Here is a 72,089-nt window from a genome sequence, read left to right as displayed (position 1 = left end):
GGAGGTCGATCCCTGGCCCGTCGTATCATGCTGATCGGGTACTATTGGCCGTCCCTCCAGCTAGACTGTGAGAAGTTAGCTCGGGAATGTGAGACGTGCCAACTGTACGCCCGGATGCCTGGACGACCGGCAACGTTCTACCAGCCTGTCACGACCGCAGTTCCTTTCGCTAGGTGGGGGGTAGATATCTTGGGCCCCTTTCCTCAGCTGTCCGGTCGGAGAAGGTTCGTGATCGTCGCCGTTGATTACTTCTCTAAGTGGATGGAAGCCGAGCCCTTAGCCACGATCACATCTCAGCAGTGTGCTCGGTTCCTTTGGCGCAATGTCGTTTCCCGTTTTGGCGTGCCCGTACATCTCATCAGCGATAACGGTCGCCAATTTGTGAGCCAATATTTTCAGAATTTCTTGGCCACGATCGGGACGACTCATGTCCGGTCGTCTGTCGCTTACCCGCAGGGAAATGGACAAGTGGAAAATGCTAACCGGACGATATTGGAAGGTCTAAAAAAGAAGTTACACTCGGCCGGTCGTAGTTGGGCCGATGAGTTGCCATATGTCTTATGGACTTATCGGACGACCCCGAGAGAAGCTACTTTGGAGACCCCTTTCGCCCTGGTTTACGGAGCTGAAGCCCGACTCCCGATCGAGGCTTGGATCCCGACCGATCGAGAGAGAACCTACAACGCGGAGGATAACGAACACGCCATGGCTGTGGATCTCGATGCGGTCGAAGAAAAAAGAGAGCTAGCCGCTCGGCGTGTGGCCGAGTACCAGAAGCGCGTCAAGAGCTCGAAGGACGTCCGGGTCAACCCTCGTTATTTTCAAGTCGGAGATTATGTCTTACGACGAAGGGAGGCCAGTCAACCTTTAGAAGGGGGAAAGCTAGCTCAGAACTGGGAAGGGCCGTACATCATCAACGCTGTCATCCGGCCGGGAACATACCGACTAGAGACAACGACGGGTCGGCTAATACAGGGGACTTGGAATTCCGAGCACCTCGTTCTTTTTAGGCATTAGCCTATTTTTTGTACTTTTAGACGAAGTGGGGGCTGGACCTGCGAGTTAGTCCCGGTCGTCATTTCTATGTAAATGTTATGGTTGTAAAATTAGTTCAACCGCCTGTGAGCGGGAAAATTTAATGTATATACGATCGGTGATTGCTCGACCGTTTGTATGCGGCGGCACGATCGGTTATTTTCTTTCACCCTCGTCATGAGCAGATCAATTCAACATTCAATCGATCGGGCGAAGTCTGTCGACTGGTCAAAACGCGCTCCATATAGGCGGACGCTCAAGTCACGCCACCGATCGGGGATGCCAGGAGCTCTCGGCATTGTTCCTCGGTCCGTCCAACTTCTTTCCACGACTGCACCCACTCGTGCCTCGAGCGCACAATCGTGTGGGGGCTGGGATGAAGGAAGTGTTTGCAGGCCCGTCGTTCGGTTACATCCTGACCGAAGAGGCTTGCGTATTTTTCAAAACTTCGTCAAGGCCTAAGAACCGGGTAATCCCGCTCAGGTTGGCCAATTTGACGGCGAGTACTTACGGGCCCGTCGCTCGGTTATATTCCGACCGTAGGGGCTTATGGATCTTCACCATTCTCGGCAAAGGCCTCGAGATCGGGTAAACCCGGTCATGTGGCCAAGGTGACGTCGAAACCTCAAAGCTCCGATCGGGCCGTTGGGCCATAGGATCGGGTCTCGAACAAGTCAAGCTATGCAAGACCGGGCCATAAGGCCGCAAGGTCGAGCATTAAGGATCGACATTTCTACGTTATTTAAAAGGAAAAGCAAGGAAATAAAAGACGAGCGGCACGAGATAGAGCAAAAATAAAACTTTATTAAGTAGCAAAAGGTGCCCGGTACAATTCGGGACCGGGCTCCCGATCGATCGTCATTACAAAAGGGGGAGACAGCCTAGTCTACTTCTTCGCCTCCTGAGCGCTGGTGGTCGCCTCTTTTCCACTCGAGGCGGCCGCCGACGAAGCCCCCGGCTCGGTTGCCTTGGCTTTCGTGGTCGGGGTAAAGGGTGAGGGACCGGGATCTGCCACGTCCGGGGGCAAGGCCGACAAGACCAGTTGGAGATCATCGGCGTCGAGGGCCTCCTCCAACCGCTTGCGGGTGCGTTCGAGCATTTTCTGCTTCCCGGCCGTGAAGGCCCATTTCCCGAACGAGACGATCAACTCGTTCCCGACCTCGTCTCCTCGGGCTGCTGTTAGGAAGGCCGTGCCCAGCTCCTTGTTCTTGAAGGCTGCCCGCACCAGCTCGCTCGGGTTCTCGAGCTGCGCCTTCAGCTCCCTGGCCTCCCCAATCGCCCGGCTGGCGACCTTCTCGGCCAGCGCCCGCTCCTCGTCACCCTTCTTCAGGGCCTTCTGCGTTTTCTCCAGCTCGGCCTGGAGTTCCTTGATCTCCTTCAGACGGCGAGCGGCCGTCTTCTTGTGGTGATCGGCCTCCTCGGCCAGCATAGCTTGACCCTGAAGGAGTTGGGTCGCTCGGGAGATCTGCAAGGCGAAAATGGATATTCAAGATTAGCCCGATCAACGATACTTGGGCAAAGAGAGATTAAAAGTGGGGACTTACCTCAGCAAGATCGTAGCCGATCCGCTCAGCCACCTGGGTCGGGGTCATCTTCCCCAGGTCCGCTCGGGCTGGCGCGGCATTGCCGATCCGTGCCAGCACGGATGTAGGCTCCCTCTCCCGCCCGGCCGAAGGGGTCGGGCTGTGCTGTTCACGGCGGCGCTTCAGGCCGCCCACCTCGGTCGCGCCCTGGTCGGCGACCTTCTCCTTGCCCCGGGCGACCTCCACCCGAGTGACTAAAACGTCCGGCTGCTCCACGATGAAGCCCTCGCCCGTCGTCACGGTCGAGGCGCTCAGAGGTCGGGCCGATGGGATCTCCTTTTCCCCGGCCGCCTTGGTCTTGGCCTTCTTCTTCCCGCCGAGCGAGATCTTGACGGGTGGGGGAAGGGCGGTGTCTTCATCACCGAACTCGGCCATACCTGCAAAGCAAGAAAGTTAGTTAGATCGAGGTAATAAACCAGGTCGAGAGAAGTAGCTCGTGCCAAACCTTTCTTCTTTCGTTTTGACGGCTTGGCGGCCGTCACGCCCATCGGAACGGGCAGATACTTCTCCGGCAGCGTGTACGTGGGGGGCGGGAGCATGGCAGCTGCGAGACTTTCAGCCGTCCGGTAGATTGTGTATTCGTGCACCTCGCTCGAAATCCGGCTGACCGCGTCCCTCAGCGCTTGCGTCTCGGCCGGCACCACTTGCTTTCTGAAATGTGTGCTCCAGACGCGATCGACCGGGAAGATCCAGGGCTCGTACTTGAGGGAGAAAATCCTGTTTTTCCACCCCTTGTTGTTCCCGGGCAAGCCTCTAATCGAGCACATATCCGCTCGGGACTGCAGCATCAGGAAACCACCCCCGTAGCGGCTCGGGAGAACCTTGATTTGGTAGATGAAGTTAAACAACTCCATCGTGCACTCAGCCTCGTGCCGAGCGCATATCTGTGGGAAGCAGGCCAGGATCCGATGTGCGTTCGGGCAGATCTGGGCCGGGACGACTCGGTAATAGGCCAAGAAGGCGTTCAGGAGGGGGGTGAAGGGAACGGCGATCGGGGCCGTCAGGGAGTCGTAGTGCATCCCGATCCACCTGCCCCGATGCCTGTCAATTACGTTTCCCAGCTGCCGGCTCGTGTCGAATTCTGCCCGACCCCGGAGTATCTCGGCAATCCGAGCCGCCTCGCCTTTGGACAGCAGGCTCATTTCTTGCTCGACGCTTTCGCTGTTCAAGAATTCGAGCTCGACGGCTGGTGCGCCCGGCCCGGCCGGGTCTTCTTCGGCCTGTTCGGGGGTATTTTCTCGATCACCCCCTCGAAGAGCAGCTTCCGGGTGGTCCCCAACCACCCGGGTGGGCGTTTCCCTAACGCCCTCGGTTGGAGAACCTCGCCCGCTTGACGTGGTCCTTTCTTCCTCTTCTTCGCTGGAGCTCCCCGATCCGCTCGAACTTGAGCTTGACGATCCAGAGGAGCTTGATGCGTTGTCTCGCTCGGCGGCTTGCTCGGGGGCTGGCGTCGCTCGAGGGCTGGCGTCCGGGGTGTAGGACATAATGTCCACCTCCTCGTCGCTGATGTGCTCGACCTCCTCGTCGTAATCAGCAATCGAGGCGTTTTGACTGTCTGAGTCCGTCATACTGATCTACCTAAAGGTCGGTCGGAGTTAGTAGGGACTTGAGACGTCCGGGACAGTTAGTTGACCTAGCAGTTCTACCTATAAATGAGAGCCTAAAGTAAAGAGGAGGGTTGAGAGCTTACCGATTGGAGGAAGGTCGAAGTTTGAAGCTTGAAAGTTGAAGTTTGCCTGTTCGACTGCCTTACTAAGCTGCTCTGCTCGGGACTCTCTGAGGTTACCGACTGATGCGAAAGAGTGAGGAAAGTTCGAATGAGGGCCTCAAGGGCCTATTTATAGGAGGGCATTTAGGCGGGAAATGGGCCAATTTGCCTGACACGACCCGCGCTGAATCCGAGGCGACGGATGGGATCGCCAAGGCCAGCAGGGGCCGACACGTGGCGTAGGGGGGAATGACAGCTGGCCGGTCGGTCTAATGCCTGACGGTTGGGCTTCTTCATCCCGTCCCGTTTTTTCCCGACTGATCAAAAAGGCCCGGGCTGGGGGGCTCTTGGTAGGGAATATCCCGACCGACATAGCTTCACCACGACCGAGGAGTCTTTGTCTCTTTCTCCTTGCCTTTGCAGGTAACAGGTCGGGCTCCTTGAGAAGAACCCGGTCGGGAACCGACCGGGAGTTGCCCGAGCGAGGGTGTCAACCCCGAGCGGTAGTCCTTCGGCGAGAGAGCTGACTAAAGACACGTGGCGGCTCTTTACATCGACAGGCAGGGCACCCAGGAGGATGGCACGTGGTGGCTACGTGGAAGACATGCCGAGCAGCTGGGATCTTGTCTCCGGCACAGCGGCTATAAATGCCCACAGTAGCTACCGCGGAGGGGACTTTTGGACGATCGATAGGTTGTTATTAGAGAATCCCGACCGCACTCAGTCGGTACTCAGAGCAACCAAGTAGATTGTGCTTAAGAACTCTACCTTGATCAATAAAGGCTTTACCTGCTTTAAGTGGTCTTGTGTTATTTATATTGCTTACGTAGAATTAGCAGTATCATGTATATATATCATACTATATATATAGCCGCGCATCGCGCGGGTGCACCTACTAGTAGTCATTAATAGTAATACTCCTTAGATTACACTCCAAGGAATCAGTACCAAAATAAAAGCCACTAAAATTCAGCCACGTGTACACAAAAACAGAATAGGCCAAGAGCAGACCACGTTCCCCCTCCGATCATCCTTTAAAACTCGGCCTTTTGCTGCGCCTTCCACAGTTCCACACCTCCTTTCCCCGTTGTACTATTCCTTCTAGAAACACCCAAAAATAACAAACAAACAAAGAAGGTAAAGAAATGGCGTCGTTCGCAGAGGCACCGCCGGGAGACGTGAAAGCCGGGGAGAAGATCTTCAGGACCAAATGCGCTCAGTGCCACACCGTCGACAAAGGCGCCGGCCACAAACAAGGTATCTATCAATTTCTCTCCTGCTTCTTTTTAATTGTTTGTTTCTTATTTAATTATCTAATATTTTCCGTTCTCAGATCTGGTTATTGAATGTGAATTTTGCTTATGTTCGTATGGTTTCCCGATGCATTTGTTATCTATTTATTTTTGCTCTTGAGATCGCTGCTAAAGTTAAGTAGAATTGTAGATCTGTTGAACGTTTGATATATGCTCTTAGTGATACATTTTCTGGCATTGATGTGATCAATCAGTTGGGTATATGCGAGATGAGTATTTAGTCGATCAATTTGTGATGTGAGCGATAAGTCTTTACAGTTTAGGTTGGGTTGATTACATCTGTAATATCAGAACCATTTAATATTACTTCGAGCTAGTTTATGCTTAATTTCAACTTTCAAGCTTGTAAACTCTAGTTGTTCTGTTTTTGTTAGGGAGAAGGAAATTTTGATACTCTTTTACGGAGATGAATGAATTACTAGATTGATGGATTTGATGCCAACTTAAATTGTATTATTAATTATTAATTATGCTATAATTTGTTGATAGATAGATTGTGTGTGTGTGTGTAATTTATTAAAGTATAAAATATTTATTCTTTTAGCATTTAATAATAAAATAGATTGACTGAATCATTCTAGAAAAAAAAAAAATTTAATTGATTCCCATTCATGTTTTAATGCCAAACAGGCTTAAATATTTTACCAAACTCCATTGATCATATGATTTGATTCTCTTATTGGAATTTGAAAAACCAACCACTCATGTTATGTGGCCAAATAGAACTGCAAAATGCAAATAATTACTGATTGCGTAATACTGTAAACATTTTCACGTTGCCAAGTTGGCCATCAAGATGACAATATGTTATGTGTTTTTTTTTTTCTTGTTTAATGCTCTTTTATTCCTTAATTTTTTTTCAACTGTATTAGTTCTGTGCATATTCTCATTTTAATATTTCTTTTGTGATGTCTGAGCTTATTTAGATAGGCTTAGTTTTCTTGATATTTTATTAGGAGACTACTGTCTCATATTTTCTTAGGTATTTGTTGCATATATTGTAAAGTTTTGACATTTGTGAACTGATTTTGTGAAGCTTTTCTGGCTGTGTGCATAGGATACCCATAACAACGTATATTATTTTGTTTGGCTTCCTGGTGTAAGTAATGCGGTGTAGCTAACATTAATTTGGTTTTCAACAGGGCCGAATTTGAATGGTCTTTTTGGTAGGCAGTCTGGAACTACTCCTGGTTACTCCTACTCTGCTGCTAACAAGAACATGGCTGTTATTTGGCAAGAAAAGACGCTGTATGACTATTTGCTTAACCCAAAGAAGGTAATTAAACTTGTTTTATGCCATCTAATATCACAAATCCTACTTCACTGTGGTTTTTTTTTTTTTTTTTTTTTTTTTTTTTTTGAAAAACTTCACTGTGATATTTAAATACCCTAATACGAAGTATCATAATGAGATTAGTTAGGATGTTACCTCATACTCTCATACTACTATCATTATTTTTGCCGGGAGGAGGGCAGATAGTGAGATAGGATGGTTTTTCCCTTTCCCCCGTCTTCTTTGGAGTGCTTTCTTTGTTGCTTCCTATGTGTGTTACTACTTGGCTGATTGCGTGTAATTGTCTTTTGCAGTATATCCCCGGAACAAAGATGGTTTTTCCAGGATTGAAGAAGCCACAAGAGCGTGCTGACCTCATTGCATATCTTAAAGAGTCAACAGCTTAATGAATGATTTTGCCTAAGCTAAGCTAAGTTGACCAGTTACCCATTATTCTTTGTAATAAAGAGACCTTTTTCTGGTATCCTGTGCTAATTGTTTCATAGAGCTCTTGTTTTGCCTCTTTGCATGAGAGGTTTTATTGCACTTGCCAAACGTTAAAAGTTAAAAACACACATTCAATTCAATTCCAAAATAACGATGTTTTTTTAAACATCTGCGCGGTTTGATGTATTTTTGACGCGTTTAATTTTCGCCCGTCAGTGCCCTGCGAGTTTTCTTCATTCCAGATTGAGCGGAACTTTGAACTAACACTTGTGCATTTATTGCTGAGGAAAAAGGTTAAATAAGCCTTTTAACTTTATACAAAGTGTAATTGGTTATCTAAACTTTTGAAAAGAGCAATTAAACATTTCAACTTGCTATTCTGATACATTGAAACTTCAAAATTGATCCCAGATCACTTGCACGTCATTCAAAATTTGAAAATTACGACGACCATCACCGGCCTCATTTGAGTAGAAGGTGACCAATTGGAGAAGGCGACCAATGGTCGCCTTCGCCGAGAGACCACAGTGGGCCTTCTCCACTGGAGAGAGACCAACTAGTTGCGCAACCACCGGTCGCCTTCTCTGGCGGAGAAGGCGACCACAGCGAGCCTTCTCCACCGGAGAGAGCCTTCTCTGTCAGCCCTTCTTCAACGAGGGCGACTGATGCAATCACCGATCACCCATTTTTCTTTGATTGTTAGGGTCAATGTCAGTCAACGACATCTAGTGACAGTCAACGATATTCTATCTAGTGACAGTCAACGATATTCTATATACTTGTAACCTATTGATTATCAGTAAATTGAGTTTATTTGATCTATTTTATAAAGTTGGAGTATTTAATTACACCTTTTAAAAGTTTAAAAGATTAATTATACTTTTGTGTTCTAAATTGCATATTACTGACCTAGTGAAATTAGGTGATATTCCCTGCACCAAAAGTCCGGTGGACAAGAATTGGTATTCCACCCCCACAAGGCCACATAATCTTTAAACATGCAAAATTCTTATGTTTGGTAAAAAGGAATTCAAAGTTCATAAAATTCCAATTCCTTTATTCTATGGGATTACAAATCCCAACCCCCTATGGGACTTTTAAATCCACAAATTGTTGGAGAAATAGTTAAAGTGATTAAACAAAAGTATCATTTCCATGCTAAGTTAGAGTGATTGTTATTAGGACTCTATGTACTTAAGTCTGTTTATGATTCACCCAATCCGTCTATGATTTACAATTTTAGTCTCTCTATGTCTCCTCTTGTATATATACCTAGAATCTGTATTCTTGTAATTATCACTGTTAATACATTCAATAACAGTTCTCATCTGGTATTAGCTAGCTAGGATTTCTTTCCAATGATCGACAGATCTGTCAATTCCTTTGAACGAACTCTTTCTAATGCTGCTTTCTCATCGGTTGCTTCAACCGTAACCACCCTCTCCACCGCTCATCACTTTATCGGTGTCAAACTGACTTATCGGAACTTCTTATTTTGGAGGGCTCAAGTTGTTCCTTTTCTCAACGGACATGACATAATGGGTTTCATCGACGGCACAAACCCTTGTCCGTCGGCCATGATCTCGACCGGCGAGGAGGGGGCGTCACCACTGTCGAATCCCGCTCGTCTTCCGTGGGTTTGTCAAGATCAGGCGCTTCTTTCTGTGCTCATGTCATCGTTGTCTAATGAAGTTATGCCCTTGGCAATCGGGCATCACACCAGCCGTGCAGTGTGGACTGCCCTCACCCCTGCTCTCACCTCCTCGTCTCGATCTCGCTCGTTGAACCTACTTGGGCAGCTCCAGACACTTCAGCAGGGTGACGCCTCCGTTGCTGATTATATCAGCCGAGCCCAAGTTTTGATAGAGGACCTTACTCTCGCTGGCCGGCATGTTCCCCTCGAGGAGCAAAATCTATACGTCTTCCGGGGGTTGAGGCCTGAATTCCGAGGTCTTGTCTCCTCTCTCAATGTCCGGGGAACATCGGTCACGCTCCATAAGCCCTTGGATCTCCTCAGCGTCGAAGAGTTCGTCACCGGCAGTGGTGGACCAAATGCATTACCGGCGGCTTGCTGTGCACACTGCGGTTACTTGTTACAAGCGGTATGAAAATGATCCTCAGGCTAATATGGTTTATCAGGGAGCTCCTTCAGATTCCTCGCAGGACTCTCATACTTGATTCCCAGACACGGGTGCAACAAATCATGTGACTCTAGATATAGCAGCACTCTCTATCTCGGACGAGTATAATGGTAATGAGTAATGACACACTCCGTGTCTGTGATGGTACATATTTTCCTATTAGTCATATTGGTCATGCTTCTTTTCATACCCCCTCTAAGTCGTTTCATTTGTCAAATATACTTCATGTTCCCACATTATATATCTCTTTATTATCTGTTCAAAAATTTGCATATGATAATAAAGTATTCTTTGAGTTTCACCCATCTTTTTTTTTGTTGTAAAGGATACCAACACCAAGGAGATTCTTCTTCGGGGAAATAGTTCTGGTGGGTTATACACACTACCAATTTCAAGTTCGTCACCTTCCGCCAGTTCCGCGTTTCTTTTAGCTCGTGCGACTCCGTTTGTCTCGCATGATCGTTTGGGTCATCCATACCATCGTGTCCTTAGTCGAGTTCTAGTAGTACTATTCGTTGTAATTCTAGTTTATGTAATGAGTGTCAATTGGGTAAATCTGCTCATTTTCCATTGCCACGTGTTGACACTTCTAGTTCAAGCATTCTTGATTTAATATATACTGATATTTGGGGTCCAGCTCCTCTCTTGTCTTCTGATGGTTATAGATATTTTGTTCTCTTTGTCGATGACTTCTCTCGTTTTACTTGGTATTTTCCCATGAAACAAAAATCTGATCTCTATGATATTTTTGAAAAAATTTGTGCTCTTGTTGAACGACTTTTCAATCGTAAGATCAAATCTATCCAATCTGATTTAGGTGCCGAGTACAAAAAGTTACATTCCTCTCTCACAAAATTAGGGATCTATAATAGACAGTCCTGTGTTTATACTCACGAATAAAATGGTCATATAGAGCGAAAACATAGACATATTGTCGAAACTGGTCTTACTCTCATGGCTCGTGCTTCTGTTCCATCTAGGTTTTGAGATTTTGCATTTGAAACTGCAGTGTACTTAATTAACAGAATGCCATATGCTGTATTAAATCATTTCAGTCCTCATTCATTATTGCATAAATCCCCTCCATTCTATTCTTTTCTTCGTGTCTTTAGTTGTCTGTGTTATCCTCACATACGTCCCTATAATCGTCACAAAATGTCTTACTGATCCTCTCCGTGTGTCTTTCTTGGTTATCCTGGGTATTTTAGGGGGTATAGATGCATGGACTTACATACTAATAAGGTGTTCGTATGCAGGCATGTCAGGTTTGATGAGGCGATTTTTCATTTTGCTACAAAAAATTTCAGATTCACATTCTAAATTGTGGGTTGCATCTATCCGTTACCATGTGGTAACCGAGTCGACTGCCCGCGTTCAGTCCGAACCAGCACAGCCTCCTGCACCAGTTCAGACCGAACCAGCACTGTCGGCAACGCCTGAACGGACTAGCGCTACACTGCCGATAGCGCCTGTTGAGGCCGAGACAGTACAACAGGCTGTCTCGGGGCAGCCGCTGGTTCGAGGGCGTCCACGGGGCCGATATACTCGGCCGAATGTCCTCACAGATGATATGGAGATACGGAGCCAGTCTCGGGCACCACCTACAGTTCTGACAGCTCAGGTTTGCACCACTGATCCTACTTGTTACACACAGGCTGTCAAACACTTGGAATGACGTCAGGCCATGGATGAGGAATTTAATGCATTACTACAGAATCAAACTTAGAGTTTGGTTCCGTCTCAATCTAACCAGAATGTGATTGGCTGCAAATGGGTCTTTCGAACCAAGAGAAAGGCAGATGGTTTAATTGAGAGATACAAAGCCAGGTTAATAGCAAAGGGATTCAATCAGGTTCCTAGTCAAGACTTTTTTGACACATTCAACCCAGTTGTAAAACCTACCACAGTCAGGTTACTTCTTTCTTTGACTATATCTTCTGGTTGGACTGTGAGACAACTAGATGTTCATAATGCTTTTCTCAATGGTAATTTGACTGAAACTGTTTACATGCGGCAACCACATGGATACATTGATGCTCAATTTCCTAATCATGTCTATTTGTTGAAGAGATCTTTGTATGGGTTGAAACAAGCTCCAAGAGCTTGGTTTAACCGCCTTCATGCATTTTTATTGTCTGTTCGATTCCAGACATAAAAAACAAATGTGTCACTATTCTATTACTCCTAGAATTCTACTTATGTTTATCTTCTAGTTTATGTTGATGACATTCTGGTGATGGGCAGTGATCCGAATCTTGTGAGTTATTTATTGTCAAGATTATCAACTACTTTCAAGATCAGGATCTTGGTGAACTAGGTTTCTTTCTTGGTATTGAAACCATTAAATGCACTGATGGGATCCTTCTATCTTAGCAACGGTATATGCTTGATATTTTGAAACGTGTTGGTATGATTAATTGCAAACCTCTATCTACCCCAATACCTGTTTCAAAATCTCTTGCTAACTCTATAGATTTATATGATGATCCTACGCAATATCGGAGCCTGGCTAGAGCTCTTCAATATCTTACTATCAATAGACCAGATCTATCTTTTGCAGTTAATCAACTTTGTCAACATATGCATGCTCCAACCCAACAGGGTAACTCAAGTAGCAAATGAGCTATCTTTGTGGGGGAGAATTTCGTGATAACCCAAGTTCGATTCCCTTTGGGCCAATGGACGCATGACATGACCGTGTCTATCTATATTTACAAAAGCTTTAGCAGGCCCTGTCTTTTCTTTTCTTAAAGACAAGCTACAAGTCAAGGGAAAATATTAGAACTATGTATTTGAGTTCAGAATCCTATCACTATTAATACATTCAATAACAGTTCTCATCATTAGACCAAAGGCATTATAATCCTTATACTCAACTTATTCTCCAATTTTCATATTTACCAAACATTATAATTAAAATTGGAACTGATATTCCTAATAATACTATTTCCTTCCCCTCACTTCACTAATGAAGCCCGTTAAGGTTTTATATTTCATAACTCATTTGATCAACAGCTAAAATGTCAAACACTGCGAACTGTGCTCAGTCATCAAAGTGGAAAAGTTTGCTAGAAAATTGAGCAACTTATGGCTTGGAAAACTTCACTATTTACAAAGGTCTAAATATTCCAGATCTTCAAAACATAATGAAATATCATCCTGAACACAAATGAGTTAAGGAAACACCGCCATAATCCCGGTTGTAACTTATTCTGTTCATGATTTTCAGTCCTCAAGGCTTTGGTTTTGACCAGCTATGAATACCAGGTATCTGCAAGGAACGTCGACACACTTGTCAAGCAGCATTGAATATCATAAACAGAGTCCACTAATCTATGCCTGCATACTTATTCAAGGAAAAAGAGTCCTAACTAAAACATGTTCAGATCATGAAAATTGAATGAAGGGACCAGTTAAAGAGCATTAGCTGGCGAATTCATTAAGGCAAGGATTTTAACAGTTCATATAATGCTCCTTAACAAGTGTCCAAAAGGCATAATATATTTTAGCATATTCCACGAATAAAAATCAGCTAAAGTTAATACTACTTATTGACTGTTTTATCATTTACTCTCTCTTCCCTATTTCATATGGTCTTCAGAAAACAAAAAATGTTAGGGCCCGTTTACTAACATAAAACTGTTTTTTTTAAAGAGAACAGAGAATTGTTCTCTGTTTTCTGTTTTCTAATTTTTCAGTTTTCATTCTCTGTTTTCTGTTTACAAAACTTGTTTACTAACACTTATTTTTTCAATTTTTTTTTTTAGATTTAACGTTCTAAAATTAACACAAGTTTAATTTCGAGTGATTTTTATATCTTATATTTAATATATTTTTGGTTTAAATGGAATAAATTTAATTTAATTTTTTTTTTTTACTTTTAAGTCTAATATAGGTAAGATTTTAAATAAAAACTAAAAAAATATATCCGAACCAATAACCTACTAAGTTCACCTAAAATTTAGTTTAGATAATATTAATATTTTTTGAACTAATATTTAAAATATTTTATTCATTTAAATGACATGTATATGAATATATAATTTTTACTTTGAATTCTAATATATGTGAGATTTCGATATCCGATATCCGAACCAAACCTGTATTACAATATAACATAACTAAAAATATTCGAACTAATAATCTATTGAGTCCAATCAAAATCTAAAACATTGTATAGAGTTCAATTCTTAATTTTGATAATGTAAGTAATGTCTAACTTTAAAGTGTAAGCCAATATTGCAAAAAACGTTAGGCGCCCCCTAGGCGCCAAGGGGGCGCCGATTTTTTATTTTATTTTATTTTATTTTTTTTTAATTAAAAAAAAATTAAAAATTAAAAATTTTCAAAATTTAGTACTAAAACATAAGGTTTTCATAGTTATTTCTTAGAAACTATTTACAAAAGTGGTTGTAAAATTGTTCAAAAGATTGTTTAAACCATCTAAATACATAAAAAACTAAAATTAAGAGCTAAAAAAGCATTTTTTTGAGAAATTAGTGGACCAAATTGGACAACCGAGTCAAAAGTTATGCCTTGCGAAACTTTTCCGACATTAAAAAAAAAAAAAATAAAATAAAAATAAAAATAAAAATAAAAATAAAAATCGCCGAACCGGCCGGTTAGGCGGTCTAGGCGGCCGCCTAGCCGGCCGGCCGCGTAGGAGGCCGCCGAGGCCATTCCTCGCGGCGGCCTCCTAGCGCCTAGCGCCTAGGCGCGATTTTTGCAACCATGGTGTAAGCAAATAAGTTATGTTTAAATAAGTAAATAGAAAAGATTGAGGATGGTGATAAGTAAAAGAAGATGATAATGAATGTAATCATAGTAATGTGGTTATAGTGACATATAACCAAATAGATGATAGATCATAGATGATTCTGTTTTCCATTTAAAAAATAGTTTTTAAGAGAGTTCTAGTTTTCTAGAAAACTGAAAAGTTATTTTCAATTTTCAAAATGGAAAACTGTGCTAGTAAACATGTTTTCTGTTTTCTATTCTCCAATTCTCCAGTTTTCTGAAAAACTAGAGAAAATTTCTTAGTAGTAAACGGGCCTAATTTCCCCAAGGACTTTGCTTCACAATTTGTAGTAAAAGTAAAAGAAAGCACATGAAACATCAAACATGTAACTTCATCGACGGTGTCTTATATTAATGTTCTAAATGATTTTCAGGAGTCACAGTTAAAGAACAAAACCATTACCTGAGGGGCTTGTTTGGCCATCTTTTCTCCATAGGTTTTTTTTTTTTTTTTTAACAATTTATTTTTTATCCAAATGAAAATAAAGGCTTATATATAGAACCTAGGAGTTCATGCATTGTAAAGTGGAAACTCATATTAGAAACTTGCAGATGTTTCAATAAAGTTTTAAGAAACAAACCTCAACTCCACGTGGGCCTATTCGATTACGAGAAATAAAATTGAGTACCAAGCTAGCAAATTCGTCAGGTACATCTTCCTGCAAGATTCAGTATAAATTGAATTTTGTATTTCAGTTGAAATCAGTTATAACAAACCACCACAAGAAAAGTGGGTATGGACCTGTATAGCATGGCCAGTATGTCGGACAACCACCAATTGAAATTTCCCTTGCATTTGACCTATTGTAAGAGATCTGTAGAAATGCAAACAAATCTTAGTTCTGTCATTAGTTCAAAAAAATCATCAATTTCCCAATTTCTAAGAACACGGCAAACAGGCACAATATTACTTTTGTTCATTCAAATGACTAGGAGATGATTTAAAAGTTTCATTAGGAAGTATTCCTTTCAGAATCTATCAGACAGTTGAGATTAATATGAAACAAAATTCTGTAAAAGCTACTTGCAAAAGAAATAACATTATTATGCTCATTGATGAATGTTCACTGAACCTACTAAATCAAATGAGTTAAGCCTTAAGAGTATATTAAATGAGTAGTGAGGAGTGAGTAATGAGTATCCTTTGAAATGCCCTTCTTATGTTAGTATGTGACTTAGAGGTGTCCTTTGAAATGATCAGCACCTTCTAACTTAAGAAATAAATGGGGTTGTGCACTTGTGCCCTCTAGTATTGACAAATTCAATGACATGATCTGAGCTTTCCAGCAATTCGCATAACTGAAGCTATTTTTCAAAAACGCTTGCAATCAAGTAAATTGTCTCTTAAAGTTTGTTTTCTTCTAAACATCAAATTTCCCATTTAATAAATCTCAAAATTGAGTGTGTTAATATCTTATAGTACCAGCATATCCTTTGATAACTTGTGCAATGAAAATAGTCTTTGTTCATCCTCTTCTATTAATCTAGTTCATCAACTTCAGACGTTTTGGAGCTTGTTAAGAGATTGCACAAGTGCACAACTGACAAATTATGTTCTTGTCACTCTTAAGCTATGAAGAGGTCACCCTTTAAAATTCTAAAGGTCTTTACCATCATCTATCAAGAAATTGAACAAGACAAATTGCTTAAACTTTAGTATTCTACATCCTCTGTACATACATTTCAAACTCCTGATCGTCTGTAGTCTTGCTTACATGACCAAAACCTTCTAAAGCTTCCACATGTATGCTAGAATAGATGACCACTATTCCAATCCACAAATTTTGCTCTCTAGCCTTTTCTCTTTGGATAAGCCTCCATACAAGCTTTTTAACAATGAGCAAGTAAAATGCATGCATAGATAGAAACTACTGAAATTATCATGTTAAATTGACAAGTTGAATTGCAAAAAACCTGTCCAGTCTGTCTGTCCCTGCTAAAAGCAAGAGTTTTGGTACAGCACTTGATAAAAACTTTTCAGAAAGGCCTTCATACCTGAAATGCAAGTTCAACCAGAGATTTTTATGCTGTCACAAAATTTCACAATGTAATCACCTAATTTGATGTGAATATCAGATTAGGAAAAGAAACTAGTACCAGCCCCTCCAATATTGCTCAGTTTCTTCCAGTCTTGATCGATAGGTGAAACTGCAACACAGGAAAAAAAACCTTCCCCTAGTTACTAATTATTACTCTCTTTTTTTTTGGGGGGGGGGGGGAGGGGGGAGGGTGGGGGGGGGAGGGAGAGAGAGAGAGAGAGAGAGAGAAAATCTTGGGAAGGGAAAGGCAAAAAGAAGAGAAAAAAGATGCCAAAACTAGAGCAAATATGCACACCATTTCTTTGAATCATCAAATATCAATGTGCTTGGAATTGATATGCGAGCAGAGTCAATATTTCTTAAAGTGCCACCTTTCACACTCCATTCAATCTACAAATATATATAAACCTTAAATTAGTATCATGATTAATGGAGATTAAAGGCTAAGAGAATGGCATACTAGAAGAAAACCCAAGTGGTCAATGCAGTGAAGTAGAAATGTGATACAAGAATGACGAGGCCATGATATTTTGAGACCAGAGGAGGCAAGTGTCACTATTAAAATGTGTACATATAATTGATCCCAAAAAGGACACAAATTTCAAGATAATTTACCGCTTTTTCTAGGGATGAGAAATGCTGCATTCTGTTTGATAGGATCTTCTGCATATGAATCAACGACGACATTGCTGTCCCCTGAAATTTTGGGAAACCAGGTATCGTATTTTGTTGAATTTATGCAGTTGAATAATTCAAAATGTTAACACAAGACTAATATTTTAGACCTCAACAACATCCACAACAATCAGCCCAGCCAAAGTAGATAGCACTTTCTTTGCAGCAATATGAATTGCAACTGCACCTCCCATGCTGTTGCATGATTATAAAAGAACATTAGTTCATTGGCAGTTGCTTAATACTATTCAATTTATGAACTTAGTGCAACCTGTGGCCAACTAGCACAACTGCAGGTGGAGCATCTCCATACATCGTCTTAAAAACAGCCACCACATCACTACATAAGGTCTGCAATCATTGTAAGCAACTTCTCAGGACCGGCCACGTTGTTAATAGGAAAGAAATTAACACAGCAGTTAGATAACAAATACCTCAATAGACAAATCTACTTCATTCTCTGTGGAAGACTTGCCATGTCCCCTCAAGTCCACGGCCACTATCCTAGCTTTCTCCTTCATTTTGCTTGCAGCCAATGCAAATGAAAGTCTGGAAAATCATAGAAAGTATACAAATTTCAAAAGAAGGAAACACTTACCATTTTAGCTACTTGTGTGCAGGAAAAAAGTATAAGAAAATGAAATATATTTTAAGATATCATTACAATTTTCCCCAACAGTGCACTCAACATACCCAGAATAACCACCACCATGTAAGCACAAAACTACTGGTCCTTCAGTCCCAGCCAAATAAACATGAAAGACCTGAAATGCAAAGAAAATAAAAGATGATTCTTCTATTTAGGAGAGAGAAGAAACAAGCTGGTAGAAAGAAACAATGAAGGACATTTACAGAAAGTTCACTAACATCATTTGAATCTGAAATCTGTACATCATCCTCTTTGTCAAAATAGTCTGACCAATCTAAAGGTCCATATTTCTGTGAAGAAGACCTGCATATATATATGATGAGATATCAAATCATCAGCAAAACAGCCAAAACTTGCATTATAAAGATGATTTTAAATCAAATGAAGAAAGACATCTGGTCAACAAAAACCAAATATGACAAATTTAAAAACTGTAGTAAACATTAACAGATATCACACAAGTGGTCTATGGGCCATTTATACAAGACATAAATAGATAGAGCAAAACCTTAAAATAGTTTGAACCCCCAAAGGATGCACAACTCAAATATTAGCAATAAATGTGGAATTTAACTTTGTGATACAATTAATCCTTATCTGTATGGCAGCATGCCAGCATATATTAAAAGTCCCTTCTTTGGAGCTTTATAGTTTCCTTTCTAAAGAAAGCCAAACAACAGCAAACTTGATACTGAATCCCAAAATGGGACATTTGCATGAGCAAAAACAGAATATAAGAAGTCTTTTCTATATATCACAGATGAAAAGCACCTTAGAACATGGAAAAGGAAATAGATGAAAAGCAATTAAACACCTAAGAATGCACACTGCAAGTATATGCCAAGACATAATACCCTGTTTAAAATTAAATCCCAGATAAGAATTGTAACCAAATCAAAATTTGAACTGTCTTTCCAGCAATATGCCAAAATATTTTGATCATTTTCAAACTAGCACTTCCATTCCTTAACAGAATATGATATACAATCATACAATCACAATACACCAATAGATAGATATATTTCTCTGTGGATTTGTGATGGCACGGAGATTATCAACTACTTGCACAACTTATCAAAATAAAAGAGATTACTATAGCTGACAACTTGCCACAAAGAGCAGTTTCAGTTTCAAGCTTGTGTTAGATTTGTGATAAAATCTAGGAAGTGTATGCCTCAAACCTGCTTGGACATGTAGCAACCACAGTCCAGGCACTAGATATTGGAAACAAGCAAATCCTGAGAATTAAGATGTACCAATCTCCATGAAAGAAAACCAATCCAATTAACTTTAGAGAAGAAGAAGCTTGAGATGTCTAAAAAAGTTCCAAGAGACTATGGCTAAACATTGTATGATGACAGTGACAAGTCCCTGATGCCTATTTTTATTTTTATTTTTATTTTTTTCTCACTTTACACACGGTTTGATCAAAAAGCAACTAATAATTTGCACCAATTTAGAACCATTAAAGTGCATAATGCACTTAGAAATCCAAAGAAAACTCCAAATTCCTCGTTTCAAAATTAATCAAAAGTCTGAACGTGTTAACATTCTACTTATTTTCATAAATATTGATGATAATGAATTAAAAGACACTGATTATTTCACATTCTTATGGCTTAAAGCAACATAGTGATCATATGCTGTACTTCAAAAATTTAAACATACACTCATCACATACATACATCAGAAGAGAGCTTACTGAATGGGAGGACGAGCTGGAACGGAAGAGAAGGCGGAGGGGAGGTTGTCGCCGGTGGTAGTATCGGAATTCTGGATTTCCTCTGAGGAGTCTTCCGGAAGTGATGAAAGGTTTGAAGAATCCATTTCCAGGTGAGTTTGAGAGATCGGAGATGGTATGACGATCAATTTCAGGGAGAAATCCGACGGCTTCTCTGTTCTTTCTCTTTTGGGAAGTTCACTGGAAAAATTGGAAAGTTGGAAGGTTCGGCTTCTCAAACTGAACTCAATACAGGAGGAATAATTTGATCCGGCCCAATTCATTTCATGCAAAGTGCTCTGAAGTGATCCAATATGTGATTCCAGGACCCGACCCAGACCCATATACCCAAAATGAAATTGTTATACCATGGATTACAACCCATTATGCATTGTGGATCCTAATCTAAAACGATATTCAATAAACATATAATATACTTTTAGTTAACAAATCTTAACTAAAATAAAGCTATATGGTTGGGAAGTAATTAATATTACAATTATTATTTTAGTTAGCAATTATTGTTACAATTATTACCTCTATCCTTATTATTATAAAATAGTCACAACATCCTTTACTAAAAAAAAAATACAATATTTGAAAAATAAAATAGCTATTTTTTTCTCGCCCATAACAAAGGATTACATCTATTGAATTAATGGAGTTATTAAATGTAATGATATTATGATTAAGGATTCCGATTCCCGATTAATATAAAATATGAAACGATGCAATATTAATTAAATCTTTTACTTTACAATGAAAGTCTATTTGATATGCTTTTGTTATTTATGGTGCTTATTGGGATTATAATATTAAATAAATTTTGGATGAAAGTCTATTCGATATCCGAACAGTGCAATTAATGCAAGCCTCTACATATAATTTTTCTCCTATAAAACACCCCAGATCAAATCCATGTGAGCGTAAACTGCAGCAATTTGTCATACCATTTGTGTATTTTCATGGCCATGACGGCGGAGGAGACAAAAGACGATAGAATGTAGAGGATGCTCTAACAATCACACCTACCGAAAAAAAAGGAGTAAATAAAAGAGAAGAATCATGAAAAGTGGTAGAAAAATGGAGCTAAACATTAAGGAACCACCTTCTACAGGTAGAGATTGTGGAGTGTACATTTCTATCTTCTCAAATGCTTCAAAGAAATGGCAGAAGCGAGAAGGGATGAAGAAAGCAAATGTTGCGGGCCGTGGGTCAATTATTGGACTTCAGAATTTAAAAAAAAAAAATCATTTGAGCCATAAATAAAAATTTAAATATTTAAATATATAAATGTATATTTCGGGTCTTTAATGTTTTTTTTTTTTTTTTTTTGGATTTCTAAATTTAGGACTTTTAAAAGAAAAAAAAATCATTTAAATTATCTCCACAAAAAGTGATCTTGGGCTTATAGAATGACATTTGGGTTTATGAAATGACATGTGCATAAAGAATATATTATATAATCATATAAAAAAAATGTGTTCAATTAGAGTTAAAATTTACTCATACAAAATTTGAAATTTGCTTTCTAAATGTAATTATCTTAGTTATTATTTGTATTGTGAAAACTATAATATAGATGAAATACAATTAAGAATAAATCAATGTAATTATGTAAATTCTCTCTATAAAGTTTATTTGAATATCTACATAATTAGAGATTATATTAACCATACAAAGCATTCAAAAAAAAATATTAACCATACAAAATTTTAATTTTAATTTTAATTTTGTATTCTATAAAAATAATAAATGCTTGACCAATACAAGCTCAAAAATATTAGTATATTAAACAATTTAGAATATTTTTATTTTTTCTATTTTTTTATGGGAAAAGTAGACCCTCAAACTTTATCTAAAAAGTCAATTAAGCCCCTAAACATTTTAAATGTGCAATTAAACCCATCAACATATCATTTTAGTGCAATCAAGCCCAAAAATTAATTAGTGACCTGCTATTACAGGTCACTAAGTTTCATCAACATTCTGGCAATCTCCGACTAACTCTGGCGACATTTTCAACAACAAATCAACTCACAACCGTATTATTATTATTATTATATATATATATATATATATATATATATATATATATATATATATATATATATATATATATATATATATATTACGGTCGTCGTCGTCGTCCAGATATTGAGCTGCACCAACATTGGTTGAGACTGAAGAAAGGGTTTGGCGACATAGTCGAAAGAGCGTCGGAGGAGCAGGCTGCTGTTGCCGTGTCACCGCTGGAGTTTTCTTGCCGTCGTTGGACATCTGGTGGAGATCCAAATCATATGCACACAGGAAGGCAGATATATATATATATATATATATATATATATATATATATATATATATATATATATATATATTATACGGTTGTAGGTTGATTGTTGCCGGAAATGTCGCCGGAGTTAGTTGGAGGTTGTCAAAATGTTGACTGAAACTTAGTGACCTGTAATAGCAGGTCACTAATTAGTTTTTGGGCTTGATTGCACTAAAATGATTTGTTGATGGGTTTAATTGCACCATTAAAATGTTTAGGGGCTTAATTGACTTTTTAGGTAAAGTTTGAGGGCTTATTTGACCCTTTTCCCTTTTTTTTTATTTATATTTATAATAACATATTTTTTCCCATGCATCGCGCGGGTGAATTACTAGTTATATAAATAGGTATATAATATGTTAACTAAAAGTGCATAATATATTAATTACAAATACATAATATGTCAAAGTTCACCTGGTCCATTGTATAATTTGCCCCAAAATGGGGTAACTTATTCTACAATTGTTATACGGTGGACCATGGTCCACTACAACGTTGTTTATTTTAATTAAATGAGACAATTGTCATTACCATGAATCAATAGTGTATCACATTACAGATATGTGTATTATCATATGAACATGTAAAATTTAAATGATACTTTAGTATTTTTATAATGAACTTATTGCGTGTATAAAATGAAGCTGAATAGCAGAGTTCATACTTCATACAGATATTTATATTGTCAAACAGGGCCGTTTCAATAAAAAATGGGTCCTATGCAATATCTTAAATTGGGCCCCATTTTTTCAAATAATTTGTATATATAAAGAATAGTTGTTCAAAAAGTTGTATCGTTTTCAAAATAATAATAATAATAATAATAATGTCAAAAATTCAAAATATAAATATTATATAAAAAAATACATCTAAAATTTCATTTAAAAAATAGCATGTGCCGTGCACATTTAGACGCAAAATCATCCACCAAACATTTGATATCACCTTCTTCCAAAGTCTCATTTTCAATAGAAAGTAAAGCTAATCATTGTGACCAACATCATCTAAACAACTATCAACATTCTTATTATTTTCATTGTCACAATGATAACTATCATCGTTGTGCACACTATCATTTAGATTTTTTCCAATCTCACAATAATCTTGATCTTCTATATGAAGATTAATATTTAACAATTTTTCCTTCGCATCATCTTTTTTGCATATCTATTTGAGTTTATTTTGTAATGAATTTTTCAAGAGCTCCCTTTTGAGATTGATTAGTTAGTTGTTCAATTCTTCTTTTCTTTTTACCTTCTCAAACCCACATAAATATTTTCTAGAAGACATAATTATAAAACCTAAGAAAAAAATAAAAATTTATTTAAAACTCTATAAATAAATAATTAATCAAGAAACAAATTCTTGAATATATTATTCTGAAATCAGAATTATTAAGTCATGTAAATAAAATAATAAACAATAATTGTGAAATATTTAGTAATTTTAATTACCTGTTAAGAGATCAATTAGACAGTTGAACAATTACTTAATTACCTAATACCTTGTTACTAGTTAGGGTAGTTGTCATGTGTTTGTGAGAATTTAGATTTGTGTAAATAAGCTAAAGCTACGTATAATGAGTTCATCAACTCAAGCTACGGTACTGATAGGCATAGGGTTGTGTAGAAGGAAAAAAGGGATGAATTGCATAAGGCCGCTCTGCCGCATATATACTGCATATACATAATTTTATTTATTTTTTTTAACATGAGCCCCCAAAAATTGGGAGCCCTGGGCAAACATCAATCATTATTGTGTGGACCATGATCCACACAAGTTGTGTGAACCATATTTATCTACTGTAAAATAATGTACATTCAGTACAAAAATAATGTATATTTAGTATAAAAATAATGTACATTGTATTCAGGGGATGTACATTATTTTTGTTCTGAGTGTACATTATATTGTATTATGTACATTCAGTACAAACATAATGTACATTTAGTATATTAAAAATGTACTTTTTGTTATGGTCCACATAACATTGTGTGGACCATGGTCCACACAATAATTTGCCGGCAAACATGTCCAGGGCCGGCCCTGTTGTCAAATGAACCAATATTAGAATTAAAATGATACTTTAGTGATGTTATAATTAACATATTGTATGTATAAAATGAAACTAAATAGCAGAGCTCATACAAATGTGTATTCCATCAAATGAACATGTAGTGAAATTAAAATGATATTTTAGTGTTGCTATAATGAACATATTATGTGTATAAAATGAAACTGGATAGTAGAGACATGATGTATAATTAAAATGATACTCAATGTTACTATAATGAAACTAGTGTCTATGGAAAATGAAACAAAAAACAAAGGCCATACAATGGTAACAAATTAGTAAATCGGTAACAATATTTTTTAATTAAAATTAAACGTCGTTTTACTTCATAGTCCACACTGTTGCATCATACATGGACCATGGTACACAATAAAATTTGCCATTATTCTATGGACCATAGTTCATATTATAAGATAGACCTATAATAAATGTTCAAATTAACCACCGAATTACACGCAAAAGTGCAATTGAGCAATTCAACTTAAAGAAAAGTGTAGTTACGACCCTAACCTGTCTAAAGTTATATAATTCAACCAAATTAGATATCTTCCTCCAGAAATCGCTAAAGTGGTGATCATCCTTTTAAAAATTATTTTTTTATTTATTTTAATAATTTTAAATTAAAAAAATTAAAAATCTATCTCCTTCACTGTCTTCCTTTCCGGCCTGGAGACAAAGAAATCTTTTCCTCCCGCCGAAGATGAAAAAAAATGTTTCGGCTTGGAGACGAAGAGTTTTTCTTTGTCCCCAATCAAAGATGAAAACGGGGAGGGGAGTGGTTTTTTTTTTTTTTTTTAAATTATTAAAATAACATTTTTTTTAAAATAATTTTATAAATAAATAATCGTCATATCAGTGACGACCGGCGAAATATGTCAATTTTGATCGAATTGTATAATTTTGGACATTTTGCGAACTTAATTGTATTTTTTTAGTTAAATAACTCAATTACACTTTTGCGTGTATTTTAGTGACTAATTTGAACTTTTTTCCTTTTTAATATAATGAAACTATAAAAGTTATTTTTAATATATTAAAAGATTAGTTCTTTTAGTTAATATACTAAAAATAAATTTGTAATACACTAAAAATAAGTATTCAATTGTTTCAAAAAAAAAAAAAATCAATATGTGTGCTAATGATGAGTTATCTATCTCCCCAAATAAATCATGGTGCATATTTGCCATGTAAATTATGGTCCGCAGCCCAAAATGAAAACTTGTTATTTTCAACCATGGCAATATAATAAATGAAAAAGTCAGAACAAATCCGTTGCTTTGTCCAACAAGAAATCTTTTCTTCCTTGCGGGAAAAAAAATTAAAAATAAAGAAAAAGGATTTTACGCAATAAGAATTAATAATATCTTTTGGCATTTTGTTAAGGGATAGTGGCTCTTCCACCACCTACCACCTAATTGTTTATTATTCTATTTTTGTTATTATTTTGTATTACCGTCGAGTAAAAGATTATGATTTTAAACTATTCGTAATAGTAATGATGTGACTAATAGAACATCTTCTTGTATAAAAAGTGAAAACTGATATGATACATTCATTTAGGTAAATTAACAATAATAGTTGCTAAACAAAGTACAATTCTTTTGTAAATATTGAAAAGGGGAAATGACACTTTTTTCTCATGAGTTATATACTTATAGCACTTTTTTCCTCTGAATTATTCAAGTGTCTGTTTTTCCTCTTGAAATGTTAAATGGACATATTTACCCTTAAAATAAATATTTAAAATAAATATTTCATTTATTTTTCTTCTTCAACAAATTATTACCATAATCTGGTTCAAACCAAACAAACACTATAGCAACCAAACTAAAATATTCCAATTACAATATAGAATCGAAACCCGATATTTAGAGTTTATTAAAATCGCAAACCGGAATGGCCGGTTCATGTTCTGAACTGAAAAAATAAAATACATTTATTGTTGAATTTAGACTATTTTAAAATAAAAAATAAAATTTTAAAATAATGACGGTTCAAAATCGCGAACAGGATCCGGAACCGCCGGTTCACGGTTTAGGATCCTGTTTTTTTTATTCATAATTTTAATAAATTGAAATCCAAATATTGAGTTCTAGATCTGAATTATAACCGAAAACTTTTGTTATAGTGTCCGGTTCAGTTTGAACCAAACCGTGGTCATCCCTACATATACGCAATAATTTGTTGGAGAAGTAAAATAAATAAAATGTTTACTTTAAGGGTATAAATGTTAATTTAATATATCAGGGGGAAAATCACCACTTTTAGAATAATTGAGGGGCTAATGTGCTTACATAAATAATTCGGGGGGAAAAAGTGCTATAAGTATATAACTTAGGGGGAAAAAGTGCTATTCATTTTCCCTATTGAAACTTTTCAAGTGTCAATATCGTTGATACTGAGGCTTAAACTTACAACCTTTTCATATAAGAGAGCAACTTGGTGCCACTAGACCACAAGGTCATTAGTAATTTATAGCGTGATTATTGAATATGAATAAAAACATACTACTTCCGTCTCATTTTATGTGTCTGGTTCGATTAACGAGATTTGACTGAAGTTATTTTTATCCAATTTTTCATAATATTAAGTTTAGTATTAATATTTAAAATTTATATTGCGTGATGAGAAGCGAAAACGACACTTTCATTTAAGGAGCCTTAATTGCTCATCAATGTTTTTTTAAAAAATAAAAATATTTAACTTTGAGAGTGAACCAAAAATGCTATCTTCGAGTGAAAAACAGGACGGCCAATGCAAGAACACCGCGGCGGTGGTGAGGATGGTGGAAGACCAGGATCTTTTGGAGCGTACCACAAAAAAAATTGAAAACGACCAGGGAGACACCATCAACCTTCGAGGAAGGAGTTGCAATGGAAGGAGTTGAAAGTCAGAACTCTAGAGAAAGGGAGAAAGATGTTCCCCCAAGCGCAGAAAACATGAATCAGCAAAGCGCTCTGCCTGAGAACCGACCTAAAGCAGCATCGTATATGGAGTCTGTGACCGGTGCAAAGTCAAACGGTAAGAAAGTGGACGATTTGGAATCGGATGATGAAGAGATAGACTTGGATGAAGATCCAGAATATCCTGAGTTCAAGCTTTCAAAGGAGGACAAAATCCGTATGAGAACACCATGGAGACAATCTGTAATTGTGAAGGTTTTGGGAAGAAAAGTTGGCTATACATACTTAGCAAAGCGTATCCATGCCATATGGCACCTAAAAGCAATAATGGATATTGTGGCTTTAGATGATGTGTATCATATCGTTCATTTCTGGTCAGTCGATGACTATGAATTCGCAAAGTATAGCGGTCCGTGGACAGTGATGGATCACTATTTAATTGTGCAAGACTGGAAGCCAAACTTCGATCCAAAATTTGATAAAACAGAGCAGGTGTTAGTGTGGGTGTGATTCCCCGACCTACCGGTGAAATACTATGATCACGCTTTTCTTATGAGGATTGGAAGGAAGATGATGTGAGCTTAATTGTACATGTTTCTAGTATATATTTGTTGGGTTTAAGTTCATGAAAGTGTTGTTTTAATTGCATGTTCCCTTGTTTTATCATTTAGATATGATTTACACTTGTTTTGAATGCTTTACGTTGTTTGTTAGTGTTTTAGAATCATTGTAGGCCAATTGCAAAAGCAAGGGAAGTTCTAGGTCAAGTTTGGAATCAAAGTGGACCGAAAGGGTGCATACACAGAGCATTTGACGCGTCCAAAATTTCCAGTAGCAATCGCAGTTCGAGTTCAGGAGACTCGACGCGTCGAGAGGTTGCAGGCGAGAGCAGGAAATACGACGCGTTGAGAAAATACAGTATGTCTCTGTTGGTCGCGAATGAAAGCTCGACGCGTCGAGTTGCGTTTTCAGTAACTTCTAAATTCGCGCAGAAATTCCTTATTCACTCCAACTTGGTTCCTGCTATAAAATCTCACCTTCCATCAACCCTAGAGATCTATGCTGTGTTTTTGGAGACAAGAAAGAGGAGAATTGAGAGCTACAGGTTGTCTTGGGAAGCAAGAAGAAAAGCTAAGGAGATTTGGGGGAAGCACTTGATTTATTCTTTTACTTACTTTGATTATTTGTAAACTCTTTATTATTGCGATGTATTGCATATTTTCCATGCATGTCTAATTTACTTTAGAGATTCTTGGGTAAAAGTGTTTATGAACCTATCTGCCTAGTTCTCATATTCTTAATATATTGATATTTGTGTTTTATACTGGTGTTGCAATTGTGTTTTATATTGTTGTTGCTAGTAATTTAGGGCTCGAATTACTTGTTTCATATCTATCTTTGTGTCTTAACGGGAGTTAGGGTATAATTTAGAGCAGCCACAATTACACTTAACTATTGCACCTTAGGAGATGACATATTTGTTAGGGAGTTAATTCTTAGTTATTGCACGTCGGGAGATGGTAGTAGTTAAGAGTTTATTATGAATGCTTGTTCTTAATTTGTTGGGTGTTTATATCACGGGAGTGAATATTCATTTAGGTTAGACATTACATGAGTAACTCTTTCCCCTGTTTGCATTCTCACACTTGTTTAAACCCAGATATAATATTGTTCTTAAGGTTGGCACTAGGTGATTAAATACTTGAATCCCAGAAATCTCATTATCTCTCTATTGCTTTCACACACATGATGTTTTGCTATTTAATTTAGTTTTATAATTAATCCACCATCCATGATTTTCATTAGGATTAGCTTCATAAGAATAAATTAGTAGCTAGTGCTTGATACGTCCTGCTTCCCTGTGGATCGATAACCCGATACTCCGAGTAATTATTTGTTTGAGAAATATACTGCAACCAAAAGATTGGTGAACCAAAGTACGTTGATGAAGCTACAAGTGTGGTTTAGACAGGGAAATTTGCAAAAATGTGCGTAGAAGTTGATATCACAAAACCGCTTCTCTCCAAGTTCACGGCATGTAAAAAGGTTAGACGAATTGAGTATGAAGGTATTCACCAAGTGTGCTTCCAGTGCGGGGTTTACGGTCATTCGGCGGAAAAATGCGTCAACCGGAATAGGGCGGAGGAGAGCACTGAAGCGGAACAAAGTGACGGAGCTCCGTATCAACTGATAGCAAAGGCAAGCAGCAGAGATCAAGCATTCAGCAGCAGTTATGACTTCAGTTCTAACCACCTGCCATCTACAACTAAATAACTACTTTCTGTTAGTTAGCTTGTAATAGTTAGAGGTCTTGTAGCTGTAGCATTGTATCAGTATAAAAGCTCTCTGTATTGAACCTTTACACAATTCAATGAAACAGTACCCTTTTCTTCTCTGCTCTCTTTCTTGCTGCATTGATCTTGTTCTTGATATGGTATCAGAGCCATAAATGGCGTGGCGTCCACCAATGGCAAGTATGACTCAGCAAGGAGCACCCATCCCTGCCCCAAATCACAATCAAAACCAGAACCCTAATACCCCAAATACCAACTCTAATGGAGCCTTCGATCCGAGTGACCAGACAGATCCTCTCCATCTTCATGTGAATGAGAGCCCTGCTTTGCAATTGGTAACTACTCAACTAGAAGGAAGATCTAACTATCACTCCTGGGCAAGAGCCATGGAAATGGCGTTGAGGTCCAAAAACAAGATGACTTTCGTTGAAGGTCTGGTACCTGCTCCAAGCAAATTGGATCCCAAATTCTATTACTGGGATCGATGCAACACAATGTTGCTTTCTTGAATTTCAAGATCTCTATCTCCAACCATAGCCAGCAGTGTTCTCTGGATCAACACAGCTGAAGGAGTATGGAAGAACCTGAGAAAGAGGTTTAGTCAGCAAGATGTGTTCAGAGTGGCTGAGATTCAATCACAAATTCACAGTACTAGGCAAGGTAATTCCACAGTGACTGAGTACTTCACACAATTAAGATTGTTATGGGATGAAATGCTTGTTTTAAGACCTATCCCTAGCTGTGAATGTTCCCCCAATTGTGCCTGTGGAATTGATCTATCTAAGAAAGTATTGACCCATCTACAAAATGATATGTTATCTGCTTTCCTTATGGGTTTAAATGACAACTACACCAGCACTAAGAGACAAATCATGCTAATGAAACCACTCCCTGATGTGGATGAAGCCTTCTCTATGGTTTCACAACAAGAAAGGCAGGTAGATATTGAAACAAACACCATGAGAGATGGCATGGCATGTGTAAATGCCTTCTTCACAAAGGCAGATAATACTGGTAGAAAACCATTTCCTAATCAAAAGCAAAAACCTGTATGTAGCTATTGTGGATATACAGGACACACCATTGAGAATTGTTACAAGAAGCATGGCTACCCCCCCGGTTGGAAGCCTAGAAGCAAGGGGATGGGATCAGCCAATCAAGTGCAAGGCACTGTCCAAGGAAGTAACAGTTCAGAAACTGCCCTCTCTTTCACTCAAGAAGACTGCAGGAGGTTTCTTGAGTTCATGCAGCAGGAGAAAGTGCATGCCAACAATATCCAGGGAACCCCCCTTGATACTAATCCCCAGGTCAATACCATGGCTGCCAACTTCATCCCAAATGCTCAACATGAAGGTAAATTCACTGAATCTGAGTCAAAATGGATTATTGACAGTGGTGCTACACACCATATTGTATGCAGTGCACATTTACTTCATGCCTCTAAAAGGGTGCAAGGGATCCATGTGGATTTACCTAATGGGCAACATACAGAAGTGTCCCATATAGGATCTGTTCATCTATCTACTGAACTGATTTTAAGAAATGTTCTATGTGTGCCTATATTTCATTATAATCTCATATCCTTGGGGGAACTTGTGAAGGGGTCCAAGTGTAGTATTCTCTTCCACTCTGATCTGTGCATCATACAGGGTCAGCACCATGGGAAGATGATTGGTGTGGCTAAGCTGGAAAAAGGTCTCTATCACCTTACATCTCATGAATCTGTTAAGAATAGGCCTGATGTTTCTCCATGTGTAAATTCCTGTATTTCTTGGCATAATAGGTTAGGGCATGCATCTGAAGGGAAGATAAAAGCCCTCTATGCTTTAGATAATAGCATTTGTAATGACAAACCTGTTGTTTGTGAATATTGCCATATGGCCAAACAAAGAAGATTACCTTTTTCATCTAGTTCTTCTGTTACAAATTACTGCTTTGATCTTATTCATGTTGATGTGTGGGGTCCTTTCCATACTCCCACTATCTATGGACACAAATACTTCTTGACCATAGTGGATGATCATAGCAGAGCAACCTGGACCTATCTGATGAGAAACAAAGCTGAAGTAAGGCAGATTATTCAAAACTTTTATGAATTGATCAGGACTCAGTTTGGAAAGGGCATTAAATGCATAAGGTCTGACAATGGAAAAGAGTTTCTCATGGAGGATTACTATCAGAAGAAAGGGATTATTCACCAGAAGTCTTGTGTATATACCCCTCAGCAGAACAGTGTTGTGGAGAGAAAGCATGGCCATATACTATCTGTGGCAAGGGCTCTCAGATTCCAAGCCAACTTACCTGAAGAATTTTGGGGTGATTGCATTCTACATGCAGTCTATTTGATAAACAGATTGCCCTCAGCCACATTAAGGAATCAAATCCCATATCAGATCCTCTTTAGTAAAGACCCACAGTATCAACACATCAGAGTGTTTGGATGCCTTGCTTTTGCCACCATTCCTAGTTGTCAAAGGAATAAGTTTTCACCAAGGGCTAGAAAGTGTGTTTTCTTAGGCTTTGCCAATGGGGTGAAAGGGTACAAACTACTTGACCTTAACACCAAAGAAGTGTTTTTATCCAGAGATGTTTCCTTCTATGAAAATGTGTTTCCCTACCAAAACACCCAAACCACACACCCTCCCAACTTAGTCCTTCCAGCAGAAGGTTTGCCAATAATACCATATGATGAAGACACCACTCTATCTGCCATACAAACTCCTCCTCAGATGCCTGACATCCAAACTCTACCTGAAATTCCAGATGCAATACAAGAATCCATTCCTCCTGCTCCTCAAGAACCTGAAATCCCTGATGATGGCAGCACAGAATCAGCCACAGTAACTGATCTAAGAAGATCAACAAGGGTGAGAAATAAGCCTGCCTACCTTGGAGATTATACCTGTCAAAATGCCATAAGCAGGTCATCTCCACATACTATATCAAAGTTTCTCTCTTATGATAAACTCTCACAGAACTACAAGGCCTTTGCTGTGAATGCCCTAAGTGCCAGAGAGCCAAAAACCTACAATGAAGCAATCAAACAAGAGTGCTGGAAACAGGCCATGGAAGCAGAAATCAAGGCTTTGCAGGCTAATAACACTTGGTCCCTTACTGATTTACCTCCTTCCAAAGAACCTATAGGATGTAAATGGGTCTTCAAGACTAAACTAAAGGCTGATGGAACAGTTGAAAGGCACAAGGCCAGACTTGTGGCCAAAGGATACACACAAACACCTGGCTTGGACTATCTTGACACATTTAGCCCTGTGGCAAAAATTACTACAATCAGGGTGCTGCTAGCTGTAGCTGCAATCAGAGGCTGGGCACTTCATCAACTTGATGTGAATAATGCATTTCTACATGGAGACCTAAATGAAGAAGTATACATGACACTACCCCCTGGCTTCACATCATCCAAACCATGCCAAGTATGCAAACTAATCAAGTCTCTCTATGGATTAAAACAGGCAAGCAGACAATGGAACATCAAGCTTACTCAGGAACTGCTTAGCATGGGTTTCAAACAAGCCATATCAGATTCTTCATTGTTTACCAAAGGCAAAGGTAGTGAGTTCATAGCCCTACTTGTTTATGTAGATGATGTAGTGGTTGCAAGTCCAGACATGAGTCAGGTACAACAGATAAAGAAACATCTAGATGATGTTTTTCATATCAAGGATCTAAGTCCCTTAAAATTCTTCTTGGGCCTAGAAGTAGCTAGAAGCAGTGAAGGAATAAGTGTGACTCAAAGAAAGTACACTCTGGAATTACTTGAGGAAACAGGATTCTTACAATGCAGACCTGTCAAAACTCCTATGGTACATTCATCCAGACTTAGCAAAACATCAGGGAACACTCTGGAGGACATTACCCTATACAGAAGACTAGTAGGGAAGCTATTACATCTTACAATCACAAGACCAGACATAGCCTATGCTACCCAACAGCTGTCTCAGTTCCTAGACTGCCCCACTGATGAACATTTACAAGCAGCACACAGGATACTCAGGTATATAAAGTCAGTACCTGGCCAAGGCTTGTTCTTTTCAGCATCATCCTCCTTGCAAATCAAAGGATTCTCTGACTCTGATTGGGCTGCTTGTCCAGATACTAGAAGGTCAGTCACTGGCTTCTGCATATTTCTTGATAACACCTTGGTATCTTGGAAGTCAAAGAAGCAGCACACCATTTCTAGAAGTTCATCTGAAGCTGAGTATAGAGCACTTGCAGCAGCAGCCTGTGAGATTCAATGGCTAATATACCTCCTACAAGATCTGGAAGTCAACATTAAAACCCCTGCCATGTTGTATTGTGACAGCAAGTCAGCTATTGCAATAGCTGAAAATCCAGTCTTTCATGAGAGGACAAAACATATTGAAATAGACTGCCACCTTGTAAGAGAAAAGTTGCAGAAGCAGATCCTGAGGTTGCTACATGTTGCTACCACCAATCAACTAGCTGATGTGTTCACAAAACCCCTCCCTGTTGGCACTTTTGACACTCTAATATCCAAGCTGGGATTACATTCCTTGTACACTCCAGCTTGCGGGGGGGGGGGGGGTATCAACTGATAGCAAAGGCAAGCAGCAGAGGTCAAGCATTCAGCAGCAGTTATGACTTCAGTTCTAACCACCTGCCATCTACAACTAAATAACTACATTCTGTTAGTTAGCTTGTAATAGTTAGAGGTCTTGTAGCTGTAGCATTGTATCAGTATAAAAGCTCTCTGTATTGAACCTTTACACAATTCAATGAAACAGTACCCTTTTCTTCTCTGCTCTCTTTCTTGCTGCATTGATCTTGTTCTTGATACTCCGGGAGAGACTGACCATGGACAAAATAAGGAAACTGAAACTCCTTTGGTAATTCGGCCAGAAGTTGTGGAAATATACGGTACATGGATGTTGGCTCCAAAGCGCCAGAATCGGCAAAATCGAGCTAAAAAGGGTAAGCAATATGTGAACAATGGAAATGATTTGCATGGGGATCAAAATCCTAATGGCTCTAATGCTACGGGAAAAGGAAAGTCGAACGGGAATAACAAAGGAAAAGAAACAGAAAATCAGGGGTTTGCTTCATCGTCTAAATTTACAGCCCTTCCGGAGGAAAATATGGAGGAGGATACTGTGGATATTACAGAGTCAACTAATGGGTCAAATGGGGGAATACAAGATTTAAAAAAGGAGTCGGGTAGCAATAAGCAAAAAGAAAAGGGCAAGAGGCCTAATGTGCAAATTTCAAAGAAACAACTCGTTAATGACAGTAGCGGGAAAGATAAAACCATGCATGCAAAAGCTATATCGCAGGGGGAAACATGAACACACCCAGCTCATCGCGTCAGAGGAAAAATAATAAAAGCAAGAAAGCTACTGCTGGGGAGACACGCACAGTGGCTCGAGGAAACTTGAGAGAAAAATCGTCAGTTAGCACTATCATACCTAACAACAATGAAACCTCCATGATGCAAGACATTATGGAGGGGGGGGGGGGGGGGGGGGTTCTTCTGAACACCATGCGGATCCACCTGAGACTTCTGAGGACCAGATGGAAGAGGAACCATGGCAAGAGTGTGTTGATGGAGTTGACCGTGACGGCACCCCTAACGGGGTTGCTGCCAAGGCAACTCTTTGTTTTTTATTTTTTCTTGTGTGTTTTGTGTTGCTTGCCCCTGTTGTGTTTCCTATGAAGATCATAACATGGAATTTCCAAGGGGCAGCCTCTAAGAAATTCCTTACGGCTACCAAGACAATTATTAGGCAACATAAACCTAATTGTTTTTGTGTTCTTGAGCCTAAGTCTTCAGGCATCGGGGCGAATGAGACTTCTGTAAAGCTGGGTTTTGATCAATCACTGAGAGTAGAAGCAGTGAGTTTGAGTGGTGGGATATGGATCCTATGGAACGACTCCCTCAATGTTAATATCGGTCACACTAACCCCCAGTTTGTCACCATGACGGTAGAAGAAAAAGGAAAAAAAGGAAACAGGAAATGGAACTTAGCAATTGTGTATGGCAATCCCTCCCACACCCTTCGACGAAAGTTCTAGAGCGAGCTTGGGAGAGACAGTACAGACATGGTTAAAGCCTAGGTGGTTTTGTTGGGGATTTTAACTCCGTCACTAACAGTGAGGAGGTTAACTTCCCGAACAACTACAACATCAAGAGAAGTAAGGACTTCATCGAATGGATTAGCCGCCAGAATCTTATTAACCTTGGGTTTAATGGGTGCATTGTTACTTGGAGAAGAGGTAATAGCGCAAGTACTCTGAGAGCAGCTCGGCTAGACAGGTGCCTTAGCACTGAAGAATGGCTTGACCTATTCCCTGGTGCAAAAGTTACTCACCTGCCAAGCTTCACTTCGGATCATAATCCTATTATGTTAGCTTTGGAGAACACAGAAAGTGAAAACAGCCTAGGAGGTTCTAGTTTCAAGCAGCGTGGGTGGCTCATGAGGACTTTATTGAGACAGTCAAGAAAACTTGGAGCATGCCAGTTGTGAATGAGTTCAACGTCAAACTGAAGGAGATGGAGGAAGTTCTTAAAAAGTGGAGTAAAGATGCTATCGGAAACCTGGAGAAACGAAGAAATCATGTTATTGCACGATTTGATGGGATTCAACGAACCAAAGACTACAGGAAAAAGGGTAGTCTAATCAAACTATAAGCTAACTGTGGATTGAACTCAATGATATCTTATACATGGAAGAGTTGACCCGGTTTCAGAGATCTCGAGAGAAATGGATCGTTTTGGGAGATAGAAACACAAAATACTATCATGACGTAACTAAAGTCAGAAGAGCATCAACGTTGATCTCGAGTCTGAGAAACAATGTGGGATAATGGATCTCGGAAGAAGAAAGAATACTGGAGCTGGTGCAGAATCACTTTAAGAATTTTTTTCACGAAGGACTCGAGTAGTAATAATGGAAGGTACGTGCAGATTGAGTCTATGAAATTAAATGATAATGATCTCTCTTTATTATGCAGGAATGTAAATGCGGACGAGGTAAGGAAGACCCTCTTTGACATGGCTCCCTGAGGCGCTAGGCACAAATGGCTTCCATACGGTATTTTACCAGAAGGCATGGAGTGTAGTCGGGAAGGACCTCTCGGTCGAAGTTATGGACTTCTTCCAAACTGCTAAATTGCAGCAGCACTGGAATGATACGATAATTACACTTATTCCTAAAGTCAAGCATCTGAAACTCGTCACTGATTTTCAACCAATCAGCTTGTGTAACGTAAAGTACAAGATTATAACGAAGATTATCACGAATAGGCTGAAGGAGATTATGAGTAAAGTGGTGGGGGAGGAACAAAGCATTTTCGTACCCCAACGCCAAATCACCGATAACATCGCGGTGTACCAAGAGCTTTTGCACATAATGAGAATGAAAAAGGAAGGGTCAAAATCGATGGTCTTGAAGATTGATTTGGAAAAAAAACATATGATAGACTTTCGTGAAGTTTCTTGCGAGACACCCTAACAGAGCTTGGAATTGAGATCCATTGGATTAATATTATTATGGAATGTGTCTGCTCTCCGAGGTTAGCTGTTCTTTAGAAAGGATCCCAACTGGATTGGATCAACCCAATGAGAGGCCTACGGCAAGGGGACCCCATTTCCCCGTATCTGTTCGTTCTATGTATCCAAAGGCTAAGCAAAATGATTAAAAAGGAAGTCTAGTGCAAAAGATGGAAATGAGTGAGCCTCTCAAGGTATAGCCCCGAACTCACCCACTTATGTTTTGCCAACGACATGGTTTTTTGCAGAGGCCACAATGGAACAAATGAAGATTGTGAAACAATGTCTGAATGATTTTGAAGAAATCTCAGGCCAAAAGGTGAGCTTGGAAAAATCACACATCCACTTTTCTAAAAATGTGGACTCGGATCTTGCCCAAGAAATCACCCGAATGGCTGGGATTACTAGCACAGAAGAACTGGGATGTTACCTTGGTGTGCCCTCAATTCATGGAAGAGTTACAAATAACTTGTTTGCTCCTCTAATAGAGAAGATTGATGCGAGACTGGAGGGATGGAAAGGGCGAAACCTGACTCTAGCGGGAAGAAAGACTCTGGCGCAGAGCGTTCTTACTGCGATGCCCTACTACATGATGCAGTCAATGTATTTACCCAAAGGAGTTTGTGATACGATTGAGCGTAAAATTCGAAAGTTTATCTGGGGCGACGGTACTCATTTGGTCAATTGGAACGTCGTCACGATGCCAAAAGAGAGTGGGTGTCCTGGTCTCCGAAGATTGAGAGAAATGAACCTTGCTTTCTTTACAAAATTAGGGTGGAGACTGATCACGGGGAAGAGCAATTTGTAGACAAAGGTAATCATAGAGAAATACATGCATGGAAGAACATATACGCACGATTTCAAATGGAGAAGTAACATCTCGAATTTGTGGCGTGGAATATGCTAGGCTAATCCCATTCTATAGAGTAGGAGCGACCAACTGGCGAACTCTCCATCATATACAAATGAGGCTGTTTACTAGAAGCTTGAGTGTAATGCCCGGTGTTCGATTTCATCAGCATACAACTTAGCGATAAAGATGGATACAAAAGAGAATAAAAGTACTTGGGATGCGATATGGAAGCTGTAAGTTCCGAAAAAGATAAATACCTTCATATGGCTGCTCCGCCACAAAAAATTGATGACGAATTTAGAGAGGAAGCGTAGAGGCTACGCTATGGAGGTGCGGTGCCCAGGTTGTGAGGAGCAGGAGGAAGATGTAAATCATTGCATCCGGAGCTGCAGAGCGGCAAGCGAGATATGGGAAGTATTAATTCCTTATGGGGCTAATAATTGGTTCTTTACAATGAATTTTGATGCTTGGCTTGAAACTAATGTCACAGGTAAACTTGGAGGACATAAGGATGGCGAATGGTATGTTCTTTTTGCTACCACGGCCTGGTGGATCTAGAAATGGAGATGCAACAAGGTGTTTAAGAACGAGAGTTGGGACATAAGAAGCAAAATTAAGTGGATTCAACAAAAAAGCATGGATATGAAGACTGTCTTTACTAGGCAAAAACACCCTGGTGCAGCGCTAAAAATTATGAGAGAAAATTGTAGTCAAAGCCAAGAGTGGACGACCATGCACACGGACGCCACCTTTCACGCAGAAAACCAGCTGGTTGGATGTGGAGGCGGGCTGCGGGACTGCCAGGGAAAATAGCTTGGCGAGTTCAGCTACTCGACGAAAACCAGCTGGCTGGATATTTTAAAATGTGCTGGTATGGCAGAATGCAAGCCTCTAGCTACTCTTATTCATGTCTCGAAATCTGTTCCTTTCAATGTAGATTTGTATTATGATCCTACGCAGTAAAGGAGTCTGGCTGGGGCGTTGCAATATCTCACAATCACACGACCCGACTTGTCTTTTGCAGTTAATCAGCTTTGTCAGCATGTGCATGCTCCTACAATATCGCATTAGGAGCAACTAAAGTGTGTATTGAGGTATGTTAAAGGAGCAATTACTTTTTGTTTGCGTATAAGAAAGTCAGTGTCAAGAGAACTTCATGTTTTTTCCGATTCTAATTGGGTTGGTTGTCCAGAAAATCGTAAGTCTACTAGTCGTTATGTTGTGTTTCTTGGGTCCAATCTTGTGGGTCTGTAAGAAACAAAAAACTTTTGCTAGATCCTATACTGAGACAGAGTATAAAGCTCTAGCAGATGTTTCTGCTGAGGTGATATGGATTTTATCTTTGCTACTTGAGATCTATATTCATGATATTCCTGTTCCTAAGTTATGGTGTGACAATCTTGGTGCTACTTATATGTGTGCAAATCCAATCTGATCTTCCATGCTCACACCAAACATGTTGAAATTGATTACCATTTTGTCAAAGACAGAGTTGAATCTAGAGATATTCAAGTTAATTTTATTTTAATGAAAGATCAACTTGTTGATATATTTACAAAAGCTTTACCTGGTCCTAGATTTTCTTTTCTTAGAGGCAAGCTACAAGTTACTAGTTTGTGCGTTACCCTGTGCTTGAGGGGAAGCATTAGGACTCTATATATTTGAGTTAGATTATGACTTCATATCCTAGTCTCCCTGTGATTCCCTCACTCTATATTTTATTTTATTAGTTAATAAAAAACTTTAAAAAATATTTATTTATTTTTTTTAAGGAAATAATTCACATATTCTCTTTATTTTTTTAGTCTGCCTTTGGAATGTAATATAGTATACGTACCAGGGTAGGTAAATTTAGTTTTTTCCTACCTCCACTGAGACTCAATCTCATGACCTCCCATATAAGAGAGTTACTACATCTCATCTTAGCACGAGGTGCTTGGCAAATTTACTTATTTAATTATATTTAGTTTTTTGAAACTAATTATATTTATTAGTTATTTATTTAATTATTTAATAATTATAATTTAGGTAAATTATTTAGTTATTTTATAAAAAGTATAGCATAGGGTAGGTAAATTTAGTTATTTAATTATTTTAAAAAGAATAAAAATTAGAGTTAATACCCATTTTGGTCCCTCGACTATTAGGTAATACTCGATTTAGTCCCAGAATATTAAAAGTACATAATTTAGTCCTCTAACTTGTAAAATTGACTCAATTTGGTCATCCGTTACAAATGTCATTCAATAACCGTTAATTAGAGGGGCAAAAAAGTCAATCAATGTTCTCAACCACCTTTCTTAGGTCTTCCCTGGCTAGTTCGTAGTCAGTGATGCACTTGACGCGGAGGTAATACTCGCACTGGTCGTCGCCTTCGCAGTCACGCGAGAAGGGCATGCTCATAGCGCGCTCGCTGGTTGGGTCCCTCTCCGCCAAAGCATATCCAGCAAGCAGCAACTCCTTTGGTTCCCGGCGAGCGAGCAAGGCAGCAAGCAGTCCGACGACGCTTAGGCAACTCCGGCGTATCCGACGACGGCAGTGAGCTTAGTGAATGGCGTCGGCGACATCTCCCCTGTTTTTCGGCGAGGCAAAGAAGCAAGCATATCCGGCCTTGTTCTGAATGCATAAGACCATATTATATTTGCATGCATAAAATTCTATGTGAAAAAATATGAATCATCATCATAAACAAGAAGCTCAAGGGGGTAAAGAAAATGGCAGAAAACTGTAAATACGCATCAGTTAAACTTTCTAGGATGAATAATATTGATGTTCAAATGGTCATCTTTTAACCCCAATTTTCTAACCTTATTCCAATCCCGTTCCAACTCAATCTTCCTCTACTCCGATAATCTGCAAAATTTCTGCAAGATTTCATCCATGGAGTCATGAAGTCTCCACCACGTCCGATGCGCCATGTCACTAGTTTAAACGCGTTGATCTTCAATATCTCAATTCCAATCGTAGTCTCTGTAATAGAGCCACGGATTTAACCCTAAGTAATGCATTGCGTAAAGTTTGGGAGGACCCGACTCGAAAGGGGTTGATAATAGTTATTGACATTTTTACTCCTCTAAATAACGGTTATTAGATAACATTTGTAATGGAGGATCAAATTGAATCGATTTTATAAGTTAGAGGACTAAATTGGATACTTTTAATATTCTGGGACTAAATCGAGTAATACCTAATAGTCGAGGGACCAAAATAGTATTAACTCTAAAAATTAATTAGTTATTAAATTTAGGTAAATTATTTAGTTATTATTTTATAAAAAGTATACTGTAGGTAGGTAAATTTAGTTATATAATTATATTTTACTCCGTAGTTATTTATTAAATTATTTAATAATTATAATTTGTATATATGAATATAATAATTATATATTCTTTTTATTATAAGGGAGTGGGAGGACCACAGGTTGAAATTTTGATGCCAATACTTAGGGGGTGTATTCAATCATGACTTTTTGTAGAGTTTTAAAGACTTTTAAAATTATTGATTTTAATAAATTTTGATTGACTTTCATTGAGTTGTTCAAAACTTTTTAAAACTTTATAAGACTCTATAAAAGTCTATATATATAACATTCATAGACTTTTATCAACTTTTTATTTTAAAAAGTCTACAAAAGTCATTGAAATTCTAAATTGAATACATCCTTACAAACTTTGAATGATTTTGATTCTTAACATTTATAATTTTCTTACAAAACATTTATAATATATCATAAAATTCTTCTTATTATATAGTTCTTCACCCACATCATCATTCTCAACATTATTATTTTTATTCATAGTATGCTGAGACTTATATGCTAATTAGTTATATATATTATTATTATTAAACATCAACAAAAAAAAAAAAAAACTATTTCATTAGAAATTCATAACAATATTGAACCATAAAATTTATAATAAAAGAATTAATCAAATAAAATATTTAAAAATATAATTACAAGTTGTATAAAAAAATCTAATATTAATATATATATATATATATATATATATATATATATATATATTGCTAGGCATCACGCAAAGAACTATTATTCGCAATAGCAATTTGAGACAGCGAACAACATCTGTGTGCTACTGTTTGCAACCCCAAATTGTTGTAGCGAACATACAGTAGTTCGCTATTCATAGTAACCTGTTGTTAAAAAAGTAATAAAAAATATATATTACGAATATAAACATAAAAAGAATAAAAATCAAAATATATACGTATTTATATGAATATTATGAAAAATATACTAAAATTTGACGATGAAATATTTGCTTTGTTAATGTATTTAGGGAGAATTAGAGAAAGTTAGGGATAAAATATTCATAGAAAAAATAAAAATCAATATAAACAAGCAATAATAAACAAGCATAACACCCCCACTTACCAAAACGCGCGAAAATTCTCAGAATTACCATTGCCATTAGATTAAATTGATTCAACGACACAGATTCGACCACACGACCACACCTAATGACATGACCACATATGAGCGCTCTTCTATATATATATATATATATATATATATATATATATATATATATATATATATATATATATATATATGCTTGTGTGTTTGTATACGTAAAGAGTGGAAAAAGGGAGAAGAAGAATAACACCAAAGTTTAGAGCATAACAACCATGTTGGTGTATCATTTCATTAAGCCTTCAACTCTTTATATAATGATCTATACAACCCTTCAATTCTATAACATAACAATTGATTAAATAGAAGACAAATGAAGGGACTAATATTTTAATGGTCATTATTCTAAGTAATTATAACAAATGTATTCTTTATTACTCTCAATACATAAACATAAATATAACACAAATAATTTTTTTTTTTAATTTGTAATTCTTCTTTTTGAATTGTTGTTTGAACATACACTTAATAACAATGTACTCTTAAAGATCAGAGGATACAATTTGATTTGGATAATAAAATCTGAACATGACATTAAACATGCATGTGCAGATCAGAGTAAAATATATATATAATCAATTCGATCAACTAACCACGGCTGGAAAACAGCTTTTTTCCGATCACATTTCCGACCACCCGAAAAATGGTCGCAAAAATTGATTTTTTTCCATTTTTCCACGGAGGGTTTGAGTGGTCGGAAAGTGGTCGTTAACGCTGGATGAAAGAAGCAATGCGGGCAATGAGATGTTTGGCTTTCTCTGAATAAGGATCGAAGATGTCAAACACATGATCCTCTCCTTCAACATCAATCACCTCAATTTCTCCTTCCCACCCACTTTTCTTCACTGCCTCAACATATCGAATTCCCACTCCATGCAGCGCATCTTTCTCTCCCACACACACAAACATCCTGGAGCAACCCAACCCAGACAGCTTCGGACCATTTTCCACAAATGGATTAATCAGAGGATTGTCGATTCCATCTGGAGCTGTCGGGTAAACGAAACCCCACAGCCTTGCTTCTAAGCATTCAGTGTTAGCTTCGAATGAGCCCCAGAAGTATGGGCAAGATAGAATCGCACCCGAGATATTCACTTCTCCGATTTTCCCAGCTCTAATCAGGGTGTTGTGGGCTATATTACCGCCGGCGCTATCGCCGCCGATGACAATCTTATCCAAGTTACCATGCTTAACTAACCATGGTTCTAATTTTACGCCGGGGATGATTTTCTCCGGGTGCGCGTGAGAAGCGACCCACTGTAGAGCCTCCCAACAATCCTCATACGCGGCCGGCATGGGGTTCTCCGGCGCGAGCCGGTACTCGACGGAGACGGCGACGGCTTGGGCCTCCGAGGCTAGAATGTTGAGGTAGCGGTGGTAGATGGAGGAGAAGGCGGAATCGATGCAAAAGGCACCGCCGTGGAACCAGACTAAGACGGGGAGTTTTTGGTCTGCGGCGGTGAGCTTAAGATTTGGGAGGTAGATTCTGGCGGAGATATGAGGAGAGATGGCGACGTCTTTGGAGGAGACAGCGGCGGATGAATCTTCCGGCGAGGGAGGAACATACGGAAAGTCAGCGATCCGGTTGACGCGGCCGTCTGTGTAGACTACAAACAAGGGAGAGAAATCAAATAGCACGCTATCCATAGTCTCAGACTCTCAGTAACGCAATTACGTGAAGGAGAAAAGGAGGGTGCTTTCCACGAGGAGGACTGCATGGAGTTTAGGATACCAAGAAGTGTCGACATGGGATTTGGATACCAAGCAAGGAAAAGCGCCGACTTTTTTTCCAATAAAACCAGACGTTATGCCATGGAACCGTGTTAGTGCACCGTTATCTTTTTTTTTTTTTTTTTAATTAATTACGTGACTGCCTATACATTCACTTTGGAATCATGCCTACACATTCACTTTGGAACCATGAGATTATGAATTTTCTGTTATGAGATTATGAATTTTCAGTTATGAGATTATGAATTTTCTGTTATGCGATTATGAATTTTCTGTTATGAGATTATGAATTTTCATTACATTCATAATTTCGAAGTTTCGGACATTCATAAATTATGAATTCATGCATGCACATTCACTTTGGAACCATGCCTACATATTCCCGTCCGAAATCACGGACATTCATAAATTATGAATCCATGCCTGCACATTCACTTTGGAACCATGCCTACACATTCACTTTGGAACCATGAGATTATGAATTTTCTGTTATAAGATTATGAATTTTCTGTTATGAGATTATGAATTTTCTGTTATGCGATTATGAATTTTCTGTTATGAGATTATGAATTTTCTGTTATGCGATTATGAATTTTCTGTTATGCGATTATGAATTTTCTGTTATGCGATTATGAATTTTCTGTTATGCGATTATGAATTTTCTGTTATGAGATTATGAATTTTCATAAAATTCATAATCTCATAACAGAAAATTCATAATTTGATCAGTAACGCGCCGTTAACTCCACATCCGCGATTTTTTTTTTTTTGCCTAAAAACGACTCGTTTTGACTTGTGTTCACCATTCTCGGTGAACACGATTTCACGGCATAATTTGCGCAATAAAACGGTCTGGGCCATTCCGTTTCTTGATTTGGATTTTTTTCCAAATAATACTGAGTCAATACAATAAGCCATCTTACCGAATTAATTTCAAATACGGGATGATTTCGAAGTTACCGTATTTACTCCATCTTCAAACTATCCACATTAATTTTTGGGCAATTAATATTCACTGTACTTTGCCTTGCGAATATTTACCCACATTAATAAAGATTGTTTTATTTTATAGTATTATTAGTATTTTTACCGATGCGTTACACGAAATTAAATGAGTTTGTTATACCATCGAATATTATATAATTTAATTAAAAAATTAAGTTGGATCGATTATGTTTTCTAATGTTATTATTGCTTGCATTCGAATAAATAATTGTCTAATTAATAGCTAACGTGTAGATATACACTTTCGGTGCTGAAACTTTAGATATATCAATGCTAGTTTAAGATTTATATTAATTGGGCTAATTAGCTTGTTGTCTAGCAACTCAATTATAGAAATTATTTGCACGGAAGATATATATATTTTCTATGTAGATGTATAGCAATTTCGTCATCTTTGTATAAAAAGAAAACATAATATCACTGGTTTGAATTACACATTATTGAAAACCTCTTTGTAGACGACATTGCTAGTAGTAACAGAATTTTGTCCATCCTCGTCTAGAGCTAAAACATTCAGGTCATCAGGATAGGTAACTCGAAAAAAAAAAAAAAGCCATGTACACCTGAAGAGCAATCTCGTATCAGTATTCGAATTATTATTATTGGTGTAGATAATAATTAATGAACCATTATTTTCTTACAAAATTACATAATAATTAATAAATCATTATTTTATTATAAAATTACATTATTACGCATAATTTTCAAAGAATATTGCCAACTAATTAGTCAAATTCCATAAAAGAATTTGTTACCAATTAAGCTTTATTAATTCTTTTACCAATAAATTAATTAATTAATATTAAGAAAAAAATTAAGAGTTTATGGATATTATATTAGATTATGTGCGTATATTATGTTAGGAGTTTATGTGTATTCTACCATACAATTATGTACATACGAAACAGTGGATTTTTAAGGTGCACAATGCATTGTGCGTCCTGGTGCACAATATAACAATTGGTTATAGTTAATGTAATAACTTGTAATGATGTAGTTATAATTATTATAATAATTGTTGATCCGTTATAATTATAATTAGAGTGAATTCCATTTTTGGTCCTACTATTATTGGGGTCATTCGAATTTTAGTCCACCATAATTATTTTTGTCACATTACGTCCACTATTATTAAAAGTGTTCCAATTTTAGTCCACGACACTGTTCGGTCGCATAACAGGTTTTTGTGGGAATTGATGATAAGCTGGTTTTGTCACCATTTCTTTCTTGTTTGCCGGTTCTACTGCTTCTGTGGTCTCCACCGAAAAAGATGGTTTCTGCTGTGATTTGTTGGCGATCTTGCTCTCCGGCGAACTCTACACCTTCTTCCACAACGTGGATTTTCGCTCGACGTCATGCGATTTGAATGCATTAACCTGTGCTCTCAATCGAACTATTTCTTAGCTTGTCTCGACCCGGAATCGGAAATTATGAAGTCTCTTGATTATGAAGAACGGAAATTATTTCGCATATTGGACTTTGGTTTTCGCTGGAGATTAGAAAGTAAATACCACATCATCACCATTTTTATTTAAATAAAGGCAACCTTGAGGTAACTTGTAAAAAAAGCTAATTGACAAATTTTTAGAGGTAAGTGTGTCCAATTAGATTATGTTTTAGTTGATGAGGAGAATTGAGCACTTCGAAGTAGTAGATGGGCATATTTGACACTTGTGCCTAAAAATTATAGAGTTAATCCACCAGAGGTCCCTTGTCTTTGGTGGCAATTCCAAATTTAGTCCCAGACTATCGTGTTTGCCATTTTACATCCCAGACTATCATTTTTTGGACACTTTTGGTCCTTCTTATGATTTTTTCTATTTTTAGTAAGGGCCTTTTTGTCACTTCATATTTTTCTTTTGTTATTTTTTTTAGTTTCAGCCGGTTTAATTGGTTTAGGACTTTAGGTAACCTCTAATTTTTAGTAACCATATTTTTCAATCAATTTTTAGTGACATTCTTCTTCTTCAGGCATATTTAGATGTAAAATCATTCACCAAATCTTTCTTACAATATACTTGATCATAAGTCAGATTTCAACAACTTCAACTTTAAAAAACTTCTTTATGCATAAATCACAGTAATGGAAATATTAAGACTATTTGATATTGCAATTGTAGCATCAAAATACAAGAAATTAGATTATTATTCACCTATACAAAAAATCCCTAGGTAGGGTTAGTTATTGAATTAATAAATTTAAAATTTTGAATAAAATTAAAGGATTAAAATATTTAACTTACATACTTTCATCCTTTTATCGTGAAGAATAAAAAAATTGAGAATGTCAATGCACAAACAACGCACTACAATTTAATGATTATTGAGACCGACTTCCTCCGTTGTGAATACAAATCTTGCGTGTATGCATTATAATAGGAATATGAGTAATTTTTTACTCCTTATATATAACTAGTATTTTCATCGTGCGATGCACGAAATGGATTCGTTATAATATATTAAGAATATTTGGATTGATATATAATTATATAAATTATAACATCAAATATTATATAGTGTAATTGAAGATATGGATTTGGATTGATTATTTTTTTGATGTTATCCTTGGTTGAATTCGAGTAAATAATTGCTAAATTAATAGCTAATGTATAGATTTACGCATTTGGTGCTAAAACTTCAGAGATTTTATATATCAGTGTTTAGGGTTTTATAAATTGGGCAAATGTGCTCGTTCAATTCTCTAGAAACTCATTTATAAAAATAAATTGCTATCCTAATTCATTTGTATGGAAGATATATTATGTCTAGATATATAGCAATTTTGTCATCTTGGAAAAAAAATATAATGTCACCGGTTGTATTTACACATTATTGAAAATCTCTTGTAGAAGACATTTATAGTAGCAACACAATCATGTCCATCATCGTCTAGAGCTAACACCTTCAAGCCATCAAGATGAGTGACTCGGAAAAAAGTCACATATAATTGACAGTGATTAAAGACCAATTTTTTAGCAATAACCCAACGTGAGTTAGTGTTTGGCCTTGACTTTTGTTGATAGTCATGCCATATGCAAGCATCAACGAGAATTGTTTACGCTGGAACTTAAAGGGCAATCTCGTATAAGAAGGATTGAGAGACATTCATAAGAATTTTGGTTCCTTAATGTATCTCATTAACTATTCTTGCTTCGACAATATGATCTGCCAATCTTGTGATGATGGGCCGAGTACCGTTACAAAGACCAAAAGAGTGGTCTATATTCCGCAATAACATAATAGGTGCACCGACCTTTAATGTCAATGAATGATTATGAAGACCAAACAATTTCAAACTATTTACGGATTCAAGAGTGTGTACTTCTGATAGATTTTCAATGTCTGATTATGCCTTACACAAAAAGTCACAACTTAAATATGTTCGTCCTTCTACAGTATTCATGTCACACATGTACTGATTAATTTGATCAACAACATCTAAATTCAGCGAGAGGATCGCTTAGTCTTCTAGCTACGACTCATCAAGCATGACATATCTCGAGCTTGGGAATGTGCATGCTTTCAACTATATTTGCTATGAGATCGTTTTCACACTTCAACAAAAACTGTGCCGGAATATCAATCTCAGATGAATCGTTGTTTACAACTCCTGCAGTCCCATCTCCGATGTCTGCAATCCATTTTGAAAACCAATCAACTGTCCGTCTATCTTCCTCTTAAGCTAAGCTCGATAGTCTCAAGTTCTTGGTCCACTTATTTGTTGAATACGAATTGGATATACAAATTGTAAAAATACTGAAACCCCCCATGAATCATAAATCAAAAAATAAAATATAAAATATAACATCTATTATTGTTCCTAAAGGTCTATTTCAAACTGAACTGGACACTATAGTAATCAAATCGAAATTTTTCGATTATGATTCAGAACCAGAACCCAATATTTGGATTTTCGTTTATTAAAATCGTGAACTGAAAAAAAAAATGGATCCTGAACCATGAACCGGAGGTTCAAATCAGAACAACTACTAGCATTAACTTAAAATTAGAATTATAATATTACAAACAGTGTATGTTCTTTTTCGCATTTATTTTGATTCTCAAATATAAATATATATAATCGCGATTTGGTTTTGATTTTGAACCGTCTGTTCACGGTTTCGGATCCAGTTTGAACTGTTGGTTCAAAAATTTCTTTTAAAATTTTATTTTTTATTTTAAAAATATTCTAAATTCAACAATTAATGTATTTTATTTTTTCAATTCAGAACATGAATCAGCAGTTTCAGTTCGCGATTTTAATAAACCTTAAATATCGAGTTACGATTCTAAATTGTCATCATAATCTTTCTATTTGGTTACTATAGTGTCTGTTCGATTTGAACCAAATCGTGGTTATTATTTGTTGGAGAATAAAACTAAATGAAATATTTATTTTAAAGGTAAATATGTCCATTTAACATATCAGAGGAGAAAAATTGTCACTTAAATAATTGAGAAAAAAAAGTGATATAAATATATAACACATGGTGAAAAGTGTCATTTTCGGTATACTAAATAAAAAAAAAAAAAATCCGTTGCTTTCGTCCAACATGAAATCTTTTCTTCCTTACGGAAAAAAAAAATTAAAATAAAGAAAAAAGATTTTACGCAATAAATATTAATATTATCTTTTGGCGTTCTCTTAAAGGGATAGTGACTCTTCCACAACCTACCACCTAATTGTTTATTATTTTATTTTATTATTATTTTGTATTGTGGTATAGTAAAAGATTATATGATTTTAAACCATTCAAATATGAGTCTCAGTGTAGGCGTAGATTGTAGTGGGTATCCTCCTTTATTTGTAATAAAAATAATAATTTTAAACCACTCGTAATAATAATGATGTGACTAATAGAACATGTTTCTATATAAAAAGTAAGAACTGATATAATACATTCATCTAGGTAAATTAACAATTTAACAGTAATGGTTGTTAAAAAATATAAATATTTTTTTTTTTTTGTAAATATTGAAAATTGTAAGCATACGAGGAAAGCCTAAAGAATCTTCAAATAGAATATTTCCAAGACCTTAGCATTGATCATGCCAAACCGATACTTTAGCCATAATTAAATATGAATAAAAACATATATTATATTGAACCACGTTAAAATACACGTCGTATCTATTATTTTATGCCTTATCTCTTATTCACTATTTTTATAGACTTTTTTTTTTGTTCAAACGTAGAGGGGGACACCCAGGTAGACAAACTATTTCTATAGACTTTTATTCGATATGACAATTTATAGTCTAATAAAATAAAAAACTCACATGATAGATTTAGAATAGTGCCACGTATATTTATATTTAAATATTTCCCACTTAACTCATGTCACGCATGTCACCTGTATTTATTAGTTGTTGACTGTACATTAAATCCACTCAAGACTGTCGATGATAAAGGAAAGAAAAAAAAAAAAAATTACACTGATAAAGATTTTTTGTAGAGCTCGATCACAATAAGGAAAAAAATAGGGTCCAACTTTCGCCCATTATGCGTTCAACGAATCAGGCACACTCCAGCTCCTTCCTATGTGACTAAAATTAAAAAGGGAAAATGACACTTTTTCCCCCTAAGTTATATACTTATAGCACTTTTTCCCCCTCAATTATTTATGTAAGCATATTAGCCCCTCAATTATTTTAAAAGTGATGGTTTTTCCCCCTGATATATTAAATTGACATTTCTACCCTTAAAGTAAATATTTTATTTATTTTACTTCTCCAACAAATTATTGTGTATATGTAGCAATGACCACGGTTCGGTTCGAACTGAACCGGACACTATAGCAATCGAATTAAAAGTTTCCGGTTATGATTCAGATCTAGAATCCAATATTTAGATTTCAATTTATTAAATTTATGAACCAAAAAAACTGGATCATGAACCGTGAACCGGTGATTTCGGATCCGGTTCGTGATTTTGAACCGTCTTTATTTTAAATTTTATTTTAAAATAGTCTAAATTCAACAATAAATGTATTTTATTTTTTCAGTTCGGAACATGAACCGGCCATTTCGATTTGCGATTTTAATAAACTCTAAATATCGCGTTTTGATTCTAAATTGTAATTGGAATATTTTGGTTTGGTTGCTATAATATCTGTTTGGTTTGAACCAAATTATAGTAATAATTTGTTGGAGAAGAAAAATAAATGAAATATTTATTTTAAATATTTATTTTAAGGGTAAATATGTCCATTTAACATTTTTGAGAAGGAAAAGAGCCACTTAAATAATTCAGGGAGGAAAAGTGCTATAAGTATATAACTCAAGGGGAAAAAGTGTCATTTTCCCAATTAAAAAACTTAACAAAAATATTTGTTGTTGAAGATGTTTTAACAAGACAATTATAATTCGACTACACCGTTTACAAGCATGCCTTTTGCATGCGTGTAAGCGTATAGGATATCAAAAGTAATTAACTCTAAAAATGTAATTAAATTTATAATGTTAAGAGAGAGAGAGAGAGTGTGTGTGTGTTGAAAAGTACAAATTCATTAGTCTCACTTTAATACCGAATTGAAGATTCACGTTTATTATTTATCTGTTTATTTTCAAGAATAATATAATATAGTGATGTTTAGACCAACGAAATTGAATAATGATCAAATAATAAATTGGGATTATCTAAATATTAGTGTAGTTTTTGTTAATTTAATTTTGGATAAATATTATGTTCCTTGTTTTTTAATATACGGAGTAACTCTTTTTTTTAATACGAGTAACTCTACACGTCCACTTCACCATAATTGTCTACATTTTACTAATAAGAGTTAATTATCGAAATGATCCCTTAATTATAGTGAAATTATCAATTTGATCTTTGACTATTTTTTTATCAATTAAATTCTTAACTTTAATAATCTTAACTAATTTAGTACTTCGTTTGTTTTGCCGTTAGACATCTCTTAACTCGGGACTAAATTGGTAATTTCATTATAGTTAATGGACCATTTTAGTAATTAACTTTTCAGAGAAAATGGTGCATGATAATTTCATTATAGTTAATGGACCATTATAATCGATGGTCTAATTGTAGTTTGGTGTACAATTGAGTGGCCTATTTGACCCTTATTCCTTTTTTTTTTTTTTTAAAGTTAAACGTCAAAACAACGTCATTTTTGCATCCGTATGCACCATGCACGGTGCATACAGATGCACATTATAACGATTTTGAGTTATCTATCTCCCCATATAAATCATGGTTCATATTTGCCATGTAAATTATGGTCCGCAGCCCAAAATGAAGACTTGTTAGTTTTCAACCATGGCAATAAATGAAAAAGTCATAACAAATCCGTTGCTTTCGGCCAACAAGAAATATTTTCTTCCTTGCGGAAAAAAAAATAAAAATAAAGAAAATGGATTTTACGCAATAAGAATTAATATTATCTTTTGGCGTTTTGTTAAGGGATAGTGACTCTTTTTTTTTGAATGCTACTGGCTCTATTACAATGTAGTATCTGTTCATATACTTTCTCAACCTACTGAAACACAGAGAACACAGAGAACCAATAACGCCTCCACTGAGGCTCGAATTCACAACCTTCCAAATGGAAGTCCAACTCGGATACCATTAGACCACATAGTCTTGGTCTACAAACTAATTGTTTATTATTCTATTATTATTATTATTCTATTATTATTATTATTCTATATTGCCATCTAATAAAAGATTATGATTTTAAACCACTCTTAATAATAATGATGTAAATAATAGAACATGTTTCTGTATAAAAAGTGAGAACTGATATGATATATCCGTCTAAATAATTAAATTAACAGTAGTGATTGTTAAAAAAAAGTACAATTCTTTTTGTAAATATTGAAAATTTGTAAGCATAGGAGGAAAGCCTAAAGAATCATCAAATAGAATCTTTCCAAGACCTTAGCCATTCATGCCAAAGCCATACCTTAGTCATGAAATCCGTGGCGTGATTATTAAATATGAATAAAAACATACTCTTTTCGACCCATTTTATGTGTATGATTCGATTAACAAAATTTGACTGAAGTTATTTTTATCCAATTTTTTATAATATTAAGTTTAGTATTAGTATACAAAATTTATATTTTAAGAAGTACACTAAAAGTACTATTAAACACAAAAAAAAAAAAAAATCAAATTTAAAAATAAGTAAAAAAAACACAAAGAAGAAATAGTTGTTTTGACCATTAAATAGTAAGTATGACTGATAAAATGATATAGAGTGAGTACATTGATCCACGTTAAAAAAAAAGGTACAAATAGGTCATTGAACTATTCGGGAATAACAATTAAACCACCAAACTCGAATAAGCTCCAAATTCATCCATGAACCTGGAAAAAAAAAACAATTAGCATTTTTAACAGGTTAACAACAGGTTTGGGATGATTGGGTTGCTATGTGTATATTTTATTTTATATTTTATTATTTTTATTATCATACTATGCATTTGACCCTCTTCCTGAATGTCATGTTTTCCTGATTTTATTTCTTGACGTGTTGGTTAGTATATTTAAAAATAATTTTTTAAATTTATTTTAATAATTTTAAATAAAATAATTGTTTTTTTAAAAAATAAAATAATTATTTTGAAATTATAAATAAATAACATAAAAAAACGAAGGGACCCCTTAATCTCCATGGCCAACCCTTCGTCTCTGTGACTAGCCGGAGACGAAGGGCTCCCCTTTCGTCTCCATGGCCAGCCGGAGACAAAGGGCGGATCCTTGTCTCCATGGTTGGCTGCCCGGAGACGAAGCGGTGGGGACCGCCTCTCTCCGGCCAGCCATGGAGACGGTTAGGAAATAAAATCAGGAAAACATGACATCCAGGTAGAGGTCAAATGCTTAGTAGGATAATAAAAATAATAAAATATACAATAAACATGACAATTCAATCAGCACAAACCTGTTATTAACTTGCTAAAAATGCTAATTACTCTTGTTTATAAATGAATTTAGAGCTTATTCGTGTTTGGTGGCTTAATTGCTATCTTCCAAATAGTTTAATAGTCTATTTGTACATTTATCCCGTTAAAATATATACACGTATCTATGATTTTATGGGCAAATTATGCTGTGGACTTGTGTCCACAATGCATTGTGGACACGAGTCCAAAATGACGTCGTTTTAAGGGAAAACACGGTCTTCCAATTAAAAAAAAAATTGATTTTGTCTCGCCGTTAACGGCGTTATTCGTTTGTGACATTATGAATGTACAGTTATGGAATTATGAATGTACAGTTATGCAATTATGAATGTACAGTTATGGAATTATGAATGTAAGTTATGGAATTATGAACACAGAGCTCTGACATTATGAACTTACAATTATGAACATATAGTGATAAAATTATGAACATAGAGCTCTAAAATTGTGAACATAGAGTTTCGAAAATTATGAATTTACAGTTATTGAAATATGAATGCACAGTTACGGAATTATGAATGTACAGTTATGCAATTATGAATGTACAGTTATGTAATTATGAACACATAGCTCTAACATTATAAACTTACAATTATAAACATATAGTGATAAAATATGATCGAACATACATATATATACTCCTATAACAAAGCGGTCTGAAATTTAAAAAAAAAAAAAAAAAAAAAAAAAAAAAAAAAAAAAACGATACCACTAACGACATCGTTACCGTGTCCAACATGCATGCTGAACACGGGTCCATAGCATAACGATTGGATTTTATGCCTTATCTCTTATTCACTATTTCTATAGACTTTTATTCGATATGATAATTCTAGTCTAGTCTAATAAAATAAAAAACTCACATGATTCCTTTCAAAAAAAAAAAAAAAAAAAACTCACATGATAGATTTAGAATAATGCCACGTATATTTATATTTTAATATTGCCCACTTAACTCATGTCATGTCACCTGTATTTATTAGTTGTTGAATGTACATTAAATCCACGTAAGACTGTCAATGATAATGTGATTAGGACACACTTTCTGTAAGATTATCCTTATCTTTATAATACTCTCATATTTTTAAAAGTGAATTTTATTTTTACATTATTAAATTTGTAATTTTTTTACTATTTCTTCTATATGCAATATTTTTTTACTTTCAAAAATGGTTCTTCTTTCACATCATATTATTATAATATAATAACAAAATAATAAAAATAAAATAAATAAATAATTTTTTTCAAAAAGAAGTACGAAAAGACTGTCATGCGACATTTTTTTGTGTTTTGCAAGCTTACATTCTATGCAAACACATTATAATAAACAAAAAAAAAATTACGCATATTTCCACATCATCTTACAAATGCTAAAATTGCAGGATTGAGGACAACCTAAGCATACGAATATATACCTCATTTGAGTTTTTTTTTTTTTTTTTTTTTTTTTGGGTTTGTTTAGAGGGGCTAAGTTAGAGGAGAGAAAAGAAAGGAAAGAGATTGCACTGATGAAGGTTTTCTATAGAGTCCACAATGAGGAAAAAAATAGGGCCACTCTTGCTTGGTGCGCGCTCAGCGAACCAGGCACGCTCCATCTCCCTCCTATGTAGCTAAAAAAAACCTAACAAAAATATTTGTTGCGTGTAGGTGTATAGGATATCAAAAGTAATTAAATTCAGAAATTTTAATTAAATTCACCATGTTAACAATATGTATGTGTGTAATTCCAAGCGACACTCGAATTTAATCAATGATGTCTAGAAGTTAAAATTCATTGGTCTGACTTTAAAATATCATTAGTGTAGATTTTGTTCATTTAAGTTTGGATAAATAAGTAGAAAATGTTCCTTGTTTACTCTAAACGTCCATTTCACCATTTTTTTTTGTTTTTTTGAAAGGACGTCCACTTCACCATAATCATACCTACTACTAAATGTCTATATCCAAGAAGGCAAGATTGCAAGAACCCACCAACTATAGCATCTTTTATTTTATTATTATTATTATTTTTTTTTTGTTCTTGATTTCTTCAATTTTAAAAGTCTCATTTACACCTCAGATACATACAGCTCTCAGACTTGTAAGAAAGAAAGAGTCTATTGTTGTTGATCTCAGAGGTATTTACTGAACTGTCTTATTTCCTCATTAATCTGGGTATATATATATAGCATCTTTTGTGGTTCCTTATTTTCATAAATTGTTAGTGTTACAACTTTGTTGTGCATATATATATCTGGGTATATGCTCAAATTCACAGTTTTTCTTCATTCTCTGTTAACATTCTGGATCACTATGTTCTTTTTTTGTTGTGTTGGGATTGGATAAAGTTACATTCTGCTAAGAAAACTCATCACATAAAGAAGTTTGTTTTTCCCACAATAATTGGTTAATGGGAATTTTACATTTTTTATAAAAATAAGGAAAAATTGTATTTTCGGTCATTTAGTTATACCCGTGGTACAAGTTTAGTCCATGAGTTATATGCGTGACCATTTTAGTCTCTCGGAGACTATTTCTACCACTAATTTGTCACTTAATAAAGTGGCTGATTTGGTCCTTCAAGGACTAAAATTGCCACTCCATGCATAACTTAGGGGTTAAAGATGGTCACGCATATAACTAGGGACTAAGTCTGTACCTGGGGTATAATTGGATGACAAAAAATGCAATTTTCCCTAAAAATAATCTCTTGACAATAATCTGTTTCTGAGAATTGAGTGAGGAAGTTTGTAAGAATGATAGGAGAAATGCAGCAGTTTTGTTTCTTGACCCAAGACATTAGCTGACACATTGGTAGAATTGGGTTTAGTCATTTATAAATTCTGTGTATAAATAATGCAGATAACATGTTTGTTAATATGTTGTCTCTTTGTTGTAGTCATGATGGTGAGGAATGAATCTTTGGATGGAGAAGATGAGTCTTCTTCAAATTCTTTGCCAAAGGTAGAACTTTTAGAACAATATTTTTGTTGTTTAAAGTTTCTTTCTTCTTATTTTCCTCTTCTTCTTCTTCTTCTTCTTTTGTCGTAAATAGGGTTGTCTGGGAAATCTTCCTTCACTGACTTGGCAGCGGAAACTAAACTCAGCTTCAATTGTACCTTCCGAATTTACTATGAGAATTCCCGAGATAATGCACATGGTAAGCTTCAAACACTTTCTCACTTCATTAAACTATATTGCACCAGCCAAGGACCTTGCGGTCTAGTGGCACCAAGTTGCTCTCCCATATGGGAGATTGTGGGTTCGAGGCTTCGAGCCTCAGTGGAGTCAGTATTGACTCTTTGTGCTTTAGTAGGTTGAGAAAATAGTTATGAACAGATACTGCATTGTAACGGAGTAGGCGCTCGGGGCTTAGCTCAGTGGTAGCTAAGCCCCATTCCTGGCCTCGGTTGAATCCAATCCCGCCCTTCTATTCCACTACTATGTACTGCAAAAACATAGTCGTATCTCGTATGCCTCCTTGTGTACATAAGCTGACCTGGTTTACTTTGTTGTCGTAAAGCTTCCTCTAGGTTTGCGGTTGTATAGGCATATAAATGAAGAAGCTGCAAAGGGAACGGTATTTACATTGTGTATATTAGTTTTATGAACTTTGTTCGACCTTCGATAAATAGGTATGTATTGTGTTGCTCCTTTTCAGCCATCGATAATGGATCCTTATAACAAAAGGCTGATCTCGTGTTACCATGGCGTTCCATTAGGCGGTATTGGGTGAGTGATAGCCCTTAATTCCTTGGCCTATCAAAAACTCCGCATTTGAATGAAACGAATGCAATGTAGAATGGTAAACCGTGTAGTATTTCATAATAACTTAACGAAACATTCAGTGCAGGAAGCATTGGTAGAAGCTTTAGAGGCGAGTTTCAACGCTATCAGTTATTCCAGAGACAATGTGAAGATACTCCGATTCTGTCAAACCAGTTTTCTGTAAGTAATTGAAAACCGTTATCAATCACATTGCAAAACTGCTGAAAGGTGTCTTGACAACTGGTCGTTTTTAGGTTTTTGTTTCACGGCCTAATGGACAAAAGTTTTCGTCAGTGTTATGCTCCGCAACTCCTCCTAATGAGATCAAGTACGCTTCTGAGTTTTCTTTTTTCGTCTTCATGGCTGTAGAATTGTCCAAAACTTGAAAACACGGCTGATTCTATAGATATAACTGGATACACAGGGCGGGTAAAGGATCGGGAATCGAATCTTGGAATTGGAACCTTGATGGAGAAAAGTGCACATATCATGGTTTATATCCCAGAGCTTGGACTGTGTATGATGGTATTCATCGAGAGTTAACTTCAGAGGCCTTTCTGTTTATAGTTATTGCCCGCCCTTTCATATTTTTATCCCGTTTCTCGTCCAGGTACTCCTGATCCCGAGCTGAAAATTATATGTCGCCAAGTTTCTCCTTTTATTCCACACAACTATAAGGAGAGCAGCCTCCCCGTATCAGTATTTGTATTTACGGTAAAAGGAGCACGTGAAGGATTCTTAGCGGTTTTTACTAGTATTTCAAGCTAAGACTTTGCGTTTTCTTTTTCCTGCAGCTCTCCAATGCTGGAATGGTTGATGCAGATGTCTCCTTGCTTTTCACATGGGCTGTATGTCAACATAACCTTTCAATTTCTCGACGATTTTTACAAATTTTTGCTTGTGGATTGCAAGTGATTTTAATAATGGGTGCCTGCAGTTTATCTTTAATCCCCTTGTTATCCCATCTGCAGAATTCAGTGGGTGGAACTTCTGGATTCTCCGGCAATCATCTTAATGAAAAGACCAAGTAAGCTTAATACAATATAAGATTCAGTTTCCATTTGTTGGGCGGAGGCAGGTAAAGGGCCAAGTCCATCAATTGGTGGCTAGAGGATTGTTGGGCGGAGGCCGGTGAAGGGCTAAGTCCAACACCCTGCCTCTCGGAAATGTAATGGCACTCTATAAGGAAATAAAGTTGCGCATTCGTTACTAGCTATAACTTTTGATGTAATAATAAGCACTTAACCCTAACAAGGCAGTTAAAACTAGCAGGTGCTAGAAAGGGGAATTGTTGAGCCGAGGCGGGTAAAGGGCCAAGTCCATCAATTGGTAACTAGAGGATTGTTAGGCGGAGGCCAGTAAAGGGCTAAGTCCAACACCCTGCCTCTCGAAAATGTGATGACAATCTATAAGGAAATAAAGTTGCGCCTTCACTACTAGTTATAACTTTTGATGTAATAGTAAGCACTTAATCCTAACAAGCAATATTAGAGTAGTTAAAACTAGCAGATGCTAGAAAGGGGAATTGTTGGGCAGAGGCCGATAAAGGGCCAAGTCCATCAATTGGTAGCTAGGGGATTGTTGGGCAAAGGCCGGTGAAGGGGGCAAGCCCGGGCAAGCCCAACACCTGACTCTCGAAAATGTGATAGCGGTCAATGAGGAAATAAAGTTGCGTCTTCACTACTAGCTATAGTTTTTGGCATAGTGGCAAGCACTTGATCCTAACACCATTGTTCCTCGTTAAGATTCTCGCTGACTGCTTATCCACCAGTATAATTCGCAACTCGTTCTTTTCAGGAAGCAAGATGGTGTACACTGCATTCTCCTACATCACAAGTGTGTTCTTTCACTTCTATTGATACTGTTTTCTTCCCACTTCTCATTTGACCTATAGCTGAGTTTTATACTAATGGAATTCTATCTGTTTTAGTACTTCAAATGGTCATCCCCCGGTAACTTTTGCCATGGCAGCTCGAGAGACAGAGGAAGTCTGTATCTCTGAGTGTCGATGCTTCTCGATATCGGGAGATTCCAACAACGCAACAGCAAAAGACATATGGAATCAAATCGAAGAGGTTAACTGATCTTTTCCATTCCATCATAGTACAAATCTATGTTTGTTATACTATACTAACTTCAGTACGGTTTCCATTTGTTGTTACAGCATGGTTCGTTTGACCATCTTAAGGATGATCAAACACCGACCCTTTCAGAACCGGGGTCATCAATTGGAGCAGCTTTAGCCGCCACTGTGACTGTTCCTTCTGGTGCGGTCCGTACTGTTACATTCTCGTTAGCATGGGATTGCCCGGAAATAAGATTTCCTAAAGGCAAGACTTACCATAGGTTGGTAAATAAAGCTGTGAGCCTAAAACCCTGAACTGCTCGTGATCAATGGCCTGAAATGCTTCACCTTGATCTTTGACAGGCGATATACAAAATTCTATGGAACTCATGGAGATGCTGCTGCAGCTATTGCTCGGGATGCAATCCTAGGTAATTGCGAATGAACGACTCAAATGACCCTGCCATTAGTTATCTAGGATTCGTAAGAACTGTGTGGCATATGTTTATGTTGCCTGTTGGGCTGTCTTTAATCTTAGAACACGCCAACTGGGAGGACGAGATTGAAGAATGGCAAAAGGAGATACTTGAAGACCAAACACTCCCAGAATGGTTCAGTGCAGACAATTCTTTTGCTAAATGTTTTTAGTAGTTCAATTCCTCGAACCTTATAATTACTTTCGAGTCTCAAAATCTTCTCCTCAGGTACCGTGTCACTCTTTTCAACGAGCTATATTACCTTAATGCGGGGGGCACAATCTGGACAGGTAAATTTCGAAAGTGAAATCTGTTATTATACGATATGTTCTACAATACCCAGTGTTGCAAAAATCGCGCATAGGCGCCCGCCTAGGCGTTCTAGGCGGTCCCAGGCGCCTAGCGATTTTTTCAACATTGACAATACCCTTTTTTTTTTGGTCACAGATGGCTCTTTACCTATGCAAAGCATTGCAACGATTGGAGAAAGGAAATTTAGTTTAGAGAAGCCAAAATCCGAGATGGTTTATAGTAGTGGCAGTCGAACTGATAACATTCATGTCAACTTACTCGAGAGGATGAAACATACAATTGATAAAATGAACTCACCCGTAGCATCAAACTCCGCGTTTGGCACTTACCTGCTTCGAGATGGAGAGGAGAACGTCGGTCAGGTCCTCTATCTCGAAGGGATTGAATATCACATGTGGAACACCTATGATGTCCACTTCTATTCCTCTTACGCGCTGCTTATGCTATTCCCGAAACTCGAGCTGAGCATCCAGAGAGACTTTGCAATGGCGGTTATGATGCATGACCCTTCTAAAATGGGAGTCCTGAGCGATGGAACGCTCTTGGAGCTGTTCCTCATGATATTGGACTCAACGACCCGTGGTTTGAAGTGAACGCATACAACTTCTTCAACACGGACAGATGGAAAGACTTGAACTCTAAGTTTATTCTTCAGGTCTATAGGGATTTCTATGCCACCGGGGATAAAGAGTTTGCTCGAGCTGTCTGGCCATCAGTGTACCTGGCAGTGGCTTACATGGACCAGTTCGATAAGGATGGCGATGGCATGATTGAGAACGAAGGATTCCCCGATCAGACATATGATGCTTGGACCGTTAAGGGCGTGAGTGCTTATTGTGGTGGGCTCTGGGTGGCTGCTCTTCAAGCCGCCTCAGCATTGGCTCGAGAAGTTGATGATCTCAAAGCTGCAGATTACCTCTGGCTCCGGTTTCAAAAGGCAAAGGCTGCATACGACACGTTATGGAATGGTTCGTACTTCAACTACGATAACAGTGGCAGATCATCAAGTTCTTCAATTCAAGCTGATCAACTGGCAGGCCAATGGTATGTGTCTACTATCCTATTCATGGTTGAAAAAATCGCTAGGCTCTCATCGGACGCTCGGGGAGCGCCTAGCGCATAGGCAGCGATTAATCGGCACCTATTTTTTATTTTTTAAAAATTTGTTTAAAATTTTTATTTTTTTAAGCCTTGATAATTATAAACTATTTAATACAGATGTTTGAAAAATTTAGGGTTATTTCAATCAAAACGATGCTGTTTTGAGTGAAATAACCCATTTAAAAAAGAAATGAACAATAGCTAATCGGCCAATTAGGCGACCTAGTCAATGCCTAGGCGGCGCTTAAGCGGCCTAGTCGGCCGCCTAGCCAGCCAACCGCCTAGACCACCGGTGATACGCTAGGCGCCGATTAATCGGTGTCTAGGCGGAATTTTTGCAACACTGATTCTATTCCTATGTGACAGTTAAGCCAATCCAACCTTAACTTTTTCCAACCCCAACAGCTCTTCTGTTCTTGATACTTCACAGGTATGCTAGTGCAAGCGGGCTTTCACCTATCGCGAGTGAAGAGAAGATCAGAAGTGCTCTACAGAAAATTTACGACTTCAACGTGTTGAAACTCAAAGGAGGGACGCGTGGGGCAGTAAACGGGATGCTGCCAAACGGGAAGGTGGATAAAACGGCAATGCAGTCGAGAGAAATATGGACAGGAGTTACGTATTCTTTAGCTGCTGCTATGATACAGGAAGGGCTTGTGGAAATGGCATTTCATACTGCAAGTGGCATCCATGGAACAGTCTGGTCTGAAACAGGCCTGGGGTAAGTAATAAATCCTTTCACTTCTTTTCATTTCCTGCAAGAAAGACATGAAATTGGCATTACCTGCATTACATTGTAGCAGTCAGATGAATATCTCAAAGTTTTCGAAACATAGTACTAAACAAGTTGTGTTGGGCACATAACATATAAAAGCCCTCTTTTACCAAATAGTTAGCCTATTAGCCAATTTTGACTTATTTGACCATTATTAGCTATTTAACTTGGTTAAACAATCAATATGAGTGTTTGATTAATTAACTTTTTTGTAACAACGTATTGCTCCAAAATGCTAAAATTCAAAAAACTACTCAAAGTAGCTTTTTCGATCAACTTTTTGAATCAGCTAACAGTACCAAACACTTTTCTACAATCAGTTAATTTATCAACTAGTCAAACTCACTGATCGAATCAGCTAACAGCTATTTACCAAATACCCCCAAAATATAAATTTGTAGTAGTCTCACCGTCAGTTTAAACTTTTAGTTGAAACGAAACATTAACGGATTGTTCTGTGAGAATAGATTTGCGTTCCAAACGCCAGAGGGATGGAACTCCGATGACCGGTACAGATCGCTGTGTTACATGAGGCCACTGGCAATCTGGGCAATGCAATGGGCATTGACAAAGCCAAAACAGCAAAACAAGGAGATGAGCTACAACGTTGTTGAAAATTCAGGGTATCTAAAGCAGCAGGCGGGGTTTGAAGAGATTGCTCGGGCTCTGAGGTTGCCAAAAGAAGAACCTTCTAAGAGCTATTTGCAGTTGCTGCATGAATTCTTGTGTAGGAAATTAGGATTCTGAGTTTTAAACTACGTGCCCCCTTGTTTTGAGGTTTTAATTTTCATTCCCTGGTGTTTGTGGTTGGAATTATTAGTTATAATTCTTATATATAATGTATAATTGAATTGTATATCTTGTTGTCTCAGATTAAAATCTTAAAAAAAAAAAAATCAATTTCTTTCCCCAAGGACCTTGTGGTCCAATGACATCAAGTTGCTCCCTCATAAGGGAGGTTGTGGGTTCGAGCCTTAGTGAAAGTGATATTGACTTTTTGTGCTTCATTTAGTTGAGAAAGCAGTTACGAACAGATACTACTAATAAAGTCATTAGTATTAAAAAAAAAAAAAAAAGTTTCTTCCAAATTACTAAGCTCCAACCTACCTCAAATTATACTATGGACTAGAGTCTACCTAACATTGTAAACCTTAATCCAAAAATAACCTTCACATTTTCTACCTAACCTATTATTAACCATTTATGTACATGTAAACCAATTGAAAGCACATCATATGAGAATATATCGGTGTATTTGGTTCGCACATGGGAATCGGAATCATTATGGGTATCAAATACTTGTAATGGTAATGGGTTTTGGTGAAAGTATTTAATATGCTTGGTAATAGGGTGGAATGAGAATGGTTACTAATACTAGTGCTTAAGAATAAATAAGAGAATGAAACCCTTATTTTATTTGGGTATGAATTTTTCAATTGATGGGTATTCAAAACTCATAGTAATGTTCTAAAAACCTATCAACCAAACAATAACAATCACTTTCATACCCATTCCTATGAGGAAAACCCATCAACCTATCCATATCTGTTTCTGGCTAGGATCCTGTAAAACCGCATTGTCTCCTTTAATATAGTACCATTGAGTTTGCAGAGAGCTTACCCAACCCTTCCATCAACCAGAGAGCTTCATCCTTCTCCTTGTTGCTCTCATTGATCTTCATCATCTATCTATCTGGAGCTTTCTCAAGGTATCATCCCGGAGTAGGTACTGAGTTTCATGCCATTTCCATCCCACTCCCACTTCCCACTAGGCACTAGCCCGCCACTCTCAGTAATGTTGGCCACTAAGCTATCACAAAGGGGCTTATTGTCCATTGATCCATCCAGAACCTATTCTCTCTCGAGTTGACATTCATTCTAATTTCATCCTTAACCAGTGTGAGCTGAGGGCGTTCTAATTTCATCCTTAACCAGTGTGAGCTGAGGGCGTTGGATTGAATAGGTCTCGACACTAACTTGCTCGAACCCCGTTTGGGCCCGGTGTATTTTGTACAGAGCACCTAAGTCCACAGCTTGTCAAGAGCCTCCAACCCAGCTTTGCAAGAAACGACAAGTTCATTGTTCGTACACCTACTACGTGACTTTCCTGTTGTCAGCCACGTCACATATACCTCTAGGAAGGAGTGTATCAACTGTATCACATAACTACAGATGCTTCATTTTCCACCCATCCAGCCAAGCATTAACTTTATCAATCAGGTGTGTGAAAAAATTGTTCGCCACTCTCCCATGAAGTGAAGGCACCCCAAGATATAGGTTTGTCATTCGGTTAATCCCAAGCATCGCCAATAGGCCTAACAGCAATCTCATTGTTGCAGACTTGAGACTTCCATTCTTGCCCGAAGCCATGCTGAGTATGTCTAAGCAATCTTTAATAACGTTTACTTGGTCCTGCAAAGCTTAAGCAAATAACACCGGATCATCAACAAAAAATAAGTGCGAAAGTGAGGTCCAGCGAAAGTGAGGTCCATACCTGGCAAGCAAGTTTGATTCGTTTCCACCTCTTATCTGAGACAGCTTTCCAGATGATTTGTCCAAGCCTTTCAGCACACATATGTCATGTATTTAAAAGAAAAATAATGATAATAATACTATTAATTTATTTAAAAAGTCAAGAAAAAAAATTAAAAATACCTTATAACTAAAAATAAAAATTCCATTACAACCAACCAAGAGACTGAAAATGATATTGATTCTGTCAATCAATCTTATTAAGAGGAATAGAAGAAGGATTTGGAACACACCTTGAAGGTGGAAAAGTTCATGAAAAATGTGCTTATAAAATTAAAGCAAGAAAGCAGGTCCAAACAAAATGTTAACATATCCTCATAAGTGTAGTAAGGATTACATAATGACTTATGACAGCTAAATCAAAGTAAAATGGGAAGGAAATAACCTAGCCGCTAGGGTAAAAGGAAAACTACAACAGAAGATTAGCGTCATTCCTTCCCAGAGTAGAGTAGATCCTAATTGACACAGATGCAAGAAGTTGCAAGCTAATCTCACAGGCAGCTAATTTCTCATGGCCAACTCCCATCAGATAATTAGAGCATGGTGCACACCATATGCCTGAATCGTATATAGGACAACCAGGGTGAGATCATACACTATTCCCGTAACCCGCTGCCGCTTGTGTAGGTTGACTTACATAACCACCTTGCTGAGCAACGGATTGATCATAGCCAGTTTGAGTGGGAGCTGGTTGAGCATAACCTTGCTGACCTGTTGACTGTGCATTGTAAGTTGCTGTAGACTGGGTGCTAGCATAAGAAGGATCTGCTGGTGCCTGATACCCATAACCTGCACTGTTGTCAGCCGGTTGCGAAGGATATGAACCATAAGCAGCAGGCTGTTGCCCAACTTGAGCATATGCAGGGGGTTGCTGCGCAACAGGCTGACCATACCCAGATACAGGCTGAGCCCCTTGCTGAGGATAAACAGGACCCGGTGCTGTTGTAGGTGGTTGTGGGTGGGTGTAACCATCACTGGCAGGTGCAGAACCATATGGGGGATAAGTTTGCTGCTGCATAGGCCCAGTAGCTGCATAAGGGTACTGTTGCTGAGGTGGCATATTCATGCCATATCCTTGAGTTGAAACCATAGGGGGGGCCTGGTAAGGGACTTCACCAGGCTGGTTAGCCCTAGGCTGGCTGTAATGTTGGACATGAGATGCCTGTGGATGCATACCATATGATGGAGGTTTACCATATTGATCATGTCCACTGTAACCTTGATGTGAACCACCTTGAGGATATGCCATCTGCTGAGGCATCCCTTGTCCTCCATACTGATTTTGGGTCGGCATTTGACTAGAATACTTCATGTCGTTGTACCCAGGCCCATAATTCTGTCCATGAGGTGGCTGGTGATAGGGATGAGATTGCCCATAATCCGGCCCATGTGGTTGCCCATAGTTGTAGTTTGCCTGAGAAAGAGGGCTCATAGGTGAGCTCAATTGCTTATGCACACGGCAATAAGACCAATTTGCCAATAATCAAAGAACCAACCAACCTGAGGTGGAGGCCCCTGCATAGGTGGCCTTTGCTCCCAACTTGGTCCAAAGCCACTTCTAGGTGCCGGCTGTGGAGGATAATTACCATATGCTGGGGCAGGGTATTGTGGACTATGAGACGGATAAGGTCCTCTCTGTCGGTAGTCATACCCCGGATGCTGTACGGAATGAGGACCATGTGGTCCCCACTGTGGGGCAACAGGTCCACGTGGGCGAAAGGTCTGCTGACTATACCCCATAGAGTGAGGAGATGATCTTACATGCTAAAGAAGCAATTAGAAGATAACGCCAAGTTAGCATAGAGCTTACTCAAAATAAAGAGAGAAATACTAAATTTAATTTAAAATATCTTCAAAGAAACCTTTGTTTGCTATATCATGCAATACAGAAGGTAGCAATTAATCTTGGTTCTTAGAAAACAAAGTACATGCAGAAACTGTCAAAACTGATATAAAAATGAACAGTGAAAACCATCAAGTTGTAATAATAATCAAAACAGCAACAAATGAAGGTGGCATGCTTTGGACATGTTATCATTCATCCACTTAGCAGAAAGAATGGGGTAAAAAGAGCAGCAATAACCAGAATTCACAACACAGTGCCTATGCATAAATTACTACTCCGTACTAAATGTTCACAAGTATCTCAAACAAAAAGGATGTATATAAAATAGAATGTATAAGCCCAAAGTTTAACCTGATACTAAGCCACAAATAATACTTGCTACTAAAAATAATAATGTTTCCATATTCATGAACCCTACCTTCCTCCCCAAAAGAAAGATATATCAGGCTGTCAACAGCTATACCGTAAGATGTGCCAGAATGAACTAATCCAATATTATAAATCCATTCGCATAAGCAACTTCAGGCAACGAACTAAGCAAAAATCCAGCAAGAGAAATGAGATAGGATTCAGTTTGCATGGGGAAAGAAGAGTAATGTATGTTTATCTTTTCTGTTGTTTCAAAGTTCATAACAGTAGGATGGGACACAGAATGAAGAGATAAAACCACTAACCTAGCACTCCTACCAATCAATGAAAGTCTTCATTACAAGCAGAAGACCATTCATTTTTTAAATCTACATAAATTATAATTAGCTTTTCAAATAACCTTCACTAATATGACAATCATTCAGCGCTCACATTGTTATTTCCGAACAGCAGACAGCAAGCTCTTAGCAAATCAATAGGTAAATAGGTAAAGTGTCATATCTTCTAGTTCTCCAAGATAACATCAGCACAATTCAATATATGGATTATATGGATTGGAACAACATGAAGGACAATTTAGCTAGTGAGGACACATTCTGTAACATGACTTGTGCACAGAACACGGTGTATACCAAAGAACACCCAGGTTAGTATAACGTAGTCTTTAATACCACTATTATTTTGGGGTTAGGTCACAAAGCAATCTTACCAACTATACACAGCCTGCTATTGTGGGGGGACTAATGCTTGATACCTCTCTTCTGTGGATGAGAGTGAATAGTAGTTGTCTATTGCTACACGAAGAAGGCAATGCTGACCTGATGTGAAAAGCAAAATCCAAATCTGCATTTTTAAAGCCAACCAGCTGGAATTGGCACCTTTAACATGAAAAACATCATGGCAACCGACATCTCATTTCAATATAAGACCACCTTAACTGCATTCAAGTGACCTTGGCAAGAAGATGCTTATAAAAATTTTCAAGAATAGAAAAATCTCTGGCGCCTAATTGGGGATATTTTTCCAACTCATGAACAGCTGCAACCCAAATAAAGTAATGTCTACAAGTACATGCAATTTAATACATCTCTATTTCAGCACATATGCTCAAACAGTAAAGATCTAGCAAAGTGAGCAGATGCATTAAGCTATAAAGTCACGAGTCATGACACTAGAAAAATCTAAGACCCTATCTAAGCAAAAAAAAAAAAACCTTCAAAGATTTGGGATACCATACAACCTCCCTTTGAACACAAAGAGACATTTCAATTTCTTATATCTAATTATGATACATCATATGATCTTGTACATAAATAAATCAAAGCATATAAATTGCCAAAAAAAAGTGGTGAAGGTAACAGTTAAGTATCCTTCCATGTTGTAAGATTCACAAAGAGCACAAACAGAGTGCCTTAGATGAGAATTTTCATTCGAACTTAACCCAAAAAACCAGAATTCAAACTTGATCAATATTGACATAACAAGTCATATACTCACAATATGCATGCCAAATGATTAGATCTTGGTATACAAATTAAAAAGGGGAAGAATATAGAAGGGAAAAAAAAAAAAACTACATAAGAAGAATCATGCTTTGCATTCAAATATCAACAGTAAAATTTGTTACACCAAACATGAAGTATTTAAACAACAGGATTGATAATGAATACAAACCTGATCCATGACTTCTTGAATCATTTCTCTAGCCCGCTCAATCTGCTTTCTATCACCAGTCACTCTCACAGTTCTTTCTTTTGATTGTTCTCCTTCAGGAAGTTGCACCAGCTAAAAGAAATAGAAAGATAAAACATCAGTTTTAGAACTTTGTATGAAAAATTTATCACCTCATAGTCAGTATACACTACCTGAATGCGTGCTCCTGATCTGGTCTGGAGGCTCTTGATAGTTTCTCCACCTTTTCCAATAATTAAACCAACCTGGACCAATAAAAATAAAAACATTCAATTATGCACTACTATACCAGGCAAATTTAAAAAAATAAAAATAAAAATAATAATAATAATAATAATAATAAAGGGGAGGGAACAAAAAAGATGAAAAAAAAAAAAAAAGATTTGAAGGAACAACGAAAGCAAACCTTCTCATTTGGAACTTGCATCTCAATTTGATCTCCAATAACAGATTGCACAGGGTTGAAGCCCTTAGCCACAAGGGAAGGAGATCCTCCAGCATCAGCCTAGAGAAGAAATTTAGTTAAACATCCAAAAATGATATCACACAGAAATGGGAAGAAGCAAAAAAGTAGAACTACAGTAAGCAGCATAAGCTATACAGATGATAAAAGTCGGACACAGACCTCAGTTATGACATCCTTTATCAATTTCTCAGCCTTCTCTATATTTTCCAAAGTTCCAATTAGTTCAACAGACCTAGTTGAGGAACGAGGGTCAGAATCAGCATCACGTGTGATTTGAATTTTGGCACCAGAATTGTATTGCAGATGTCGAATAGTTTCCCCACCCTTGCCAATAAGTACACCAACCTGTCCAACCACGAAATGAGGCAAAGACAACCATTAGATATTTCTGCACAGTGAGACATACTTGATCATTTGCAAAAAATCAGGGTGCTTTATCCTTGAACCTTATTATTAGGGACCTCCATTTTGCGTGACATTGATTGGGTGTCTGATGCTCTATTCTCTTGCTCATTAGGAGCATCTCCTTGTTGAGGGATATCAGTAGTAGATGGTTCCTGATCTTCACCTTTAGATGGTTCTTCTGGAACATTGTCAGTCTGAGGTTTCTCTGTTTGCAAATCATCAATTGGAGCAGGTGGTTCTTCTGGAACATTTTCAGTCTGAGGTTTCTCTGTTTGCAAATCATCAATTGGAGCAGGTTGTTCACTGATGGTGGTCTTGGGAGCATCATTCTCCACTCCTTGGCCATTATCCAACTGTTCATTATTATCCAAACCATCTGGCTTCTCTTCAGTATCATCCTCTTTTGACTCATCCCCATTCTTCTCCTCTGTATGTCCATTCTCAGCACCTGAAAATGGAATTTATGCAGAAATATAGCATTACAAGCTAATGTCATGTAGATAACCCAGCTTATACTTTTTTTTCTTTTTAGATGAAATATGTAAAGAAGCAAGCTGCTATTTTTTTAATGAAACCACCACTATGTAAAAGAACTCAAACAGTGAGCAATAAATAAACCTAATGTATATCCATGTGCTCTATTGATATTTGATACAACACGCAAGATAAGTGAAATATAATTTCCCTTTAAAATGCCATGTATATTAAGAAAATACATGTGCACATTTGCGAAGTAGAACACAAGCCAGAATATATGCATAACAAATAACCGCATAGCTTTGAGTTCCAGAGGAGAAGGGAAAATCACTAAAATACCTAATTCATCGGTTTTCTCCTCAAGACGAGGTCGTTTAGCTTCAGACCCATCAGCTTGAGCTTCATCTTCACCTTCACCGCCCTCCACCTCTTCCTCGTCGGCTTTATTGACCGAATCTGGCTCGGCCTCCTCCTTCTTCAATAGCGACTCACCTGGAGCGGATTGCTCCAAATCCTCAAGCTTCCGTTTGAGACTATCGGAGTTCGCCACCGATGTCGCTGCCACCACTACCTCCTCATCCGCCATTGCGATCCGGACGTTCCTGAAAACCCTAACGAAAGCGGTGCAACGTGTAAAAGAGAGGCCTTTCTAGGAGAGTGTGAGATTGTGAGAAGCGAGAATCGGGAAACACGATTGTATTTGTATGTCCATAGACTCTCTGAGTTTGTATATATGGTGAGATATTTCGAGCTCTGTAGCTTAGGGCTTTAGGTATCCGCTTGCCTGATTGTTATCCGTTTGTCTAATGGGTTTCCAATATAAGACCCAATTTACTGGATCTCCAGTTCGGCCCATATAACAAAAAATCAGAATTTTTTTAAGCAGAAGGGCGAATTATGCTATCAGAATTTTTTTAAGCAGAAGGGCGAATTATGCTATGCATCATGGTGCATACGGATGCAAAAACGACGTCGTTTTAAAAAAATGCGCGTCTCCTCTTAAAAAAATAAAATCAGGTTCGATTCCCAACAACAACATATGAACTAAAATTCCAGAATCAATGAACTAAAATTTCATAATCGATGAACTATAATTTCAGAATCTAATCTATGAACTAAAAATTCCAGAATGAGTGAACTAAAATTCCATAATCTATGAACTAAAATTTCAGAATCGATGAACTACAATTCCAGAATCGATGAACTATAATTCCATAATCAATGAACTATAATTCCATAATCTATGAACTAAAATTCCAGAATGAATGAACAATATAATGTTGTTGCTGGGAATCGAACCTGAATTTTTTTAAAAGGAGAGACGCGCGGTTTTTAATAAAACGACGTCGTTTTGGCATCCGTATGCACCATGCATGGTGCATACGGATGCACAGCATAACTATCCGTCAAATAGACCCATGTACTAACATTGGGCAAATTATGATGTGTATCTGTGTGCATCATGCATGGTGCACACGGATGTAAAAATGCGCGGCCCACTTTAAAAAAAAAAAAAAACAGTTCTGGATTTATAGTTATGAAGTTATAGATGTGTAGTTATGCATGCAATTCTGGATTTGTAGTTATGAAGTTATGGATGTATAATTATGCAATTCTGGATGTATAGTTATGAAGTTATGGATGTGTAGTTATGCAATTCTGGATGTATAGTTATGAAGTTATGAATTTTTTTTTTAAGTCGACGTCAAAATGACGTCGTTTTTGCATCCGTGTGCACCATGCATGGTGCACACGGATGCACAGCATAACGCTCCACTGATTGTTCACCTAGCACCATGAATTAAAATATGGTACATCTAAGGGAGCGTTATGTTGTGCATCCGTGAAACTAACACGGAATGTAGACCCCTATTTTACTCTTGTTATTTTACACCTTTCGTGCTAGACGAAAGTAATTACAACTTACATTGTGATTCGTGCTTAACGGTATAGTTACACGAATCAGAGTTGTTTTTAAGTTAGATCTACTTGAAGAAGAGAAGATCAAGAGAAGACCGATAGATCAATTGCGACCGAAAGTTATGGAAGGGTCCATCTCTCATGTATGAAGATCCTAACGAAAGATAAGGTCAATCTTTCGTTATTGCATAACCCGAGACTACAAGTCAAAAGCCTGACTTGATTAGACAAAATTCACATGCTACTAGAAGCATATTTGTCTAAGTCTCTTTGCTAGGTGAATCATCATAGACAAATGGTGTCCTAGGAATGAGATTTTCAAAAACCAAGGAGCATTAAATGATTTGTACCTTTGTCAGTGAGAAAGGACAAAAAGACAAACAACTTTTTGTTGTCAACGGTTACACAGTACAGCCGCATTAAATACTCCAAGCCTAGTGGTTTTTACAC

The 72,089-nt window shown here is 37.4% G+C and overlaps 4 protein-coding genes and 1 pseudogene across 4 annotated transcripts; 2 read left to right on the top strand and 3 right to left on the bottom strand.

Annotated features, from left to right (window-relative positions):
- The first annotated feature begins 5,381 nt into the window (after positions 1–5,381).
- On the top strand, positions 5,382–7,525 carry LOC109148537 (cytochrome c). Its single transcript, XM_019296275.1, has 3 exons — positions 5,382–5,583; positions 6,782–6,915; positions 7,227–7,525. The coding sequence occupies exons 1-3, from the start codon at positions 5,472–5,474 to the stop codon at positions 7,317–7,319; spliced, it is 339 nt and encodes a 112-aa protein (XP_019151820.1). The 5' UTR covers positions 5,382–5,471; the 3' UTR covers positions 7,320–7,525.
- A 4,936-nt stretch (positions 7,526–12,461) lies between these two features.
- LOC109148528 (protein phosphatase methylesterase 1) lies at positions 12,462–19,619 on the bottom strand. Its single transcript, XM_019296271.1, has 13 exons — positions 19,363–19,619; positions 17,879–17,963; positions 17,705–17,775; positions 17,446–17,560; positions 17,283–17,362; positions 17,122–17,206; positions 16,952–17,032; positions 16,632–16,726; positions 16,395–16,445; positions 16,212–16,292; positions 15,040–15,112; positions 14,879–14,956; positions 12,462–12,771 (listed from the first exon to the last, which is right to left on the bottom strand). Exons 1-13 carry the CDS (start codon positions 19,485–19,487, stop codon positions 12,733–12,735), a joined length of 1,059 nt encoding a protein of 352 aa, XP_019151816.1. The 5' UTR covers positions 19,488–19,619; the 3' UTR covers positions 12,462–12,732.
- A 22,867-nt stretch (positions 19,620–42,486) lies between these two features.
- Positions 42,487–43,440, bottom strand: LOC109148650 (2-hydroxyisoflavanone dehydratase-like). The gene has a single exon (XM_019296387.1). It carries the CDS (start codon positions 43,438–43,440, stop codon positions 42,502–42,504), a length of 939 nt encoding a protein of 312 aa, XP_019151932.1. The 3' UTR covers positions 42,487–42,501.
- Positions 43,441–55,476: 12,036 nt separating this feature from the next.
- Positions 55,477–62,812, top strand: LOC109148864 (annotated as a pseudogene).
- A 1,886-nt stretch (positions 62,813–64,698) lies between these two features.
- LOC109148793 (far upstream element-binding protein 2-like) lies at positions 64,699–70,444 on the bottom strand. Its single transcript, XM_019296524.1, has 8 exons — positions 70,059–70,444; positions 69,284–69,690; positions 68,997–69,182; positions 68,778–68,876; positions 68,545–68,616; positions 68,354–68,464; positions 65,965–66,228; positions 64,699–65,878 (listed from the first exon to the last, which is right to left on the bottom strand). Exons 1-8 carry the CDS (start codon positions 70,303–70,305, stop codon positions 65,054–65,056), a joined length of 2,211 nt encoding a protein of 736 aa, XP_019152069.1. The 5' UTR covers positions 70,306–70,444; the 3' UTR covers positions 64,699–65,053.
- Positions 70,445–72,089: the final 1,645 nt, after the last annotated feature.

Source organism: Ipomoea nil, unplaced genomic scaffold (assembly GCF_001879475.1).
Source record: "Ipomoea nil cultivar Tokyo-kokei standard unplaced genomic scaffold, Asagao_1.1 scaffold2144, whole genome shotgun sequence".
Classification (NCBI taxonomy): domain Eukaryota; kingdom Viridiplantae; phylum Streptophyta; class Magnoliopsida; order Solanales; family Convolvulaceae; genus Ipomoea; species Ipomoea nil.
The sequence above is the reverse complement of the archived record's forward strand: the minus strand, read 5'-3'. Positions and strand labels throughout refer to the sequence as shown.

Coding starts and splice junctions, on each gene's coding strand:
- LOC109148793 (XM_019296524.1), bottom strand. CDS start 70,305: ATGGCGGATGAGGAGGTAGTGGTGGCAGCGACATCGGTGGCGAACTCC. Junction 68,617..68,777: donor TGCAAGTTCCAAATGAGAAG/GTTTGCTTTCGT, acceptor TTATTGGTCCAG/GTTGGTTTAATTATTGGAAA. Junction 66,229..68,353: donor TTCAAGAAGTCATGGATCAG/GTTTGTATTCAT, acceptor TTGCTTCTTTAG/CATGTAAGATCATCTCCTCA.
- LOC109148528 (XM_019296271.1), bottom strand. CDS start 19,487: ATGGATTCTTCAAACCTTTCATCACTTCCGGAAGACTCCTCAGAGGAA. Junction 17,561..17,704: donor CATGGTGGTGGTTATTCTGG/GTATGTTGAGTG, acceptor ATGATTTTCCAG/ACTTTCATTTGCATTGGCTG. Junction 16,446..16,631: donor TTTGATGATTCAAAGAAATG/GTGTGCATATTT, acceptor CCTGTGTTGCAG/TTTCACCTATCGATCAAGAC.
- LOC109148650 (XM_019296387.1), bottom strand. CDS start 43,440: ATGGATAGCGTGCTATTTGATTTCTCTCCCTTGTTTGTAGTCTACACA.
- LOC109148537 (XM_019296275.1), top strand. CDS start 5,472: ATGGCGTCGTTCGCAGAGGCACCGCCGGGAGACGTGAAAGCCGGGGAG. Junction 5,584..6,781: donor AGGCGCCGGCCACAAACAAG/GTATCTATCAAT, acceptor GGTTTTCAACAG/GGCCGAATTTGAATGGTCTT. Junction 6,916..7,226: donor ATTTGCTTAACCCAAAGAAG/GTAATTAAACTT, acceptor TGTCTTTTGCAG/TATATCCCCGGAACAAAGAT.